The sequence below is a fragment of the Lissotriton vulgaris genome, chromosome 6, assembly GCF_964263255.1.
Source record: "Lissotriton vulgaris chromosome 6, aLisVul1.2, whole genome shotgun sequence".
NCBI classification, from domain to species: domain Eukaryota; kingdom Metazoa; phylum Chordata; class Amphibia; order Caudata; family Salamandridae; genus Lissotriton; species Lissotriton vulgaris.
In genome coordinates this window covers 1783838678-1783910766 of record NC_141694.1, presented here as the reverse complement: position 1 = coordinate 1783910766, position 72089 = coordinate 1783838678, and the positions used below count along the sequence as shown (strand labels likewise).

The 72089-nt window shown below is 45.9% G+C and overlaps 1 long non-coding RNA gene across 1 annotated transcript; it reads left to right on the top strand.

The window, feature by feature from the left end:
* Positions 1 to 32469: 32469 nt before the first annotated feature.
* On the top strand, positions 32470 to 65880 carry LOC147709482 (uncharacterized). Its single transcript, XR_015296697.1, has 3 exons — positions 32470 to 32571; positions 56845 to 56993; positions 65794 to 65880. It is a non-coding gene; the product is annotated as an uncharacterized LOC147709482 (long non-coding RNA).
* Positions 65881 to 72089: the final 6209 nt, after the last annotated feature.

The window sequence follows — 72089 nt, the reverse complement described above, 5'->3', positions numbered from 1 at the left end:
TGCCACTCTCTGTCACCACTGCCACTCTCTGACTACTCATGCCACCCTCTGGCCCACCCATGCCACCCTCTGTTTCATCACAGCACCCTCTGGTTGTCCAGTCAGTGTACATTATTGTGGCAAAGCAAAGCACACCATCCCTGCCTCAAGTGACCTGAATTAATTTGGGGCTGATTAATGTGTCACAGAATATTTTTTTAGCTGGCACCTGCTTCCTTAGTGCTTCCTGATTAGTGATCTTTTGCACTTGCTAAGTGCTTTCATTGTTGCAAAATTAGTTAAAACACCTGCCCTGCCCCAACTGACAATAATGAATTAGGGGCTGATTAATGGATTTGAACTTCCAGCCTGGCTCCTGCTTGTCTCCCTTAGCTGAAATTCAGGACCTTTGTGGCATATGTGTAACTATTCTGAGGTTCAGCGCAGGGTCACATAATAGTTGCAACTGGCAACTGAACTCTGGAGGGGCCCCTCAGGAAGCACTACAGGAAATGGCTACTAATGATGAGCCTGAACTTTTGAACCTGGTAAGTAGTTTCAGTTTTGCTAAGATCGTATTTCTGCAATTTAGCGCTTATTCGCGGGGCGCGAAGTTGTACTGGGAAGCCGCGAACTCACGCGAACAGTGCGAGCAAAATCCGCTGCTCGCGGATTTGCGGATTTTGCGGGAGATTCGCGAATCTCGCGGATTGCGAATTTACCGAAAATCCGCAAAATCCGCGAGCGAAACGGATTTTCCGCCCATGCTTACTTTTGAGGAATAAATACAAGACCATATTATGTTGGGCTGCAAAACTGAAAACATCATAGATGAATTGTGGCAAAAGTATGACTGAATGTTAGACCAAGTGTTGCTAATTGCAAAAAAGATCAAACATTCTCTTGCGTGTGTGGAGGTGAAAAAACGAAAACGGCCTGGCACCAATAGAAAAAGTACATAGTGTTAACAAAGTGCCAACAAAGCACATGGATAGTCTCACTTCCAGCGCTCCCAGTTCCAACCCTAAGAAACCTTTTAAAGGTAAATGTTTTAGCTGCGACAAATTGGGAGAATTAGTGAATGAAAATTCTTGTCCTTCAATGCTGTCCAAGTGTTGTATATATAAAAAAATTGGGGTACTTTGCCAAGTACTGTAAATCAAAACAAAAAACTAAGACAGTGCATGAAGTCATGTTTGATGATAAATGTGAGCTTCAGCATGACAATATACATTGCGGAGAGATGGTGCTTCAGGTTGGGCAAAGTATGGGTAACTGCCCTCTATATGGTGTATGTAGTCAAAATGAATGGTCAAGAGATAGATATGCAGTTTAAATCTGGGGCAAAGATTTATTTTATTGTCAAAGATTTCTATTTTAAAAGGTTGAAAGTAAGGTTGAGGTGTTCAACCCTGATATTAAACTTTTAGATTATGGTGGTCAGTCAATAAAACTACTCGGGACTTCATAGGTCATCTTGAGTACATGGGACCTTTGACAGCAGGGAAGATCTACATCTCATGTAAGGGTGACAGCATCATTGGCTGGTTTCACCCAAAAGACCTCAATGTTATTTCAGATCCTAACAAAGAAACTTATATTGTCTTGAAAGATACATCGCCCATGGGAGGAAAAGTGGGAGGTGAAGGTTAATGCCTTAAACAATGAGGGTGAGAGTGGTTTGACTTGCGCGTTACGCCATGAGTTTAAAGTAGTCTTTAGTGAAAGCTTAGAATGTCTGTAAAATTATTTACACAAGATAGTACTCAAAGAGAAGCCTTCTCCGGTGGTATGTAAACTGTGTGGAGAACTGTTGGCTTTAAGACAGGCGATGCTCTCTGAACTCAATAAGTTGAAAGAGGAAGGTATCATTGTGGAGACAGAAGGAACAAAATTGCTTGCACCAGTGGTTCTGGCTTTTAAGGCTTCAGGGGAAGTAACACTTTGCGTGGACCTAAGAGCTCTGAACAGGGCTGTGGTCGCAGACAGGTAATGCCTCCCCAACATAGCAGAGCTGCTTGCCCAACTCAATGGTTCAATTGTGTTCTCCACTTTGGATCTCAAAGCTGCGTACAACCAAATTAAACTAGACAGTGAATCTACAGACTTAACATCTTTTATCACTCCTTTTGGATTGTTTAAGTTCACAATGTTGCCCTTTCGATTGAATTTAGCCACCTCCTTTTTCCAGAGAGCAATGGAAAATGTTCTGGGAGGTATACCTGGAGTTAAAATTTACCAGATGATGTCTTTATGTATGACTCTTCGCAGTAATAATAAAACTGCAGTTTGATGTCAGTCTTGAAAAGGTTTAGAAAGAGGGACATCACGTTAAGAGAAACAAAATATTGGTTCAATCTAGATTGAGTACCCGGGACATAGGCTAACTAAGGATGGTGGCAGTCCCAAAAAGCAGTTGGTGAGGACCATTGAGAGTCTTTCTGTTCCAGGGTGCAGGGATGCTTTGGTCACTTTCTTAAGGATGGTTGAGTACTAAAATAAATTTGTACCACAGTTTGCCAGTCGGGTTCATGGATTGGGAACTCTTCTAAAGAAAGGAGTCCAGTTCTTGGTATCTCCTCATTGTGACCCAGAGTTGCAAGCTATAAAGGGTGTTCAAGTGGTGCTCCTTCCTTGCAGAGTTTTCACACCACAAGACAGTGCATTCTAGTCTCTAATTCAAGCACCAAAGGGTTAGGCGCAGTACTCAAACAAGTAAAGGACGGCGATGAAGAGACAATCATGGTCATGTCCAGATCATTGACTGGCCCAAAAAATAGATACTCAATTATTGAAAGAAAACACTGTGTATATATCGGGCTATTAAGAGATTTAACATTATCTCGGGTGCTGATTCTGTGGTTAGATCCGATCACAAACCTCTCAAAGATGCTTTTTGCAAGAAGAATTTACACTTGATCCCACTCGTGCACTCACATCATCACACTCATGCACACAGCTGCCATGTTTCAGTGTGCTGATGTGTGGTACTTCCATGCTTACATTGTGGCTAGGTTTGACATTTCCTTGCTTTATGTGTGATGTCTTAAGTGATCCCAGTAATAATCGGACACAGTACATCATCTATTTGCCAACACAACAGCTGTAAGCTCCGTTCTCCAGGTGGATGCAGTCTTCCCTTGCTCCAGGCTTCAACATTTTCCTTCCATCGGCAACCATCCTAGGTATCTATTAAACTCTGCCTTCCTTGATTCAAGAGCATCTGTCACACCCACTAGGCCCCTGCTATTTTCTTTCCTTCCTGATGGCTGTAGCAGCAGTCCTAGTATGCTCCAGAGCACTCCCTCACTCTTGATCCTAACTCTAGTATTGCTCTACCATGAATGGCCCCTGCAGCATCACTGTGTTGCTGTTACATCCATTGCAGGCTCTAGGCTCCTGCAGTACTCACTCCGTACTACCTGGACTCAATATAAAGTTCCCTACCCTACCTAGCTGTGTGGTGGACACATCCTTCTTTAGCTTACATCCTTACTTCTGGCTTTTGCAGTGCCTCCTACCTCTAGCCTATTCGCTCTTTACCTCTTTCTAGCCTCAAGCATTGCATGGTACCGCTCCATAGCTCTTGAATCTCGGCAAGAAGCGCAATTATTATTATTATTATTAGGGGGATTTATAAAGCGCCTGGTGTACACTTACAGGCGTGTCCCCGCGCTATAGAAGTGGAGTAAGCAGTCAACAGCCAGCACAACCGTCTACCGTCTGAATAAATGAGTCTTAAGTTTTGTTCTAAACAAGAGTTCTGAAGACTCCAAGCGTATATCAGACGGAAGGTCATTCCATTGCTTCGGTACCAAGTATCTGAACGACCTTCCCCCCATACGTGCTTTCCTAATTTTAGGAGTTTTCAGAAGACCTGTGCAGGAGGAGCGCAGAGTCCTAGTGGGCTCATACCTTGTCACAAGGCTCTGTAGGGGGGCAGGGGCTTTGCCTCCCAGAATACGGTGACATGTGGCAAGGGCTTTAAATTCCATCCTGCTTCTAACAGGCAACCAGTGCAGAGCCTGGAGTGCTGCCTTAGAGGAAGATCTTCTAGGAAGCCTCAAAATAAGGCGAGCAGCAGCATTCTGCAGCACCTGTAGGCGATTGAGAGCCTTACCCGTGGCCCCCAGATACAGCAAATTGCCGTAATCTAGGCGTGAGGTGACTAAAGCATGCACCAACGTCCAACGAGCAGAAGTGTGCAGGAAATCCAAGACCTTTCTCAGAGTTCTTAGGACTCCGAAGCAAGTCCCCACCACACGGCCAATCTGGGGGCCAAAGGCAAGGTTGGTGTCCAGCCACACCCCAAGGTTCCTGGCTTCCTGGCAGGGGACAGGCGTCTCTCCTAGGCAGGACGGCCACCACGCCGACGTCCACACAGATGGGCATCCCCCCACCACGAGCACCTCGGTTTTGCTGCCATTAAGTTTCAGGCAGTTGGCGGACATCCAGGTTGCCAGTTCTTGCATGCAAACTCTGAAGTTGTCCGCCATCAGACCGGGTGTGCGTGATAGGGAGATGGCCAGCTGCGTGTCGTCTGCGTAGGACACCAGACGAAGTCCATAGCTTTCCACTATGTCCACCAGCGGGGAGACATACAGATTAAACAAGGTCGGGCTCAGGGACGAGCCTTGCGGCACGCCCTGTCCCAACTCAATCTCCCTAGAGTAACACTCTCCCTGGCGGACCTGGAAGCATCTGCCTGTCAGGAACGATCGGATCCACCCAAGCGCAGCCCCTGAAACTCCTCCATCATTCAGACACTGTAGCAAGATGGAATGAGCTACAGTGTCGAATGCTGCGCTTAGGTCCAAGAGGATCAGAGCCATAGTCTGGCCCTCATCCACTCCCTGTCGTAAGGATTCTACAGCCATTAGTAATGCTGATTCAGTCGAATGCCGCGGACGGAATCCAAACTGCGAATCATGGAGCAGGGAGGCTTCCTCTACAAAGCCCATTAGTTGGAGGTTCGCAATTTTTTCGGCCACCTTTGCCATATATGGCAAAAGAGAAATGGGGCGAAGATTGTCCAGCCTCTCATAACTAATATTAGGCTTCTTTTGAAGCGGGAGGACTACCGCTTGATTCCAGGCCTCCGGGACAGAATGCGTCCCAAAAGAAATGTTCAGAAGGTGGCGGATGTAAGGCTCCAAAATGGACAAACTGCCCACCAGGCGCCTAGGAGTAGTAGGATCTTTTGGGGAACCTGATTTTATCGATCCACAGATCTGAATGAGAATTTCAGTAGGCGGTGTAACAAATGCAGTTAGCATCTGGTGCCCCCCCTTACCCCACAATCCTCTACAGTCTCAGAGGCTGCGGTGGCTTGACTAGGGAAGGCCGAGTAGATAGTTGCGACTTTGTTAGCAAAGAACTCTGCTACTTGGTTGCAGCTATCCACCGTACAAAATTCCTCAGGGACTGCTGCGGGCTTTCCAACTGAGAGAGATTTATAAATTAAAAACAATTCCTTCGAGGAATTTTCTGCCTCCTTGATCTTAGTAGAGAAGTACAGCTTTTTTACCTTTCTGATCAGTCTGTGATAGTTGCGCCTGCTTACAAGATAATTCATCCTGGTTAGAGCAGCATAGTCTAATCTCCACTGTCTTTCCGCGCGTTTACATGCGCTCATGGCCATTCGCACCTCGTCTGTATACCAGGATGCCGATTTCAGGGCACGTCCCGCTGATCTAACCGGGGCGAGCGGGGCAACCTGGTCTAAAGCAGCCATGATGCGCTTGTTCAAGTTCTTATTGGCTGTCTCCACATCCTCACCCCCGGGTAACCCCCCCTCATAAGTGCCTCATTGAATCTATCTTGGGAAAAGTTAGCCCATCTCCGCCTCGGGTGGTGTAGTGCTACCTGTTCCGGTATTCTAGTTCCCGGAATGTAGATCGAAAAGGGCACCAAGTAGTGGTCCGACCAGAGAACGGGTATGGGGGTAGCAACCTCCACTTGTTCCCAATTTGCAAAAATTGGGTCCAGCAAATGGCCACGTGAGTGGGTGGGAATTTTGCCCATCAACTCGAGTTGAAGCGCACTCATTGCTTTGCACAGATCCCCGGCCAGCTTATCCACAGGGTCGTCCAGATGTAAGTTAAGATCACCCAACACCAAGAGCTTATCCATGCGCAGGGCAAGCTCTGTGACGCCTTCGACTAGGCTGTCAACAAATCCTGTTGCTGGGCCAGGAGGTCTGTATATCAGGAGGCCCTTTACACAGAATCCCCCATTGACCTGAATGGAAAACTCACCCGCCTCACTATTGTTAATAGCCGTCGGCTCAAAATGACAGCGTAAGCCCTGGCGGGCAACAATGGCTATCCCTCCACCTCTCCCCTTCGGTCTATCTTGCCTTATCAGGGTATAGCCCTCCGGAATGGCTTCGAGGGCCTCTGGGGAAGAGTCACAGTCCAACCAAGTCTCCGTAAGGAAGACTAGATCCCATTGTTTTTCACTAAGGAGATCATGGATGTCCAGTCTCTGGGGACGCATCGACCGGACATTTAGCAGACCACAAACCAGCTTTTGATGTTCTTTCTTAGCTGGCTTAAACCGATCAAAAGCGAACTGGCAGTGTTTGCAACCCGTGCTCTCAACAACTGATACGCTATGCAAACAAGATGTACTGGTGCACACGTTGCGGAGAGACAGCAGGTCATCTCTGCTCCAACATACATGTCCTGTCCTTGAAGCAGGGGGAATGGCCCTAGCCCGCAGCCGGCCGCGGACGGGCGCAGACGGGCTTGACTTAAGCGCGACTTCGGCGCGCCTTCGTCGCGCCCGCTGCGCTCGCCCGCTGCGCGTCCGAGGTTGCATCCGCCTTTTAATCCCCGCAGCGTGAGTGCCTCAGGAGCACTAGACCGCTAACCGGCCCCCCGCGCACCGGAAGTGGCAGTCTCGACCTTCCTCGCCCTCCGTGCAACAGTGCTAGCCACCGCGTTGGACCAAGGCGGGAAGGAGGGAAGAGACCTGCCCTCGGCGTCAGAGTCTGTCAGGTAAGCCAGCAAAACAAATCCGGCAAAGCGCGTTTACCAGGGAAGCCTTAATCGCTATCCCGATAAAGCCTCTGTGCATAGGTTAATCAATCAGTCAAGCATTTGTAAAGCGCACTAATCACCTATGAGGGTCTCAAGGTGCTGGGGGGGAGGGGGGTGTAGCTACTGCTCGAACAGCCTGGTCTTGAGGTGTCTCCTGAAGGTCAGCAGGTCCTGGGTCTGTCGCAGAAGGGTGGGGAGGGTGTTCCATGTCTTGGTGGCGAGGTAGAAAAAAGATCTGGCACCGTTGGCACTCCTGTGGATGCGTGGCACGGTGGTAAGGGTGAGGTCAGCGGAGCGAAGCTGGCGGTTCAGGGTGTAGAAGGTGAGTCGTTTGTTGAGGTATGCTGGTCTGGCATTGTGGAGTGCTCTGTGGGCGTGGGTGAGGAGCTTGAAGGCGATCCTCTTGTTGACTGAGAGCCAGTGCAGGTCTCTCAGGTGGGCTGTGATGTGGGAGTGGCAGGGGATGTCGAGGATGAGGCGTGTGGAGGCGTTCTGTATGCGTTATAGTCTTTTTAGGAGTTTGGCCGTGGTTCCTGCGTAGAGGGCGTTGCCGTAGTCCGGTCTAGTGCTGACGAGGGCCATGGTGACCGTCCTTCTGGTTCCGGTAGGGATCCATCTGTCGATCTTGCAAAGCATGCGGAGGGTGTTGAACACTGAAGATTGATGCAAAGCCCTGGTGGGACTACTGACACTTCAGGAACAATGGTGGTTCTTCAAGTAATGGAGTCACAGCCCCATGCAATGCTCTGACATTATGCATTGACTATGGCCCACACATGCAAAAGGGATTTCAAAATGGCTCCCCAAAAGTTGAAAGCTACCATTCAGAGACCTAGAAGGCAAGGTTGGCGTCTGCAATACTCTCTCCTCACCCAATTAAGTTATAGTTAGATCAGTGTGCCTTGCAAGGCCAATCCACTTTTGCTCTTTCAGCATCTTTTGTTTAGTGAGTCTGTTCTTCAATACAGTTGGTTGAGGGTCCACAACTCCAAATGTATCCTGAGGGGCCCTTTATTACAGACCAAATTGGTATGTGTAGATTTATTTTAATATGTGCATTACTTGCGCATGTTTGTTTGGACACCCAGATTTTTCTTTTGACCTCTCCACCGTGTGCTTTAATCATGAGTGTCACATGCAATGGGTAAATCGCAGAAGTAAAATGTAGCTTTCTTGAAATAAAGAAATACAAATTTATTGCTACATATTGTTTTGTGTCACTTGAAGTATATTGAGCACTTTTTTTGAGATACCACTAATTTTCTGTTTTAAAACAAAACCCAGCTAATTATATTGGGATTGCTTCTGGTCCTGATGAACCTTCTATAACACTTCAGGGGGATTAGGGGCATAAAACATGTCGACCACACTGTAAAACCAAGCTGTTGCTTGTGAAATATTTGGTTTGATAGACAAAGATTTCTTGTACAATTTTACTACATTACATTTGTTTCTTATCTATAACAGTTGTCTTAACTCAAAGGTGTTCTTGAAAAAGTCTCTTTTGAACTTGGAGTGAAATTCAATTAAATCAGAAAAGGATTTTATATCATGCTCGCATGTAGGTGAAGGTGTATTACTAACAATATTCCTGAGCCACTCACTTCATGCCCTTAATATGAAATAGATTGTACCACAACTTTACATCCTTTTGAATTCTACAGTCAAACTCGTGCTTTTCAACACATTCAAAATTTAATTATTCTCTCATCGTATTCCCCTCTCAACCCTCCCTTGATCGAGATATCAGACTAAAAATATAGGATGTCTTCACATATCCTAAAATGTTTTTTAAAATCAGTTTCACTTTTACATAGAGCTGTAAACAAGAAGCAATAAGCCATAACCAACAACATGACAGTGTTAACTTACATCATAGTCTAATATCCTTTGCCGGTGTGGAGCAGTACTCCCTCTGTTACAGGGATTTACATATATTGCATCCATTGCCATTTACCGTGGGAATACCAGAAACTGCTCAATCGTCCAGTGTCCCTAGTGTGTCCTAACCTTGTCATAACGACCCTCCTTAGGTCATATTATCCACCCTCCACCTGTCTACTTCCGCCCATGCATCAGTATTGTGTACCATTGTTGGAACCTTGCGTCTGCACCCAAACGAGGTATGCTCCCTTGCATGTCCAGAAATGCTTCCAGCATATCCGCCAACATCTCCAACTCCTCTTGCATTAATTTGTTGCTTCTACTACGTCATATACGCGTCTTTTCTGCTAGTGCCCATTCAACAGTGTCACCGTGCCATAACTTACGAGGGGCCTGTGCCACCCAGCTATCCCACGCCTACGCATCGTTTAGCAAGTTCAAGTTGTAAGGATTTCCACTGCATTTTCTTTTGATGGTGCTGCTTTATAATACCCAAAAGGCACTTCATCTGGGTGTCCTCCAACAGAATGCCTGTCACAGCTCTCCACTGTGTCACAGCAGTCATCTTTTATTCTTGCACTCTTGGACATTGCCAGGCCAAATGTACACAGGAGGCTCCAACTATTCACTTCTCAGGGAAACTTACACCCCTGTCCATGTAGGTTCAACATAGTTTGATGGGGGTCAGGTATGTGGGGTAGACTTAATTAAAATGTATCTGTCTCAACCTGGCTTTGCTCGAAACCATTTTAATCAATACACACATTGTCTGCCACTCTTTGTCTGTCTTCTGCTCCCCCAGCTCTTCCACCCAGATTTGTAAGAATCTAGGGCTTACCTCAACCCTGCCCCTTCAAAGTGCTTTTTTAAAAGATCGAAACCAGGTGTCAGGCAGAACCCACAGTCAGCACCCTCTGCAATGTCTCCGACTGTGGGGAAGTCACCGGAAACCCTGTCCATATTTCCTGTGCTGTCCCTGCAATTTTAGCATACTGTAGGAAGTAGCCAGTTCCCAATGAGAATACATCCAAAGGCTTCTGTAAAAGCAGAAGATCTCCAGCATATAGATCTCGTAGTGATTTACAGCCCCCTTCCTTACATATCTTCACTAATACATCAAAATGACAACAATGGCCAAAAATCCAAATCTTGCACAAAGCTGGGTTGTCTCAGCACCCTGCTAACCAACCTTAACTAGATATCAATTGTTGGTTGTACTACATACAGGACATTTCTAGCTACTCTTGACCATCTCAAAAGTAACTCTTTTAGGAGGGGTGTTTCCACAAGTTCCTCTCAACAGTCACTTTTCCCAGTTGTCCTCTTCGCCACCCAATGCACCATATTTTGCAGCTTAGTAACATAGTGGTACAACTCTATGCCAGGTAACCCCATGCCGCCCTCCTCTAAGCCCAGTTTAAGTAAAGGCATCGCTACTCTGCTTCTCTTTCTTGCCCACACTAAGGATATCAGTAGGGTATCCAATAATTTGACGATGTCACATGTAAGCATGTGCAGAGTATTCTTGATTTTGTAAAGGCAGGAAGATCCTTTTTGCCACCACTACCCGCCCGCCACCGAGAGAGGCAGCATGTTCCAAAGATTTGTGGACTGCATCAGGCCCCCTAGCATCTTCGTGATGTTATGGCGGTAGTTGGAAAATGGCCCTCTCTTAAGGAACACTCCAGACTTTTTGCCTTCCTCTTCCTTTTTGTCTGACCTTGTTTTTGTTGGCTTTAGGACTCTGGGCACTTTACTGCTGCTAACTAATGCTAAAGTGTATGTGCTCTCTCCTATATACATGGTAATATTGGCTCATACCCAACTGGCATATTTAATTTAGTTATAAGTCTGTAGTAAAGTGCACTACATGTGCCCAGGGCCTGTGAATGAAATGCTATTAGTGGGCCTGCAGCCTGCTTGTAGCCCCTTAACCATGTCTCAGGCCTGCCACTTAAGATCCTGTGTGTGAAGTTTTCAACTGCCATGTCAACCTGGCAAGTTAACCTACTTGCCAGATCTTTACCTTCCCTTTTTCTACATATAAGTCACCCCTTAGGTAGGCCCTGTATAACCCACTGGGCAGTGTATTTAAATGGCAGAACATGTAATTTTAGGATTTACATGTCTTGGTAGTGAAAAGCACCCAATTTGTTTTTCACTACTGGAAAGCCTATCTCTCCCTCCCATAGCATAACATTATGATTACCTTATTAGACCTTTTAAGTGTAATTTCCATTTCTGAAGAGATAGACTTTTCAAATTTGGTGTCAAATGACTCACAACTCATGATGAAGTTGAATAGTAAATAACAGCTTACTAAATGCACTTTATAAAGTTGATATTTACTTACTTTAGCCATTAGGCGCCTTCTGCCTATCTCTGAAATACACGTCTGGGGTGGATGACAGCTGGCTTCATGTATTCCCTCTAGACAGCCACACACAAAGGAAAGGTAGGTATAACTGAGTAGACATCTGCATGTTGATTGGCCATCCTGAGCAGGATGGGAGGGAGGAGCTGACACTTTACACCTGAAAGGGCTGTGTCCTGCCCCAAAACAAAGGGCTATATACCCCCTGTAGTGAGTCTTGAGCCAGGGCAGGAAGCATAGACCTCTGTGCACTTCAAAGATTTCTTTGAGGTCTCCCCCACTTCAAAGGTACAACTGTGTATACGTACTGGATTCCTGACACCACAACTTCAGTCCACTTCTGAACCTATGACCACTCTGTCAGGAAGAAGAGGACCTGCTGTGCTGCTAAAGGGCTGTCACTCTGATGGAACTACTGTTTGCTGTACTCTTGCTTTTCTCTGTTGCCCTGCTGCTGCTCTCTCTCTGCCTGGACGATAAGGACTGAACCTGCATGAATTGAACACAGAGTGACTCCAAGGGCTTGCTTTCTTGCCTCCTGTCCCCTAAATCTCAGGGACACTAAAGACATAGGGTCTAATTACAAGTCTGGTGGACTGAGGTCTGCCATACTCACTGGGGCATGGCGGTAGCGGTACAGCCACCGCCGCACAGGCGGACAGACTGCCCAATTTCAACTTTGGTGGTTTGAACGTCATTGCACCACCACAACTGCCAGGGAACTGCCTGTGCTCCATTGGGGCGGCCTGAAATCTTGACTTTGTCCCTAGCCAGCATGACTAATGAACTATTTTGTTGCTATTTACTGGTAAGCGCTATTTACACATTTAGGGCCCGATGTAGGTAAAAGTCATTAACCGATTTCAAAATACCAAATTTTACCGATTCGGTATTCTGAAATCGGTAAATAAGATGTAGAGAAAAAAAATCGGTAAAAAAACGATTCGGTAACAATCGGTATCGTGTTTCGAAACTTACCGAATCGGTAGTCACCGAATCGGTAGATACCGATTCGGTAATGGCAATACAACCGTATGGGCCAAAAGGCCCATAGGAATGCATTGGCAAAACCGAATCGGTATTTACCAATTCGGTATTTCCCGAATCGGTATAAATACCGAATCGGTAAATACCGAATCGGTAAACACGGAATCGGCAAGCAAGGAAAAGTGAAACTAATGAAAGCAGCCAATGAGGTGGAAGCACCCTCCCCCACCCTAGCAGGGAGTGGCTACCCAGGCAGGTGCAACTCATTAGAACTTTCTGGAGAGGCAGCCAGAGCTGAGCAGTGAGAGTGAGCAGCAGAGAGAGTGGTTGGAGAACTGTGAACACAGTGGAAATGGCAAGCAGCTCTGAGAGCCAGAAGGCTGAGAGAAAGCGCAAGGTGAAGTTCAGCAGCATGGAGCTGCAAGTATTGGTGGAGGAGGTGGTGAGGGTCCACAGGCAGCTGTTTGGGAGGCTGTCCCTCACAGTCCCTGAGTCAACAAAGAGGAAACTGTGGAGTGCCATCAGTGAGAGGGTCAATGCCGTTGGTGTGACCCCCAGGAGCCTGGATGACCTCAAGAAGAGGTTTTATGATATCCGGAGCCTCACCAAGAGGAAATTGGCGGAACTACACAAGCAGGCAGGACTGACCGGTGGAGGCAAGAACCCCGCGCCCCCCTCACTGAACTGGAGGAACTGGTGTCCACAACAATCGAGACGGAGAGTGTGGTGGGAGTTGGGGACATGGACAGCTCAGCCAGAGCTACAGCAAAAGGTAAGAAGCATGCGCAGCATGACACACCCTACCAGACACCTCCCCATTAGCCTCAATGTACAGCCAAACCCCAGTCCAGTACTGCTAGCAACATACATGAGCAATGCATGATGGGAAATGTAGACAGCTCATGTAGGAACAATTTACAGTGCACATTAAACTGCAATGCACTTTAAGAAAGAATCAGAGTAATGAAAGTGACATGTGCAATGCATTTATTTTAGTGACAATTAGACATTTCTACTCAGTTGACAAATGCTTCTTTATACCTAGGGGCGCCATCAGGTAGTGGAGCAGCAGCTGCACAAGCGTCAGCTCCAGCAACAGCGGACAGTGCGGTGGCAGGGCCAAGCAGCATGGATATATCTAGAGAGAGGGTACCCCACTAACACCAGGGAAAAGGGTACAGTGACAATCAGTCAAAGGGAAATCCCTGGGTGCACACTCATGTATGGACTTACTATATCTCCATACCTGTCTATCTAAGCATTCAATCATCAGATTTAAAAAACTAAACAATGAACCGCGTAAATACGTGGCTAGAGGAAAACCTGATTTTATCCAAGTATCAGGCAGGGTTTAGGGAAAAGACTGGGACCATCGACCAGGTATTAAGGCTATGCTGCTTGTACTGGAAATATGTTATTATTCGCAGAGGCAACTTATATGTTACCTTTGTAGATTTACGAGCAGCTTTTGACCTCATCCCCCGTGACCTATTGTGGAAATCATTGAAAAAGCAGGGGTTCCCAAAAGATCTTTTGAAACTAGTGATCAGGTTACACCAGAATAACTATGCCAGGGTAAGATGGGGTCCTAATGGCGAATTAACAAGTGAAATCCCTATTAAGAGGGGAGTACGCCAAGGGTGCGTGCTGGCACCTACACTTTTTTCCCTTTATGTTAACGATATTGCAGCCCATATGGAGAATTGTGACAATGATTCACCTCGCCTGGGGGGGGATCGAGTTTCGGCCCTCCTCTTCGCGGATGACACAATTCTCATTTCACAAACTCCCAGAGGCCTGCAGACTTTACTAGACAGGTTCCAGCAGTATTGTATTACAAAAGGGTTAGAAGTTAATGTGAAAAAGACTAAATATATGGCACTTAATCCTCACAAAGGTTTTAGGAAAAACCTAACACTAAATGGAGAAAAACTTGATTATGAATCAAGTTTTACTTATTTGGGGGTACTATTAGATTCAGCCCTAAGTTGGAAACCCCAACTAGAAAAATCTAAAATTGTCTTCAAGCAAAACTGTCTACCAATACTGAAAAGACACAATAACTGTGTTAATAAAGCAGTTACCCCAGCATTAGAATTGTTTAAATGCAAGGTTCAGTCGGCGGTTCTTTATGGGGCAGAACTCTGGGGACCCGTGTGCAGAAAGACTTTTGAAATCATGGAAAATAGGTTTCTAAGGGGACTATTAAAGGTTCCTAGTAGTACTCCATTATTACCCTTACTCCTTGATATGAACATACGACGCACTGACCTACATGCAATATTAAGACCATTATTGTTATGGGTCAGGCTGTGGATTACCCCAGAGCTGTCTGAATATAAAAAAGGGTTGGTTGAAGTTCAGGAACTGGACACGTGTAACAAGATTCTTTGGTTTAAACATGTTAAAAGTTGGTTAACAAAAATGGGTTTATCCCATTTTTGGACTCAACCTGAACTACTGACTGTGTCCTCAAAGAAAATAGTCAAACTCTCTTTTTGGGCTCTAGTGAGCCATGATGCTGTATATGTTGGAGCACATGGCCCCCTAACCGAAAGATTTTTATTGGTGAAAAATGTAGCCAAGTTGAAATGTTTCTTGATGAGATTCAACCACCTTTAGCGAAAACCTTGTATATAAAGTATAGGTACGGTATACTAAGAACTCGGGAAACCGAGTCTAAATGGGGGAAAACCAGTAATGACAAATGCACTTTATGTACAAATAATGCAAGAGAAGACATTTTTCATATCTTGTTTTTCTGTCCAAGCTATGTAGAAACTAGAAAAAAATGGATAGTGCCATTGTGCCGTAATATTGGAACAACTTCATATAAGGAAGCAGGAAGAATATTACTTACGGACACTAGTCAAGTAATAGTGTTTGGTATCAGTAGATTCCTTTTGGCAGTAAAATTCATTAGGCAAAAATCATCACTGGCATTTTAAGTGTCTGGCTGTTATATATCAATTTAATGTTTTTTTTAACCTTGTAAATATTTTAACCATCTTTTTAACTATATTTATTGATGATTGTTTTAAAGCTCACTCTCGTGATTTAACTAAGAAGCTTAGGGACAACATTTTGGTCATGCACTAGCACTTTCTGAATTATATATCATGTAAATTTGCTGATGATATTGTGGCCATGTATAACTATGTGTATTATGTATTTTTTTTATATGCATTATTACATATACTGTGTTTTTGTATATCTTTTATGATGCAATTGCAACGAAATAAAGATTATTGAACAAACAATGAATTTTAATTTCCACACTAAAATAGGAACGTTCACAGTCTTTTTAATAAAAACATAAACAAGTTTACACAAAATGACAATTTGAAATTTCAAAGAACGATCTTTGAAAGAATATAATAAAAACAATTGATCATAACAATTCATTACAATTCATTGCATATACACAAAAGTTAAAATCAAATATAAGACATCAAAATCATATAAGGCAAACATCACAGGCAAGAATTACATTGAGTCACAGTAAAAGAAAACATCAACAACCCCCTACACAATGTGGCTCACTGATATCTTTACCACTATTGATTGCTGGATCCAAAGGTCATTAGTTAATAAAAAAGTGACACCAATAGTACCACTTATATGTGCGTATCAATTGTTCACTGGACCTTATTTGGATTCTACATAAGAAAAAAGTGTGTCAGTAAGCCACATTGTGTAGGGGATTGTTGATGTTTTCTTTTACTGTGACTCAATGTAATTCTTGCCTGTGATTTTCCACACTGGTCTTCATGCACCAGTGCAGCAACCCATGCTTGCAGCCGCTCAGCCAATATCTTGCTTAGCACTTTTGTATTAGCGCACAGAAGGGTGAGGGGTCTATAAGAGGAAAAGTCCACTGTATAACCCCCCTGGTTTGGGCACCGTACAGATCACTTCAGACCTAAGGGTGGGTGGGACATGCCCTTCCTCCAAGCTTCCCAGTACACCTTTAGCAACAGTTCGGCCAACTGTGTGGAGAAGACCTTATAAAATTTCACTGGAAAATCATCTCCCCTTGATATCTTGCTTCGAGGGGAAGATTCCCCATTGCTTCCCTCAGCTATTCTGGGGAAATTGCCACTTTAAATTCCTCTCGGATTATCGGCTGTACTACTGGGAGTTCTACCCAAGCCAGGTACATATTGATAGACTCAAGGTCAGTCTTTCACTCCTCGCCATACAGTCCCATCAGATGGTCCCGGAGTATAATATTAATTTCTACCTGTGTTGTTATAATTTTACCGTCCTCTCTTTTAGTGCCATAATAATGGGCCTGGCAGTTTCTAATGTGTGTATCCAAGCTAAGAGCTTGCTAGGTTTGTGCCCTGTCAGTGCAATATCTGTCAATGCTATCTCCTTGTGACCCTGTCCAGTCTATGCCAAGTTTCTGCCATCGTCCATCTCATAGTCACCATTTCCATCCATGCATCACAAGAATGTGCTTCCAGTCTTTGTGTATCTGCTAGTCTGCCTTGTACTGCCCCCAGCTCCCTCTGAAGCTGCCTTATAAGACCATAGATTTCACTCATAAATTTTCCTCACAGTTCAATCTTTCAGTGCCTCCCACTCCATGCATCTGCTGGCCAGTGCTCCCAAATCATCTGCCAACTAGGCTGCCCAGCATATCCCTACAGTCTGTGTCAAAGAGAGCCTCGGACAATAGTCTCCATCTTGGAGGACCATCAGGAAGCCCCAACCTATTAAGTTTGAGTATCAGAGTAGAGTGGTCTGATAAATATTGCCCCAGATATGTGGGCGACTGTACCCCAACATTCAACGCAGCCTCCCCCAGGGCATGATCCAGCCTGCTGTATGTGCCATGGGTAAGGGAGTGGCATTAGTATTCCTTTGAGTATGGGTACATTGCTCTCCAGATATATACAGAGCCACATCTTGCATTGCTTGTCGCACTGCCTCAGTCATACCCATCATTGTGGATTGCCTTGGGGGCAAACTATCCATATCTCTATTTAGCATCCAATTGAAGTTCCCGACCTACGGTATTTTATTGGCCATGCAGTCAGTCAGTAAGGCCAGTATCTTCGAATAGATATCTTTATCAACATTATTGGGGGCATACACATTCCGGATGCAAACCTCTGTATCACCTAGCATCCCTTGTAATAGGACATACCTGCCATAAGTGTCTGCTTCTGAGTATTACAGTTTAAAGTGGACTTCCAGCATCAATCAGACGGACACCCACCCAGGCATATGAGGAATATGTTGATAAATATAACTGCCCTCCCCATTTCTTTTTTAGCTTGTTTACCTCCTCATCCACCAAATGTTTTCCTTCTAGAAAGCTATGCTTACCCCAGTCTGTGTAAGAAGGACTTCACTCTGTGCCTCTCCACATACCCACCGAGTCCCCTGACATTTCATGTCATGATCTTATAGCTAGGTATCCCTTGTATTTAGGTGGAAAGTCTTACAGGCCCCCCCACACCAACCGATCAGGCGTTCCCGCTCCTTTCCTGGTGTCTTGTAAACTATACCCTTGGCTGCAGTGAACAAACTAAAATAACATCCACTGCTTCCACTGTCATATTCAGTAACAAAACAAGACATGCATTGGGAGCTTTACCTTCTACTGGGTAAACACATAACGACAACAACAACACTGTAGGCTTGCCCATCAGATATGGTTAGAATCCGCAAGACAACCTATCACATCCGGTATCGAGATACCAAGATTTTAATTCCAACGATCATCCAAACACTGACTAGCAGCTTTAGTGCGCAGAAGGGAGGTAATTGTAAGCAGTCTCCAGTCCCACAGGGTCAAAGTACCACTTGGGCCTCCCTCCAGCTGTCCTCTAAAGCACTAACCCTTTTACCTTTTGAGTACCCCTGCTGAACATGTAATCCGGACCCATTGCATGTTAAACGGATTATTCCTCAGTTATTCCTCGGCTACAAATTGTATTCAGATCTTCCTAAACACTTCCTTCTCATCAGGTATCCTCTTTACTTTTTCTGGTGCTCAGCCTTCCCTGCCAAGCTTTGATTTTCCGGTATGCGGTCCTCACCCATTGACTTCTTGCTCTCCTCATGCTCTATAGGCTAACTAGCCAGTGTACCATCTTCATGCACCACCACTCCGGGCGTGAACTGGCTTGGGAGGTGTTCCGATCTCTGTAACTTAACGGTACCCATGTTCGTGGTTCCTATGCATCTCCTACTTCGTCTGGATCAAGGAGTCCCTCTGTTGTGTTGGTGAATACAGTCCCATACCTCAAAAAAGGACCACATGTCTTCTGGTCTTCCAAATAAGTTGGTTTTCCCATTGACTTTCACCCGAAGGAGTTTGAGATACATCAATATGTATGGTAGATTCATAGTTATGAGTTTTTGTTTAATGTCCACATGGGATTTTCTCTGTGGCTGCAGTTTGTGTGCATAATCCGGGACGATAGCAGTTTCATGATTTCAGTAGCACAGCTCTCCCGCCTCATGGGCACAACCCAAATACTTTCTCTGTATCTATAGTTAAAAATCCTTGCTATCAAAACTAGGGCTTCTGGTATTATGGTATTTTTTTTTACATTTCCATCTATATTTATCCGTGTATATTTTTTGTCAATTTTATCTGTATTTATCCATATTTATTTTGTGCTAAGAGTAAAATCTGATGCTGTAATGGGTATATTTCCACATTTATTTAGTCGACAAATATTTACTCACGTTAGAATGTCCAATGGATTTTAGTTGTTTAAAGTAACTTACAGTCATTGGAAACCATTTGCATTGTTGAACACTGTAGGCAGCTGCACTGCTGCAGTTATTTCAGCTTCATTACAAAACATTTTACATTTTTTATGAGCTTCCCTGCCTGTCAATCTGCATTGTTATTGACCTCGCCCTCATGACTGACAGAGGAGAGTATTGTCCAAAAGAAAACCTATTTTCTGTATTTATCTATATTTAGAAATAAACATAGACCGGAAAATAGATGTTTTTCTGTCTGTATAATCTGTAAAAATCATTAAAAACGGAACTAATGGGAGCTTTAATAATAACCCTTGGGGGCCCCTGGCAGCATCCTCACTGTCAGTGTTCTGTGGGCCCTTTCATTAGCAAACATGTCTGATAACCCTTTCAGTTTCAAAGTACGTATGATCCATTCCTCTAGGAAGTGTTCAGCCGAGTCACCCTCCATTCTCTCAGAGAGGCCCAGCAGCCACAGATTATACCTATGTGATCGACCCTCAGCATCTTAAGCTCAAATTTCCAGCACTTTTGATTTTCACCATGAGCCGTGTTACTTGCTCCTTGAGTGTCACCACCTCGGGACCCATTTGAATCTGTGATCGTTCCGCAGTCGTTACCCTATTGGCAACCTTATGTATGTCTGTGCGCAGGAGGCCAACCTCTATAGTGACTGCATCTATTTTCCCTTCAAGGCAGTGCACTATCCATGAATGGCTTCCCATATGTCCACCCAGATCAATCTGCTAAGGCCCAATTTGTCTGTTACTTCGCAAGGTAGAGCTCTGTGGGTGTCACATATTGCATAATGGTGTTGCCCTAATTGGTCTTAGGGTTCTCATCTTTACCAATGTTGTGTGTGCAACCCCACATCGCGGGGCTCACAGTCTAGCAGTCTATATGCATAAAGATGGGGGGTTGGTCTATCGCTTCAGGTGTTGCAGCATCCCGCCATGTGCCAACCACTATTTGTAGATAGCAACCCCCTCGTCTATGCTAGCCACGGATCACTGACATAATATAGAATGACAAAATATAGACTTACCAAAATATCGTTGCCAAAATATAGAATGCAAAAATATCGAATTCCTATCAACAGACAGGTAAGTACAAAAATATCGAATCCAAAATATAGTCTGTAAAAAATATAGTCAGTCAAAATATCGATTTTTTTTAAATGTCTTAAAAGTAATTTAAAATTAATGAAATAATAAATATAATTAACTAAAACATACTTTAAAATACTCCAATAACCTTAAAATTAAGATATAATTAATTTAAGTTATTAATAAAAAATGTACAATATTTTACCGTAGGATAGCAGGAGGGTAAAATTTAATATTACCACTCCAGTGAGTGCAACAGTAGGGAAAGCGTTGGATAGCTTAGGGGTAAAACATACTATTCCCACTCCAGTGAGTGCAACAGGAGGGAATGCGTTGGATAGCGCAGGGGTAAAAAATACTATTCCCACTCCAGAGAGTCCAACAGTAGGGAAAGTGTTGTATAGCGTCGGGGTAAAAATTACCATTCCCACTCCAGAGAGTGCAACAGTAGGAAAACCGTTGGATAGCGTAGGGGTAAAAAATACAATTCCCACTCCAGTGAGTGCAACAGTAGTGGATAGCATAAGGGTAAAAATTACTATTTCAACTCCAGAGAGTGCAACAGTAGGGAAAGCGTTGGATAGCGTAGGGGTAAAAATTACTATTCCCACTCCGGAGAGTGCAACAGTAGGGAAAGCGTTGGATATTGGAAGGGTAAAAATTACTATTCCCACTCCAGTGAGTGCAACAGTAGGGAAAGCGTTGGATAGCGCAGGGGTAAAAATTACTATTCCCACTCCAGAGAGTGCAACAGTAGGGAAAGCGTTGGATAGCGGGAGGGTAAAAATTACTATTCCAACTCCAGAGGGTGCAACAGTAGGGAAAGCGTTGGATAGAGTAGGGGTAAAAATTACTATTCCCACTCCAGAGAGTGCAACAGTAGGGAATGCGTTGGATATTGGAAGGGTAAAAATGACCATTCCCACTCCAGTGAGTGCAACAGTAGGGAAAGCGTTGGATAGCGCAGTGGTAAAAAATACTATTCCCACTCCAGAGAGTGCAACAGTAGGGAAAGCGTTGGATAGCGTAGGGGTAAAAATTACTATTCCCACTCCAGAGAGTGCAACAGTAGGGAAAGCGTTGGATAGCGTAGGGGTAAAAAATACTTTTCCCACTCCAGTGAGTGCAACAGTAGGGAAAGCGTTGGATAGCGTAAGGGTAAAAATTACTGTTCCCACTCCAGAGAGTGCAACAGTAGGGAAAGCGTTGGATAGCGTAGGGGTAAAAAATACTATTCCCACTCCAGAGAGTGCAACAGTAGGGAACGCGTTGGACAGCGGGAGGGTGAAAATTACTATTCCCACTCCAGTGAGTTCAACAGTAAGGAAGGTAATGATTTATTATATTATTAAAAATAAATTAAATATCAATACCAATAAAACATTAATTGAAATTAATAACCAATTTAATATTATGTAATAATTAATTAGGAATACAAATACATAGTGGTTATTAAAAATTAATAACCTATTCATAATTAGTTAACAACTAATTAATTTTCAATAACAAAAACTAATTAATAATAAAAATTAATACCAATTAATAATTAACAGTAAATTAATTATCAATACACAAAAAGTATTTTTATTATGTAATTAATTACAATTACATTACTTCCTACCCTATTCCCCTATAAACCCACATCCCACTACAGAAAATACATTAATGCAATTATCGTAATTATCAAATATTTAATTAATACAAAATGATTACCAATTAATACAACTTAATTGCCAATTAATAGAAATTAATTACCAATTAAAAATTAATTACCAATACATTTAAAATCAATACCAATTAAAACATAAAAATATTTACTTAATTACAATTAAATTACTTCCCACCCTATTCCCCTATAAACCCACAACCCGCTACAGAAAATAAATGTAGAAAATTAACATAATTAACAATTAATCAATTAATAAAAATTAATTGTCAATTAATACAAATTAATTACAAATTAAAAATTAACAATAAATTCAAAATGAATACTAATAAATAAATAAAACGATTTAATTAATTACAATTAAATTACTTCCCACCCTATTCCCCTATAAACCCACAACCCGCTACAGAACTAAAAAGCTAAATTTAATTAAAAATTTATAATAATTGCTAAAAATTAATAATTAATTTAATATAATTAAATTACTTCCCACCCTATTCCCCTATAAACCCACAACCCACTACAGGATTAAATTACACAAAAATTAAATACCATAAAATCCATTACTTAAAATAAATTAAACATACATTACAAAAATTAATATACACTTTTCACACATATACTAACATACAAAACACTTTAAAAAATGTGATATTATTAAAAATTCGATATATTTAATGCCTATATTGTATACTTCGATATTTTGACTTCTATATTTTGAAAATCGATATTACTTACCTTCAATTCGATATTTTTAACCACTATATTGTGTCCATTCGATATTTTTTCCATTCTATATTTTTACTTCAATATTATGTCCATTCTATATTTTGTAATCGTTATTATGACTGTTTACCGCTGGCCACACAACCTAGAGGGAGAATTCTGTTTTGCACACCCTGCAGTATCTGCCTCATACACCTTCCTCTCAAGTAATGCTGCTCCTCAGCTGTCGGTGTGTCCCTTCTATCTCTCATGTACCAGGGCTTCCCATTTGAGAGTGTCTTCAAACCACCTCTTCTAGGCTCGGCCAAAGGTCAGGACAAGCACCTCACTGCTCCCCACCCCATGCCAGTCTCCAGCTAGCACATTTAAGCTCTTGCTGTGCTGCCAACCTGTTGCTGGCTCCCTTCATCTCTCAGCCCTTCTGTTTCTCCTCTGTTGCAGGCTCTATTCCCACCTCTCCTCCACAATGTAGGTTTGCCACACGTGGGACCCCGTTCTCTCCTGAGCCCCTAATCACCTCACCTCAGCCTTTTTGTCTCCCAGGATGGGGGGCAGGCCATTCCGATCTTCTCGCCGCCCAAGGCATAGACCCTAACTAGTGCCAGTCACTCCAAACCACAGCACAGTGGGATGGCCAACTCTGTCTCTCCATTCAGGCCAATCCTGTCACTGCCTGAGCATCCACACAGCCCTGAGAGGCAGCAACCCCTGCCACCTTCAGCTCTCCCTGCTCTGATGTAAGCTCCAGACCTGGCTGCGCTTTCAGGGATGTCGAAGCACCGTCCAGAGACCCCTGCTCCCCCAACAACATTTCTGCATGTCTCTAGACAGTAGGACCCCTGCTCATTAGTTGACGGGAATTTCAGGTTTCAATCAGGTAGGATAATAATGGATTATTCCTTGGGCTGGTGAAGTGCAGTTTTGGAAGACTACTGCCACATTGGTCAACCCAAAAAGTCACGCGGGCAAACTAGAAACACCCAAAAGGATTAAGAAAGCAAACGTTCCTGTAGGTATGCAGAGGCTAAGCCAAACATGGAGAACTATTTCAACCCAGTGGTCTTGGTTAAAAGTTATCTAATGTTAGGCAAGGAAAATGTATCCATCGAATATTTCTGTTAAGGTCTTTGGGATCCACACACCACCTGATCACTAGCCCATCAAGTCATGACCAAATGGGAAATCCATTCTGCTGGCTCCACTGCTTTAAGACCTTGTTTCTTTTCTGTAACTTGTCCAGTTCAACATCTGCTCAATTTCTAATACCTAGTGGAATTGTCCGTATTTGTGAGCCACTGAAAGCGCACTTTCTTTGACTACATTTCTATGGGAAACACCATCCAAACATCACCTTTCCAACTGTAACCAAGTGGCAGATGCACAGGGACCTCTACTCTAGCATTTTTGTGGCACTTTCTATCGACCGGGGGCATCCCAGAGGCAGATGAGCAGTAGATGGTTCCCCATCAAGGGCTAACTCGAAGGCAGGGGTGCAGGGACCGCTTTTCCAGCTGATGCATGTGCTTAAAGAAGGCTTGGGTTGGCCTTAAGTCCTCCTTATCACTGGAGAAAGAAGAAAGTTCTATGCTAATTAGCTACCAAGTCAAGTTTCATATTTTGATATGGTCTTGGTTAAAAGTTATCTAATGTTAGGCAAGGAAAATGTATCCATCCAATGTTTCTGTTACGGTCTTTGGGATCCACACACCACCTGATCACTAGCCCACCAAGTCATGACCAAATGGAAAATCCATTCTGCAGGCTCCACTGCTTTAATACCTTATTTCTTTTCTGTAACTTGTCCAGTTCAACATCTGCTCAATTTCTAATACCCAGTGGAATTGTCCTTGTTTGTGAGCCACTGGAACCGCACTTTCTTTGAATACATTTCTATGGGAAACTCCATCCAAACATCTTCTTTCACCCGAAAATATATAGGGAAATTTCTTTGGAATGTTTCTTTCATGGTCCACATTTTGCTAGTGATCAAAACTTGCTCAGGCCTATTGGGGTCTAATATGATACATGAAATATGTTTATCAAGCCATCCTAAAACTGAAGGTCCTTTCTCCACAACACATAGATTTTGAACCCCTTCTCTATTAGGACTCTGCCTCTGGCAATCCTTAATCCACAAGGCAGGAGAAGGGGTTTAATCAGGTTGGAGACGGTGTAGTCTCTGCTGTGATTAAATCTAAGTTCTGCTTGCTTTTACATTTGGCAGGCAGACCATAACTCTGGTCCATTATGGTACCACTGAAATATGTCATATTTGACAACAAACAACATTCCTTTTTATCTCTGCCACAATTCTCATATTTGAGGGCGATAAGGCATGCACCAAGGTTGAGACCTTAGATGGTGCCCACCTGGTTGCCCTGGCTATCCTACGATTTGGCTGGAATGCTGTGCTTTATAGCATCTTCTGCTGGCTAGACAAGTTGTTAACTGTGTCCCCTGTGTGCTTTTGCACCTTGTTTCTTGCAGCACAGCGTAAGTGGTAAACTCAGTGCCTTCTGCTGCTCCCTTTCAGCACCAAGGACAGCCAAAGCACCCCTACACCCAGAGCCCCCAGGCTAGCTACAATTGTTCTGACTGTTGTGGCCTGGTTCTAGGATGCGTACAACCTTAACCCCACAAGGGGTCCACGTTCCCGTCATTGATGCTTGTGTAGGTGTTACTGGACAGAGTCGTCAACCTGCTTTAGTAATTTGAGAAGTGCACAAATCGATACACCTCCAGTACCACCTGTCTGCCCCGTGTCCATGCTGCTAAGTTATCAGAGCTCCCTGCTTACTAAGTGGGGACCATTATCTATGCCAGTGGCTATGCAACAAAGCAGGGGAAAATGCATTATCTGTTCCTTGTTGGCGGCATCCTCATTTCACAATAAAATATTATATCCGATGGCACTTGTAATACAGCAGACAGGATACCTGCCACATTTGTGACGCAGTATCCCATCGCCAAACAATTTGAGCCACTGCTCAAAAACACAGTAAAATATGTGTTGGCTACAGGGAGACACCCTCTTGTGACTCTCTTATGAATGTTAATGACTACTTACACATAGACTGTCACAGCTGCCTACATTGACTTGTATATCCATGCCGTCAAAAACAGAATATATGACACTGATAAAATTGTAATGCATTACTGATACAGCTGACTTAAGGCACAGATTACACTACTATCCTATCAGCACCAGGATGTTGCATGGTCTGAAACTATACCTTACAATTTTCCTAATGGCATTTGTGAGTAGGTATTCCAGTCCAGGCTTTTTTTTAGCATTCTGGTTGTTTTAGTCCTAAGTTTAGTTTCGGATAAACTCTGTACAAACACAAGGATCTAAAAAAAGAGCCTGAACTGCTGAACTGGAATATCTATAGATCGCGTGGGAAACTGGAGGATCCGTGTAACACCATCACTGTAAATTCAGTTCTCCTCTTTTCTGAGCAAGCAGGACCGGCTCCAGCTAGAAGCAGGAGCTGCAAGAAGGAGATGTGCTTCCAATCAGGAACCGGCCTGGTGCAGATGTGCAGGGTCAGCTCCCATTCAGGAGATAGCCTGCAGTAGGAAGATGTGCAGGGCCCTGCTCTAATTCAGGGGCTAGTTTACAGGAGGCAGATGTGCAGTGTCCTTCTTGAATTCAGGGGCTAGTTTACAGGAGGCAGATGTGCAGTGTCCTTGAATTCAGGGGCTAGTTTACAGGAGGCAGATGTGCAGTGTCCTTCTTGAATTCAGGGGCTAGTTTACAGGAGGCAGATGTGCAGTGTCCTTGAATTCAGGGGCTAGTTTACAGGAGGCAGATGTGCAGTGTCCTTGAATTCAGGGGCTAGTTTACAGGAGGCAGATGTGCAGTGTCCTTCTTGAATTCAGGGGCTAGTTTACAGGAGGCAGATGTGCAGTGTCCTTGAATTCAGGGGCTAGTTTACAGGAGGCAGATGTGCAGTGTCCTTCTTGAATTCAGGGGCTAGTTTACAGGAAGCAGATGTATAGGGTCCTGCTCTGCTGCTGGGGCCAGCATATGGGAGTTAGATGTCCAGGGACCTACTTTCATTTAGGCGTCACCCTGTAGGAGGTAGATGTGCAGGGGCCTACTCCAATGTAGGGGCTAGATTACAGGAGGCCGATGTGTGAGACTCTGCCTTCACACAGGGGCGAGCCTGTACAAGGCAGATGACCAGAAACCAGCTTACAGATGGGGTGGGGTCAGTTTGTAACAGTCAGGTTTGAAGGCAGTGCCTCTCATGCAGGTTCCAACTGTAACCAAGAGGCAGATGCACAGGGACCTCCACTCTAGCATTTTTGTGGCACTTGCTATCGACCAGGGGCATCCCAGAGGCAGATGATCAGTAGATGGTTCCCCATCAAGGGCTAACCCGAAGGCAGGGGTGCAGGGACCTCTTTTCCAGCTGATGCATGTGCTTAAAGAAGGCTTGGGTTGGCCTTAAGTCCTCCTTATCACTGGAGAAAGAAGAAAGTTCTATGCTAATTAGCTACCAAGTCAAGTTTCATATTTTGATATGTGACACCATCAACAATTCACAGGTTTCTATGAAAAGCCACTTGGAGTTCTGGTGATTCTAATTTCACTTTCCCCTAATTTTATTGCCGATTATATAGTGCACGGCCTACTAGCTCTATGGCTTACATTAGATGACTGGGCTGAATGCTCGCATCAGATGTTGGTTGAAAGTGTTAAGATGGACATGGAAGGGGAGGTTGGCAGCTCCGCCCCAGCATCCAATGACTGTCCTTCAATGAATTGTGCTTTTATGATGCTTGGCTGTCGAATAAAGTATTTTTTTGACTGACTGACTGTCCGCCCCTTAATTGGGTGTCTAGAGGATGGATGGTTTGGACTTACTTTACTTTCTGATTGAGACTCTGTGACTTCTTGTGACTCAAAGGCAATGTAACTGCTGCCTCCCAACATTCTGTCACCCAAATTAACTCCTTAAGACGTGCTTCTCCAGAAGTGTAAGAGTCATTCTGCTCTTGCACAGACGCTCATTCACTTTAGCCCTTTTCACTCTGAGTCTCCATCTTTGAAATAAGCTCCTGGACTAGGACGTTGCTCTTTCAGATGTAGATGTGACCAGTAGTTCTTTGAATGCAGAGAACAGGACTGGATGGCTCTGTAAACTCTGTGGCGATATTGTCTACTACATAAATGCACTCTCAGAGGGAAGCATCCATACTGGTCTTTAGCATCCTTCCCTGAGTGCATCTACAAAGGCGACACCCAGGCTGTGCTTCCCTTTCCTTCTTCTGATCACACGAGTCCCCGAGGTGGCTGATCTCCTTGCAACAGTGGCATCACAAGGGTATTCTCCTGGCTGTAGAAGCATAACGATCAGTGTTGTGTAGATCAATACAGACACTACAGGACGGATGGGTCATTGTGGGAATGCTCTGTCCATCCTTATAACTTATTAGAGTAAAACACATTTAATGGACTTGTATTACTCCCTCTCTGAGACCATTACCACTTTGGCTCCACCTGTAAGAGGGGTCATATTCTCAGAAATCCCGGCTCGACAAGGGCGTTCCTCAGGGCTCCCGTTTAAGTCCAACATTATTTAATGTATACATGGCCCCTTTTGCAAAAATTGTAGAACCACTAGGGTTCGAAATAATCTCCTATGTTGATAATACTCAGTTGATATTCCCAATTGGCCCCAATATAGAAGTTGAGCAAAGTCGATTCTCAGCGGGTATGCTCACCATCTCAAGTTGGATGACTGAGAACTGCCCTCAACTGAACCCCAGCAAAACTGAGGTTATGCTATTTGGGAAAGCCCCCACCATCTTGACTGAGGATTGGTGGCGGCGCCAACTGGGTACTGCCTCAATCCCGCTCAATCGGTGAAAAACCTTGGTTGAAACTGGATCAGAAACTGTCTATGAAAGATCATATCTCTGCCACCACCAGCTCCTGCTACTACAGTTTACGTCTACTACATAGGATATTGCCTTATCTGCCCATTAAACATCGCAGAACCCTGGTCCAGGCAATGGTGATCAGCCGCCTGGATTATGGGAATGCATTGTTTGCCGAAGTTGGTGAGACGTTCCTGGCTAAATTGCAGATGATTCAAAATACCGCAGCAAGAATGATCTTAAACCGTCCTCCAGGCTCTCCATCAGGCCCTTTGTTGAGAGATTTACACTGGTTACCTGTGAAGAAGCGGTCCAACTTTAAAATCTGCTGCTTCACATTTAACGCATTAAATGGCAAATGTACCCTCTACCTTCAAAAGAAATTCATTAAACAGGTATCTGGTCGTAATCTCAGATCTAATTCCTTAGCACTCTTAAAAGTCCCTCGAATACGTCTCAATCGCACGGGAGGAAAGGCCTTCTCGTGCCTCGCACCAAGTTACTGGAACCATCTGCCTATTGCACTGCGTGAATGTCTCTCTTATACTGTTTTTAGAAAACAATTTAAAACTTTTCTGTTTTTAATTTTTAATAGCTCCGGTCTGACCCACCTCTTTCTCTCTAGGTAAGCGCCGAGATGCCCCCGGGTGACTCGCTGCGCTATAAAAGTAGCCATAACATAACATATGGTGCATCACTAAATTCTGGCAATGGAAGGGGACTGTCTAGGGGCCCTCACATACTCACAGTGTTGGTGGTTCTAATGGTAACCCATGTGTTGCCATCTTACGTTTCCATTCTGGCAGGGAAGACATGGCTTGGCAGTTCGGGCTGGACTGTTCCCATGAGGCACAGGGTCAGACTGATTTGCATATGGCCTTGTCTGAAATGGGGTGGCTGAGTGAGCTAGAGAATGGTGATGGATTAAACCCAGATCAGTTGACTGGGGGTGAGTCCATCATCCCCTTTTGTATCGGGATGTGGTAAGTCAGTAAATCTTTGGGGCAGACCTAGTGCACTGAGCCTAGTCCAGGACTTTCAGGATGTGGTGGGGGTGCGATCGCAGAGCACTAGATATGGCCTTGAGTACCGCTTTACTCATCCTGATTTGGTCAGTGCTGTGCAGAGTGGGGTGCAAAGGGGATTAGATGGCCCTGGAGATTGGTCCTGTTGTGCTTCTGGCATAGGAGAAGAACTGAAAAGAAATGGTTGGGTGAAAACTCTGCAGTTCTGTATGGGAGAGTCAGCCTGCCTTCTGCTGAAGTCTCCGGAGTTCGACTTGGCTACTGAATGTGTAACATGGATCCCTTACTCCTGTGAAGGGAAGAAAAGGTTGGGGCCTAAAGCGATGAAGTAAGCTGAAGCAGCAGCCTGGTAAAGCATGTCTTGTGAGTGCCTAAGGGCTAGTTTGTGCAGGTCTTTACTTTAATCTCCTGCTGCAATTTTTGGACAAGATCCTCCTGGTGGTGGGTGCTGTAGAGTCCATCTTGAAGTTGTCTGATGCAAACAGCTTTCATGTCCCTCTTCTGGCTAACGTGGGCGTGGTAATCAGGAGGCGGGAAGGTAATCCATGAATTCTCACTACTTCAATTCAGAAAGTGTGTCTTCCTGGCAGACTGAGAAAGGGGCTGTGGCTAGAACAACGAGGCAGAAACTCATAGGCCTGCTGTTTTCCCACTCATGCAGGCAGCAGAGTGAGAGATGGGTGTGGCCACATGGAGGTAAGCTAGGACATTTGAATGTCCGTTTCTACTTGGGAGGGAAATGAAAGCCACAAACATCTCCCAACAAGATACCCATTGCAGGCGCAGGAGGGGGATACTAGAAAATATAAACACAACAAAATGTTGTTATCCTAGCAAAAGTCTAGGCCCTCCCTGAATAATAAAAAGCATGCAAAGAACACAGAAGTAGAATGGTGAATCCAACAAGAGGTACAGAATGACTTAGTTGTCAGAGGGCAGCCTCCATAACATAAGAAAACCCAGACAGTGAGGCACTAATGGGAATTAAATGGGACTTTTGCATCAGTGTTCATTCATCCCTCTCTGAAATATGTGGGACATTTATTGCCTTTTGGCCAGGCTCGCGAGGTGAAATGGCCACACCTGATCTGGCTAGGTTTGCCACATGGGTGGTTTGTTACAGGCATGGCTGATATGTTCATGTCCTGGCCGGTACGAAAACCACCCAAATCAGGTATTTTTTCAATATGTTCTTTGGGACAGTAAACAGAAGGGAAAGTACTTTAAAATGCGTTCTGGCGCTGACTAAATGATCCGTGACTGATAGATAAACTAAACAAAGGCAGAAAAGCTGTGTTAAAATAGGCACGTGTATATAAAAAGAGTCTTCTTTCACTATCATGCTCGGACTTTGCAGAATCATAAAACATGAACAGATGTTTTTTTTTATTGTTGTTCTTTTGGCAGTTTTATATATTATGAACTCAGCCCAAAGCTATTGGAGCGATATTCGTGAGCACCAATTACATTGCACACAATCAGATTCATATTTATTTAAGGGACTGGGAGGTGAAGCGATTTTCCCAGAATCACAGGATGTTGAGCAGACGCCGGGACTCAAATCTGATTCCCCATCTCAGCAGCTCTGACCTTCATGCCACTTTCTATGTGGCCTATGCCCACACACTCTGCATCAAGGCCTGAAGGTGGGAGGCGAATGACCCTGGGAAAAACACTGGGGCCAAGGTGACAATGGCCCAACAGCCCAAACAATACCTTGGCCCATTCTATTACTTGCGCTCTCCCCAGCCCTCCATTGCCTCAGGGCGATGGCCTGGCAAGGGATGGGATGTGTCTCAAATATTTTCAAATGTGGTCACTCTTTTGGATCAACCGTGAAGATCCAAACCTCTACAAGAGCTAAAACAAAAGCGAGGAGCACCAACAAAGAATTTTTAGTGAGTCCAAAGAAATATTTTGCACATCCTGGTGCTTTTAACAAAATGTATCACTTGCACAACACAATTCTAAACAGCAAACAAGCATATACTGCACAATACTCTTTCAAATGTGCTTTTCATCAGTTTTATTAGCAATTTTCAAAAAGGGCAAGACGACATGTCCTGAGATGAACAGCCTACGTGTTTCGTCCCTGTTTTCCGGGGATTTCTTTAGGGCTGCTAAACATAAAAACATACGCACAAAACAATACATTAGAACAACCAAACACCTACAATGTGATTTTACAATTTCAATCAAGATCCTGAAAGGAGCCATGTTACATATCCATTTCTTATAATTCATTGTTTATATAACAGATAAAACATTAAAAAGTGATTGCAAAAATTCGAACACATATATGTGAAGTAATCGCAGAAAATGATCTTCCCAATAAAAGTTTTTTGTTTGTTTTTTGTCTTCAAGTAAATCTCTATTTCATTTATGTTGTACATTTATCATTTTTGAAGCAAAGTCATATAGGCATATACAATATGCACATTCTCTTTTACTTCCTCTTACCAACTCTCTAAATTGGCAATAACCACCGTTATTATCAATCAAACACCTCCCTTCAGTTTCTCAAACTGTACCTGTCCTGGTTAAAAAGGCCTCAGTCCAACTTAATTTTAAATCTAAGTTTGCTGTCATATATCTTATTAGTCATGTTCTGTCTTACATATAGGAGCGCCCCTTAATTTGCCCTTAATTGTTTTCACTAGGTAGTGCCACAATACCTAAATCCAATATGTCCTCAATCTTATTTAATTCAAATTGAAGCTTACCAACATTCTATATCATGGAAAGCCTTATCTTTTTTTTTTTTTGTAACTTTATTTTTTTTGCATTTTTCAGTAACAAATATCATCATACAAGGGGAGCACATATTGTACATCCAAAGGGAAGTAGGAGAAAACATGAGGCACATCATTAGATAACAAACAATCAGGCATCACTTGTAGGACTTTGACATTCTGGAGCAGTAAATAGTACAAGGCTAATGACAAGGGTAACTCGTCATGCACTGCCCATTCATTTCAATGGAATACTCCGACTGTAAAAAATGTGATGCGGAAGGAAAAAGCCACTTTTACAGACAAGTAACATAATATGTTTTAACTTTTACTGCAGGTGTGGAGCAAGGAAGCCGCAGCGACTGCAAAAAAGGTTGCTGCGAAATGCAAATTCGAACACAGTTCTCCAGAAGAAAGAGATATTGGCAGTAAGTCCAAAATGATGACATCATACAGTATATACCTATTTTAATGCATACAACATTTTAACTGACCTCTGCATGCCAGAGTAGCTGCTTCTAAGTGCTTTGCAAAAGTATTGTCATAATGTTTTAGAGCTGCAGAGAAGTGGAAAAGAAGGAAAACATATTGCTGAACACGTTCCCATGGAGTGATGTTGCAGTTTAAAGATGTTTCTCTAAAGTTGAGCAGCCCAGTAGGTTTCCTATGCTACTTGGGGTCCATTCTCAAGGGCCGGGCCTTGATTGTGGAGATATTTCCCTCGCAGGCGCTGTTTCTTAATGGCCGGGTCACTCAATGGGGGGGGGGAGGGGGGGGGGGGAGGAGGGAGGGGGGGGAGGTAGGGAGGAAGAGTTTATGAATGGAATGCACAAGGTTCGGATGTAGGGAGTTTGAGCGAGAAGTGTTGTGATTGGATTTTGTTTGGTTGGGAAGGGTTGCTTAGGGGAGGGGGAAGGAGGATTTGGAGTGATAGATTGAAATGTATAGTTAGGCCAGATTGAGCTTCGTGATTAAGGCGTAAAGCCAAAATTGGTATAAAGCTTGTGAACCTGTTTCATTAAAGCGGCCTCTTCCACACTATCACGAAGTCAGTCGTTCTTGGATACGCCATCCCGCCCAAAGGGCCGGCTGCAGCGGTCCAATTTTATTGCCAGCAATTCACCTGCTCTTCCTGTACAGGTTGTACAACTGGGGTGGAAGCTATTTCTGAGGTCTGGGTTATGTCATGAGCTGTACAAATGGTTGCAACTCACTGGTAGATGTGTGTACACACCAGAAAGGCGTGCATGTTGGTTACCACTCATGTTTACCATCTCGCATGATGGTAATTAGTTGCTGAATAACCTATTTAAACAAGTGCTGCTGCCTTTGGTACGGCTTCATTTGAATAATGGAACCTGACCCGAGCACTTTAGCATCTGCTCCGTTAGCAGAGGAGAAGGTTATGATGGTCTCAATGTCAGACTTTCAATCAATGATTGAAGATGCTGTGGCTGCTGCGTTATCTCCGTCTTCTGCCAAAAAACAGAAAAGTATGGCTGATGAAGAGCAGGACCCAGTGATTGACTCTGAGAACAAATATATTCAAGGAGTGCCTTTTCAGGAGTTGTGGAAGCACATTAGGAATATGTTGGGATTCCAGCCCCAAAGGTGCCACACAAGTAATTATTCTCTCAGTGTACAACTCCTCCTACTGATGTTCTGTCCAGACATGAAGTGATTGAGTTGAAGTTCTTCAAAAAAGGGAAATAGATAAGTCGAACTTTCCATGTTTCCTTTTCAAACGTTAACCTATGGACACATGAAGAAAAGTACCCACATTTTCCTTAAGGAAATACCATTTTAAGTAGTGTCATGCCTGCTACGTCTGCGGCATTGGAAGAGGCTTCTCTGTCTGACAGAATGGATGGGAAGATTGAGGGTTCTTTGAAACATTGACATGCAGCAGCAAATTTCCTAATTCTGGCAGCAAGGCTTATTCCTCAAGAGAATTTCTGAAAGACCTTTAGCTCCCATTTCATTGGCTTTAAGACGGAGATTTTAGCAAATATGGAACTGCTGGCTCAGTTTCTTTTGGACTTTTTGATTTCCTCTGGTCTTCCATTTCAGCCTGCGTTGCTGCTCAGCATCTATTGTGGTTAAATATGTTGAAGTTGGAACAGGCACAAAAGTAGCTACTTCTACAACTTCCCTCTACAGGAGACATACTCTTTTGTGCAGAAGTGGGTGAGGTGGTACAGAAGGCTGTGGGAGAGAAAAGTTGCTTCAACCATTGAAACCTTTTATGAATATGCGCTCATTTGCCGAACAGCATTTTAATCGGGCACTTCACAATTAACAGCCCTTTCAGGCCGAGCTTGAGGTCGGGGAACCATGAAAGCTGGAGAATCATGACCACAGCAACCTCGAGAACGTCAGCAGTCTCAACCAAAAGAATGACAATTACTCTCCAATGGGGGGAGGGAGAATAAGCCTCTTTGAGGTTGTTGGTGAGAACTTGTGTCAGACAAATGGGGGCTGACGGTGGTGGATCATGGCTACCAGTTAAAACTCCAGTCTCTTCCAACCGATCACTCCCCTGTGCAAATGCTGATGCTGAAGTAAAAAGACAAGGAGAGCTTTAAGCACTCTCTAGCAGAAGGGAGCAATGGTACCAGTTACTAGGTCAGAAATGAAAACCAAAGGCAGATCGAAGCTCCCGTCAGCGACCAGATTTGAAATTCCTCAACAAATATGTAAAACAGATGATGTTCAAAATGGTGACTTTATGGAGGATCATTCCTCTGGTTTTTCCAGGGAACTTTCTCATGACATTGGACTTACAGGAGGTGTTAGTTCAGGTTCACTCCCAGAGGTTCCTTCACTTTGTGGTGTGGTCGAATAATTTATAGTTCAAGGTGTTTATTTTCAGCATCTCCCCTTCTGCACGAATATTCACAAGGGTACTCGCACCAGTGGGTGTGCGTTGTGCATTGGCATTTGCTTGTTGTACAAGTCATACAAGTCTTACAATTCTTTCCCTACTTGGATGGTTAGCTAATTGTTGCATCCTCTCTTTCTAAGGCAGGGGAAGATGTGCCCTGAGTGTGCGACGGTCTCAAATCTCTTGGATTTCTCCTGAAAGAAGACAAGTCATAACTGCTGCCAACCCATCAGAAAAAATGAATTAGAACTCTCTTCGATGTAGTGTAGGTGACAGTTTCCTGGCCGGAGGACTGGATGTTGATTTTGAAATTTCATCTCCAAGAGCGTCTTTAGTTTTAGTCGGCTCCAGATCATCAATGTTTAAAGGTTCAGGGCCTGGTGCTGGCTTGTACAAATGTGCCATGGGCCGTCTCCATTTAAGGCCGCTGGTACAACATGTTCTCTAGACGGAAAAGAGGCTCAGTGCAAGAGGTCTCTGTCAGAGGCTCACATTTCTTCCAATTGCCAAGAGCTAGCAGTTATTGGTATGGCTCTTCTCAGCTTTTCTCCCAGGGTGATGGGTCATGCTGTTCTTGTAAGGATGGACAATCGGGTGGCAAAGTCTTACAGAAACCGGTAAGGGAACATGGGATACCACTCCCTAGCCCGATTAACTGACTAGATTGTCTCCTGAGCAGAAGTCCACTTGATAACATTTAGAACAATGAATATTCTAGTAATTTTCAATCTGCAGGCAGACAGCCTGAGCAGGAACATGTCCTTGGATTCCCATCTCAGTTTGCAGGCATTTCAGATGGCAATGAAGCTTTTTTGAGTTCCCTCTATAGATCTTTTTGCATCCCAGTTGAATGCCCTCCTGCTGTGGTTTTGAACAGTGAAGGTGTTCCCAAGGCCTTGGAGGGTGAATGCCTTAGCAGTTCCATGGCCTGAGGGCCTTCTGTTTGCCTTTTCTCCAATTTCCCTCCGGCTGAAGGTGCTACAGCGGATTCGGAGGGAGGAAATAACAGTGATTCTGGTGGCACAGTTTTGGCCAAGGATACCATAGTTTCCGTTTTTGACTCTTCCAGCAGCGTAACCTCCCCTTCAATTAACGTTCCCTCCCAGCCCTCTTTGGTTCCCATATCTATCTCTCAAACAGATCACCCAGTTGTGATTAATGGCTTGCAAATTGAGAGGGGTGGGTTGCAACATTTAGGATGTTCACCACAGGGGGTGGCCTGTGATATTCAATCAATAATGAAGGATTCGACAACTACAGCCTATATCAAGCATTGGAGAAAAGCTTGTGTATGGTATTCTAAGAATTCCTGTGATCCAGTCTCTGGTGAGCTATTTCACATTTTTGATTTTTTTAAAGGATGGCTTCTCTAAAGGTTTAGCACACACTACTTTAGGTTCCCAGTGGGCCACCATTAGATCACATAGGCAGCCTGGAGGGAACTCTCTATTATTCTTCCTCAAGGAAAAAGCTACGGACGAGTCTTGTCTGATTCCTTCATAGGACTTATCAGTGGTTCTGGGGTGCTTGCAGGAAAGGCTTTTTAAAGCTTTGGATCAGGTGAGCTGAGCGTGGCTTTCCTCTAAAGTTATATTTCTGGTCGCCTGTGGGGAAATGTCTTCTTTGATTGTCACCTATCCTTATCAAAAGTCTTTCCAGGATAGGGTTGTTATGAGGCTGAAGTTTCACCCTAAAGTTCCTTCCACTTTTCACTGCTCTCAGGAGATTATTTTCCCAATTTTCTGACCCCATCTAACATTGCATCCTCCCGGCATGTCCGTAGAGCTCTTTTCGTGTACCTGGAGCAGGCAAAACCATTCTGGCCTCTCATTCTCCATTTGTTTCTCACGGGGCAGCCTGTAGAGGTCAAAAGACATTGAACACTACTATCAGTAGATGGGTCAGGCAAGCAATTGCTCATGCCTATTTTTCTATGGAGTTGGGCTTGCCAGACAGTGTCATTGCAAGGTCTACCAGAGCAGTGGCTGCTTCTTGGTCCCCCGGCAGGAGATCTGCTGAGCCGCTGCATGGGCCAGTTTCTTTCACACTACAAGTTGGATTTGTTCTCACGAGAGACGGACAATTTTAGCAAATCAGTATTAAAAAAATATATTTCTCATTGAGAAGCATATATGTGGCCTGAGCTGATCTTTTCTTGCACTCGGGTACATCCTCCTATGTTAGTACTATGACGAGGAGGACTTCTGTAGGAGGAATGAATTAGGGGCATAAGTAGGTAATTTCCATTTTGCGATTCGCAAATAGCGATTTTTAAGGAATCGATATTTGAGAATTGCAAAATGGAATGTAGGTAATAAATGACAATTTTTTAGCAAATCTCTAAAATTCCTTAATTGCGATTAGCAAATTGGGAATCGCAATCAAGAAATGAGTGTCCCATTAATTCCTATGGGCCAAGAGGCCCATAGGAATGAATGGGGATACATTCTCAAATTGCGATTTTCTATGAGAAAATTGCAATTTGAGAATCGCAAATCCAAGGGTGCCACGGTGTCCAAAGGACACCTGTTGCACCCCGGAATGTGCCTGTAAGTACATGTGGCGCACATACATGCCCTAAGGGCATGTCTGTGTGCCACATGGCACTTTGAATGAAAAAAAAAAAGCATTTTGACAGGAAATCGCTAAATACCATCTACTCGCAATTTGCGAGACACCCCTATATAGCATTTAAGGAATCACAAAATTGCGATTCCTTAAATGCTTGAGCAAAATAAGGAATCGCAATTTTTGCGATTCCTTATTTTGCTATTTGGCCTATACATACCAAAACGCCGTTTGCTATTCGCAAACGCCGAAATTCTGAGAATTCCAGTGTTTGTGACTCGCAAACGGCTTCCTACATATGCCCCTTAGTAACTTACATCAAGGTTTTTAGCAAGTATGGTAAATACCTGCTATTTCTAGTGTCCTCTTGAAAATTATGCATAACATACAGAACAGGTATTTAACACACTGAGTTCTGCATGTTTTGCCTTTTTTATGTGCCCGATTTATTTTGATCAGTTTTCCATGTCAGATGCTAAATTATAGGGGGGTGGTAGTTAGTCTCAACTTATAAGAAGGGCATAAGAATGGAGAAACCCACACCTACCGTAAAAAGTTTTGTAAATTAGGCCCAGAATGCTCCAGCAAGTGGAGACATGCTATGGGATAAGATGACTTTGAAATCCTTGACTTTCCTGTGCACCTTTTTAAATATGTACAGGGTAATTGTTTTGTTCCTGCGGTTATAAGTTCTAGACCTATAGGAGGCCTTGAACGCATGTTTCTTTCTTTCCATGGACTTATTTTATATATTTGAAATTGCATCTAGACTGTGAACATTGATATAAATTGTGTTATCATCACAGTATTCACTATCTAAACATAATTGCCATATGTGGGAAGAGGGATCTGGTCCGAAATCTATGTATTGATGTTTCATTATACAAAATTTGTCTTGACTTACATAGTCACAAATTGGAAAGCTGTAGAATGTAAACAGATACATATGGTACATATGGGGTTTCAATATTTTCAAATCTGACATATCTCAAGTATTTTATACCAGAAACATCACACAATTTTTTGTTTATAGCTATGTACTTACAAGTGCTTTTTAGTAAGAGTTTTTTCTCTCTAGCGGCTCACCAACAGTAATTTGGCAAGCACTTGCAAGAAATAATCAATCAGTAGACCGCCTCCTGGCGAGATTTCTCATCGCATGGGTTCGAGGCAGGTCGCGACCACTCGCATTGAAAAATCTGCCATTACCATTGACGAAGTTGCAGCTCGCGTAGAATGTCTAATCGACTGCCAGAAAGCAGCAGCACCCTGTGGCGCGACACGTATTGCCATATGTGCTGATTTTACAGCATGGGACAAACTCCTGCTAAAAGTCTGTGCAAGCAGGGTGACTTACCAAACTCCACCCCTGCAAGGTACATGGAGGGGTCCCCCTCCGCAATCGATCAGGAGCTGTCAGGCCAGGGTACTCTACTGAAGGGGCCCCTCACACCCCAGGGGCTGCAGGGGCCTCTGTTACGCTACTGCAAGGTACATAGATATGTGGTGTTTTCTGTCCTCTCTCAATTTGCAGTATGCTGAAATGAATACATAAATAATTATGACTTCTCTTGCAAAAATAAATAAAAATATATCTTTTTTTAAAGTAATTGTCTAGTATCACACAATATGATCATGTACAAGCTGGGATTGAAGCAAGGCTTTTTCCTGGTTTCACTTTACGCAATTCAGTTGCTACATGGTTATTTCTTTCTCTTTACAATTTTGACAACCCCCATGCTTTGTCTTACGTTCTTTGAGGAGATAAATCAATGCACTGTGATAAATATATCTGGATTGTGTATGTATGAAAAAGACTGGTGATGGTATTTTAATGAATAAGACTATCTACTGTTCCTCAGTCCATTGATACTGCTCACAAAGCTAAACGTCTTTATTCATTGTCAATCATTCTTTAATTAATTTATCCACCCACTCCTAATACACCCTTACAGTCATTTGTTCATTGTGCCATGCAGCCAGTTCTCCAATCTTTAGCCAATCAATTATTGGGCATAGTTCTAAAATGAAAAATGTGTTATAAAATTATATTTGTAATTTGATTTTAAAAATTTCTTGGTGGTGGAACACCCGCCTCTCCAAACTCCCTTACAGGTCAGGCTTGTTTGCTGCGTGCTGTATGAGGGCTGTTCTCAGTTCTTAATTTGAGCTGGTGGTTGCAGGTGGAGCCCACTGCCACTTAGTTTTGGGTACTAGCACTTATTTGTTGCTCAACAGACTCTGAGCAATAGAAAGAAAAATACAAAAAGGGGAAAGAAGGATGAAGAGAAACAAGGGAAAACAGAGAAAAAGAAAGAAGGCAGGTTTGAAAATAACCTGTAAAAGTGGGATAAAGAGATGGGGAGAGTCTGGTGTTAATAAAAGGGGCATGAAGTAGAATCAAAACTACGCAGCCCCCTCACTTGATAGAGAAAGCAGCAGACTTCCCAGCAAAGCTATGGGCACCGCCACATATTCTTTTACAAATTAAGCACTGGCAAATCTGAGAAATTGAGTTAGGGTTGTTGCCAGTGCGGCCATTACTAAGATGGTCAGAGACATATGATACAAACTGTGGGAACATTTTCCAAAGCACAGGTTTCAGTGTTGTTGTAAGAAACAAACAACTGGTTTCAGATACATCTGTATTCAGAGACCATAACTTGCGTTGTTGTATTTGTGAGCGCTGGAACACTCGTTAGAGTAGCTGTACGCTTTACAAGTGCCAGTTGATTGTTTTCATGTGTGTGTTCTGATGTTATAGAAATGGCTTCAAGGGACAGAGAAGAAACCATTTGTTGCAGAAAACATACACCATCCTGCAAGTGGAAGACATGCTTTTGATGCACATTTTCATAAAATGACTTTTAATTATGCAGGTCTCGGCCCCCATAACTACAACAAGCCTTACCAGTGTTCATATGGTCTGGTACTTCCCTAGGTCCCCTCTCCCACCAGGGACTACCTACTCACATAGTATTGGACACCACACCAAGATTGTTTATACATATTGGATTAGGGGGGTGTAACTCTACTTTGGCTGTATTTTATTAAACAAACAACAAACAATTTAAAAACTTTCATTATAGAAATTAACGCGGAAAGTGCAGTTACATTGATAGACACAGGTTGTTCAATGGCTAACCTTAAAATAGTCTAATACAGAAGGCACTCCTACCGTAAATCTAAGAATTACCACCACAGGCCAGCTTAGTTGACCGACTAACTGGCCTCCCCCTCAACTACCTCATAACGGCCCTGAAGCGCGTCTCAAACTTTCCACCCACGCTAGGATATCCTCCATAAATGCCTGGTTCCCCTTGTGTTAGAGGTGCACCCCATCTTGTAGAAAAAACTGTTCCCCCTTTATGTACCGGTGACCTATGGTCCTCAGTCTTGGAGTCCTGAATAATTTATCGAATTTGCTGTTGAGCCGCGTGGGGGCACTGTCTTGCTAGCCACCCCACCTCTGTGAGGAGTTCCTCCACTAGTACCCTCCTCCCCAGTTTCGCCAAATCATTGCCCCCCAGGTGCAGGATCCACATCGCCGGTGGTCCCGTGCTTATCACCAAAGCGTGGTTCACCAGTTCCCTGAATTGTCCAACGCACAAACCACCCTGGCCAACGAATGACCAATTTGCCCCTGCCTGGCACGCCCTAGCCCTGATGGCCCCTGTAAAGAAATTATTCAAACGGCGAACATACGAATGTCCTACCACCCAGATCTCCTGATTTTCTTGGTGCGAAGAGTGAACTTTCTCCACCACATTCGTCATTTGTCGGTGGTCCGCTGTCTGTTGCGCTGTGGGCTCTTCCTCCGGTGTGTAGTCGACAGTGGAGGCAGGCCTCTTCCCTGAGTCACAGGATGAAGAAGCTGCAAGAAATGTATAAAAGAAAGCCAAGGTAAATGCATTGCCTAAAGCAGCATATGCAACACATGACTGCAACTGCACGAAATCACCATTTATTTAGTGCAACCACGAAACCCCCCCATTCCTGAGTAACAGTAAGGAGAGGACCCGCAACATCACGCACGGGCGCAATGCCAGACAGCTGAGCTAGAGCATGTGCAGCCGCACATATCTCTTGTAACAGTTTGAGGACCACCAACCAATTCTCTTCATCCTTTCATCACCCAGCCCTCTCGCCGCTGCCTCAGTTGCCGCCCCTATACTAAAGGAATGAGTTCCAAAATCAGCGCTGTCAATGCCCGCCTTCCTTAAAGCAAGGAGCATGACTCTCTTGAAGTGGAACACTGTGAGCGGTACACTGTCCCCATGTATCAAAAGCAGCCCTCCCGAGACCCCGGGTCTTTGGGCCAGGAACGCCTCCAAACACGAGACTGGGCAGCAAGACGTATCCCCTACTCTGTGCAAAACTACGCTGTCTCCCTTTCCTTCCTGGTCGGGTTTTGACTTGATAATGGAAATTAGCACCACGTCTTTTTTGATCTTCACGTGCCCTGCCTGCAAACGTCCCAGCCAATCTTTCTTGTTCTTAGCCACGAGCTTGCTCACCCTGAAAACGCCATAAAATGCCAGGCAAAATGCCGCCTGAAACAACACGGTCTCGCCTGTGGAAACGCAGACCTCTGCCAGTGCCCCAACTAGTTTCCCTAGTGTCTCCAAACCGATGGGCTTCCTGACATCTGGCTGCCCCCCCTGCAAAAGCTGCCATCCTTTCAAGGCCTGCCGTACCACGAAATTCTTTATGGGATCCCCTCCGCCTTTTAGTTTTGCAAAACATGATATGGCCGCAATATGCCTCCTTGCCCAGCCACTGTGCGCCCCTGCTCCCTCATGAAAGCAAGATACGCCACCACTGAATCCGAGTCCTGCCATTTGTGTGCCCTCTGTTCCCCTAGAAAGATACAAAAGGAATCAAACGCCCCTTCGTAGGCACTCCTGGTCTTAGGCGCTAGGCTTGCTCCCACAAGGTGCGATACTCTGGGGCACCAAGTTGGCAAAGCTGTTCTGGGAAAGGCGTCGGTGGACCGCCGCCTCTAGGACGTGTGACCTGAATACCTGCATTTTGAAACGAGAGAGTGCGTCAGCCGCATGATTCAAGACACCCAGGACATGTTTGGCTCTGAAAAGGACATTCAACTTCATGCATTGTAACACGATCTTTTCAAGCAGTCGGAGCAACATACTGCACTTGGCCGTTTGGTTGTTTATGCATTCTACCACTGCCATGTTGTCTGACCAGAAGATGACTGATCGGTTCCTCAATGCATCCGCCCAAACGGACAGTGCAACCAGAATTGGGAAGAGCTCCAGGAAGCTTATGTTTCTGGTAAGCCCAGAGTTCCTCCACCAGACTGGCCAGCGCTGTGCCACCCATTCGCGGCCTAGAATTGCCCCTAAGCCTTTGCTGCCCGCCCGTCCGTCATCAGGCCCAGCTCATGACTGGCCACGGGCGCACCTGGCCACACCACCCTCCCATTGAAATCATACAGGAATGCCATCCAAATCCGCATATCCGGCCTGACTTCGCCGGACATCCTGGTCTGGTGGTGCTTTTCCTTAAGACCTGCCATGGCGTGAGCTATGGAGCGGGAGAAAGGGCGCGCCATTGGGACAATGCGCAGTGCAAAGTTCAACTGTCCTACCACTCTCTGTAACTGGTGTAATGTCACTTTCCCCCTGCTAAGGCACTGTCCCAGGGGTGCCCCGAAATTCCTGACTTTGTCCTCTGGCATTCGAGACACCCCTAGTTCTGTATCAAGTTCTATGCCCAGGATTTCTATCGTGGTGCTTGGGCCCTTCGTCTTACCAGGCACCAAGGGGACCCCAAATTCACGCATGAGGGTGCAGAATCTTGCCAGCGCCGCCCCGCATTCCCCAGAACCCGGAGCTCCCAGAAACAGGAAGTCATCCAAGTAATAAAGCACCCACTGATGTCCCGAGTCCTTCCTGAATGCCCATTCCAGAAAAGAGCTAAATGTTTCAAAATAAGCACATGACACTGAGCAACCCATCGGCATACATTTGCCCACATAATACTTGCCCTGAAACTGAAAACCCAGCACGTGAAAATTATCGGGATGGACTGGCAGCAACCGGAACGCAGACTCCATGTCAGATTTTGCTAGTAACGCCCCCTGACCTATGGTCCTGAGCATTTCTACTGCTTGAAATGAAATGAAATGAACTGAAACGTACATTTGTAAAGCGTAGTTGCTGCCCTGGGGCATCCAAGCGCTAATAGATAAGTGTGGCAGCTTGTCCGAGGTATTAACTGGGGAGCGGTTATTGATGCACATTAAAAAGAAATGTCTTTAGTTGCTTCCGGAATGAGGACAGGTTGGGGTTGGACCTGAGCTGAAAGGGGAGGGAATTCCACAACTTGGCGGCATTATGAGAGAACATTCTGCCACCAGCTCTTGCTCTTTTTATTCTAGGAACTGAAGCCAGGAAGGCCTGGCTAGAGCGAAGGTTTTTACTGGGATGGTATTGTGAAATTAATTCTCAGCTGATTACTGGACCATTATGCCAAAAGGCCTGATGAGATATGCACATTGCCTTAAAGACGATTCTTTGCCGTACTGGTAGCCAGTGCAGGCTGCGCAGCCCTGGTTTAGCTGACAGTCTGCGGGTCAGCTGGAGCAATGTGCGGGCCGCACAGTTTTGAACTATCTGCAGCTTGCGCAGAGTATAGTCCGGGGCGACTAGGTACAGGACATTGCTGAAATCCAGTCGAGACTGGATCAGGCCCTGAACAGCCACTTGCTTGGCTTCCATAGGTAAGAGTGGAAGAACTTTTTTTAGCATCCTAAGGAGACCAAAACAGGTTGCAGAAAGTTTAGTGGCCTGGGTGCTAAAAGACAGAGCTTTGTCCAACCATACCCCCAAGCTTTTTATATTGTCCTTAGGTACTGGGGGGGGGTGCCCAGGCTTGAGGGCAAAAGGGAGTCAAAGTGCAGGGGTGTTATGGGACCCAGGAGCATCAGCTCAGTTTTTTCCCCGTTAAGTTTGAGGGAAGATGTTGTCATCCAACCCGTTACTTCCTCGAGGCATTTCATTAGCCCTGACGGTGTTGACTGGCCGTCCTCCTGCGCCAGAGAGACCACTAGCTCTGTGTCGTCCGCATAGGAAATGATTTTAATGCCAAACGGACGGACAACCTCAGCCAGTGGTCTCATGTAGATGTCAAATAGTGCAGGGCTTAAAGAAGAGCCCTGTGGAACCCCACAGCTCAATGGTCTGCTGGCAGAGACCGTATCTCCCTCGAAGATCTGGAACGACCTATTGTTCAGAAATGACTTAAGCCAAGACATAGCGCTACCTGATACTCCAACATCCGAGAGACGGTTTAGCAAAGTGTTGTGGCTGACCGTATTGAATGCCGCGCTCAGATCAAGGAGGACCACTGCCACTGATCCCACCTGGTCTAAGATCTTTCTGGTTTCCTCGGGGACCACTAGCAGTGCGGTCTCCGTCCCGTGTCTTGGTCAAAAGCCCGTCTGGGTGGCATCCAACAGCTGGTTGGTCTCGAGAAAGTATGCGCCAAAAGATGCGTATTTTACACTACAAAGGGCGTCAGCAATGGCATCCTTCATTGAACTGCCCTTAGGTGCCGAGAGGTTGTGAATCAGTCTAAATTCGCCTGGTGTCTTTTATTGGTACTACCCTCAGGGGTAAGCACACAAAGTCGCTCATTGGGACATCCTCAAATGGACCTGCCACCCTGCCCAGGTTCAGTTCTTTTCTTATCTTAGACCGTGCCCCACCCTCATTGGACCTACCCGAGAGCTGATTCCTACAGTATTGCACCCCGCTGTTACCCTGCGCTGGTATCCGGAAACCTTCCACAAAACCTTCCCTGAGCATCCTGGCTGTCTCAGTGCAACTGTACCGTTCCAACCAAGGTATCATGGCCACAACGTTAACCGGAGATCCAGCCTTTTCCAACATTCCCCTGTAAATCCTGCTTCTTACCAGCTTTGTCCCTTGACTTTTTGTTACATTTAGACTCTGGGTGAGACGCGTTCCCGCAGTACCCACATGAGTGCTTGAACCTACACGTGCCCGGGGGCCTACTGCAAGACCGCTTGTTAAAGTTGAAGCACACTCCTTTCTTCCCATTGTTCCCTAGTCTAGCCGAACTCCCCCCTGCATTACCGGCGGGGGTAGGTTTAAAGGGAGGGGACCGCCCAGTGTCAGGCACCGCCCCCCGCGCACCGTCTGTTGAGGGCAGCACAAGATGTTTCAAATGAATAAACATATCCGTCTGATCCCACCTTAACGTTGGGTCCTGAGCCTTCGCTCTCCTAAAATCCTTATCATAACATTTCCACCCATCACCCCCGTTTGTTGCGTACGCGAGGGTGATCCTATTCTGATAGGTTGGCATCTCAGGGCCCATTACCGGAAAACGTTCTAGCATGATGGCCATGAAAGTGGAGAACCCCTGTATCCAATTGGCTAAGCTCTCTTCCACCCTATATTTTAGGATTATGTTGGCCCATTCCCTGTGAAGTGTCCACTCCTTGTTTTTCCTGGCCTCCTCCCTCTCCTCCTCATCAATGAGGAGCGAAAACATGTTCACATATTTGCCCTTCCATATTGTTTCCTTAGTCTCCAGTGACAAATGTCGCCCTAGACGCTCCCTCCCCCAGCCCAACTCGCCCACACCCAGCAGCGCTAGAGTCCCTTTCGTACCTGCTGCTGCTGTCGCATCAGCCTTCTTGTGTGTGTCCGGCTCCCTCACGCTGCTGCTTGGAACTGGGGTGTTTTCACCACTTGGACCAGGTTGTGCCTCCGGAGGGACTGCCCCGGGCGGGCCTGCCCCGCCACTAGAGATAGCCTTTTCAAGTATGGGCATGACCACAGCCCCCTTTTGCCTGCCTTGCCCCAACTCGGCCAATAATTTCTTTGCCCTTTCCAAGGCACCGCCCTCGCCCAAGGATGCCCCAGCGGCGTGGGACCAGTTCCCCGCTGTCTCCAGCCAGGGCAGCACCGCTGCCAGGCTTGGCGCTAATTCTGGCTGCAGCGGTATGACCGGGCCCACCCCGGCCCCTTCAGAGGGCCCAGGAACTGAAGTCTGCACGGCGGGATGCCCCACCGGCCCATCCCCCAGCAAGTGAGTGGATGAGGTAGGTTGGCCAACTAATTGCCCCGCGGATACTGTGGTAATAGGCGAGATAAAGGGTGTCAGTGCTGCCCCCCCCCCACTACCCTTACTGGGCTTTCTACGCCTGTTCCGCTTTGGCGGGGGCGAAAAGTAGTTCCTTGGCGGCACCATGGCCCACCTGCGCCTTTCCTCAGGTACCTCCGGCCTCTCCACCTTGTCATGCAGTCGACTAAGTGTCTGCCCCATGACTTGGACCTGCTGCATTAAGGCCTCCAACATCACCTCCGTGTTGGAGTGCTTCCCCGCCTGCCGTGCCTTAGGGGCCATGCCTAGTGGCAAATGTGCCTGTGGTGTGTGTACCTCACACCGCGGGTGGCCCCTGTGTTGCTTCTTACCTTCCTGTCACAGCAGCCACCGGCCAGCCGCTTCAGTCACGCAACCAGAGCCAAGACCTACTAGCTAGCCCAGTGGCTCCCAGAAGCGATGGACTGCTGGCTAGCCGGGGCCGCCTTGAAAAACGACGCACGCCAACACCTTTCCGGGCAGGAAAAGCAGCGTCCACCCCAAGGATGTGATCTGCCACTGTGGGAAAAAGTACAAACACCAATTTGCTGCGCTCCCCCACAAAAACCAACAGTCCTGGCGTATCCCTACTCCCCAACTAGGGTAATCTCGTGGAAATCGCCCCCGCCACGCTTTTTACGCTAAAACAGCATTGGCACCCGTACCAAAACCTGCCCATGCTTGCCTTCCCCCTGCGGTTGCCGCTAAACACTCTCCCCCACTGCGTGCCCCTCAACCGCAATGTGGATGGGGATCATGGAATACCACAATCCCTAGATTAAGTGGCCAGTGCTTCAATACGCCAATGAAGCCCCAACTCGCAGGTTCCCCCCAACGTTGTCACTCTGCTGAGCCCCTTAAATTGACCCTGCTGCCGTTGCCCCCAGTGCCCTGCAGAAGGCCCTTAATACACCCGAGAAATATAGATGCCCCCCGCGTGCACCCGCACTACCAGTCGGACTGGGCTTCCATGCGGCAGGATCTTCCTGTGCCGCTTGAAGGCTTTCAAAGCTCCGCCCTCGACCATGCCCCTCTCTGCACTCGCCGGACCTGCAGCGGGAGACAAAACAACGGGAGCACTCCGGTCGGAGACACGACTATTCCGCCAAAACACCGCTGCTCACCACTTCGTCCCTCTCCTATCTGCCTACGCCAGACCTGCAATTGGAGACAAAAAACAAACAGGAGCACTTGTGCAGATGGGGGCCGCACGACGCACGATGAACTGCTCCCCACTCGCGTGTCCTCTGCAGCAAACCGTCGCAGATCTCCTGTTCGTCCCCCGACGTCGGGTCTCCACCAACACCCGCCTCGCGATCTCCACTCCGCCGGCTTTCCTGCAAAATACTTAAAAAGGGTACAGTTAAAAAACTCCCCCCCCCCACAGCCGGCCTTAAGGGTGAGCTTATAAGGCGGGGAGCAGGAACCCAAGAGGATTCTGCTCCCCGAGTCGAGTATATAAATCCCAGCCGCTGACGTCATCAGTGGGGGCAGAACCGGAAGCACGAAGTGCTTCCGGGTCTCAAAGGGGGACCCTGATTGGACTGCAATGCGGGGGAAGAACTGCGTCATTGCTGATGCGGCTTTCCCCCCCCTTCTCCACCTTCCAGGGACTAGGGCGACCGCCATAATGGCGGCGCTTCCCATGCTGGTCCGCGCTCTGTGCACATCCCTCTTAGCTGTGAGGCAGATGTAGTCAGTGCTGGCCTGGCCTTTCGTCCAGTTTGGCACTACCAGGTGGGCCAACTTGAAAGGACCAGTGTGCGGGCTGTTTTGTGGTCACATCACAGCCCATACTGGCCCCTTCAAGCTGGCCCATCTGGCAATGCCAGACTGCCTGAGATTTGAGTCAAACACTGGATATAGTGATAGATAAAGCTGCAAAGGTGACTCACCTAAACAGGGGGCCATGTTGCCCACTCTGCTCCCATGCATTCTGATGTCAGTCTTGCATCCCTGCTCACATGAATGAGATCTGAACAGTGACAGTGGCAGCAGGAGCAGGAGACAGACTTCTTTCCTATGCCAGTCAACACAAAAAAAGGTTGCATGACAGATGCATGCATGGCTAAAACCACTCGTGCCTGGACAATGCAATTTTGTGGTAAAGGCATGATTGAAAAAGGGACATGTCTGGTAAAGATCACACCCAGCCCCCTGCCCTAAAAAATATCCCCAGCCCTAAAACCTACCCAGAATCCTCTAAACCCTAAACACTGCCCCAACCCCCCTTAGCTCTTAAAAATACCCTAACCCAAGCCCTAAACACTTCCTGACTGCCCAAGCCCTAAAACCTACCCCAACCTGAGCCCTAAAAATCACCCAGACCCCCGAGCCTTAAAAACTACTCCAATCCCCCCTTGAGCCCTAAAACCAACTTGACCCCGCTCAGTCCTGAATATAACCCTAATCCCCGCAGCCCTGAAAACAACCCAGAGCCCTAAAGACTACCCTAAACCTGAGCCCTAAAAACTACCCCAAACCTTTAAAAAAGACCCCCCAAACCTGGCTTCAGCCCCACTTCCCAATCCTTCCTCTTCCTGTACCTGCCCATCCCAGCTTCTAGACCACACACTGTCTTATTCACGCGTGGTTAAGGCATATGTGTGGCTATGACAATTGTGGTTCCGCTTGCGGGGAAATGGCACACGTCGCTGAGCCCACGTTGTCAAGGCTAATTCCCCTGAAAAGACTGCTGAGAACTTCAGCTGACTGACACAAATGTGCAATGGACAAAGCACTCGGACTCGAAACAGACCACTCACTGAATCGTTCTGACCTAAAGCTCTCGTCTGTTTATGACTGAGGTACTTGAGTGAACCAGACCTAAAAATACAAGAAGCCTTACATAAAGTAACTCGAAATGCACAGAGAACAGAAAAATGTAACAATACAATCCAAGCTTTGAGGTGATTGCGAGAAAGCACAGGCTGTGATGTATGAATCCCTCCAGAAGATTCCTGTTTCAACCATATATGGCCGTCTCCCCCCATTTATCTAAGTCTTCAATTACTGCATCTACGTTGAGCAATGCATTGTTAACATTAAATTCACATCAGATTATCCATGGAAATGTACACTGGTAGTAGTATGGGTCAGCTGTTGTGTAGTTCCTACCAATCCATAGGACCTGCTCATTGTTCGACCAACAGAAACTAAGGCCTTGGTGTCTAGACTGGTTCCAGACAGCCCCACATGATATGTTAGCCTATAGACCAGCTAGCTCATAATTCCACTGTAAGCCCCTCTAACCTTACCAGGGAGCGAATGGTTTCTGGCAATAACTGAACATGACAAGCCTGATCCCTCAGGATCGTGGAAACAGTGCAGAACCTTTCGCTCAGTCACTTGTGCTCACTCATTCTCATGGAAATATAAAGAAAGTACACAGTGGAACGTTTTCAATACTAATTATTGAACCAACATTATTCTTGCATAAAATAGGTTTGCTGCAATGATTTGGAGACAGAAGCAGATAAAAGTGATTACAAGCACCAAAGGTGTAAACAGAAACCCTCCCAGGACTGCGTGTTTGCTCCCCCTTCTACTTTGTGGCCCCCATTCATTACACCCTTCTTATCATATATTGCAATGTACACAGATTATGGTGTAAAAGGCCGCAGTTTGTATTGCACAATACACAAACCATGGATCAACAGTTCACAATGTTTAGGGCTGGTCATTCGCGACCCATGTCTTTTGTCATAAATTACATTGCTTGATGATCATGTTCCACTTGTCCTGTTTCTTTCTCTCTGACGGCGCTAAACCTGAGCAGTGGTTAGTCTTGCCAGTGTTTCACGGTTTATGGATTCCAGTCTTCCCTTGCTACCAACCTCTTGGGCTGCCATTTAGGCCTGGTCCGGGCTGAAAGTGCTGTTCCGCTTGGCCTGTACCTTTGCTGACCCGTTGCCTGCTCCTCAGTGCCCCTGCCGTGTGGCATCCCAAGGGCACTATCCGGGCAGCCCTTCGATCCTGGCTGTCCCTGTGTACTGTTGCATGCTCACCTATGCCCCTGCCACGAGGCATCCCAAGGGCACCTTGTGAGCATTTCTTCTACCTAATTTATTCTGTTTTGTGGGTACCTTTCTGTGCTGCTACTGCCACGCTGCCAATGGTTACCCGACCGGTGGCAGCTCCCCCATGCAACCCAAGCCCACCTGAAAACCCTAGCTGCTCCAGAATCCCGAACATGTTTAAGATGAACATGTCCATGCCCACCCCGGTCAGATGCATCCCATCCTGGTGACCTAATGTTGATGAGCCCATGTCTCACGAATCCCCAGCAGTTAGCCCTGCAAACCTTTGCCATTCTCATGTTGAGCTTCTTTCTTGACCTGTCCACTGTCCCTTGGTTGATGGCCCCCTCCATGCTTGTGGTGCTATGATTTCTGATCGGATCAGTTCTGCTGGGCAGAGCATTTTTGACAGAGCCGCCATCCCTGAGGTCATGGTGCTCAGCAATTCCCTCTTCCTACTTTTGCCAGGTCATTCCTTCCCAAGTGAACGATGATCGCATTCGGCATCCCTCTAGTCCATAGTTCTCTTTGCATTGTCGGGAGCAGCTGCTCCCACCTCATGCCTGGTTGTCCCATCCATTTTACCTCCATGTGTCCCAGCCATATCCCATGGAAGTTCTTGTGCATGGGCGCACAGCGTTGCGCAAGTGTGAGGTATGAGTGCCCCACGATCCATACCAAGCGCCGACCCCCCCATCAGACCTGTTGAGAGTAGGGGAGTTTAGGGATCTGTGATCCATATGTATCTTTTGTATGCACCCGACAGCCATCTCCCCAGTGATTTGATACCCTAGGCTCCCAGCACCAACTTTGCCGCTGTGGTGGCAGCCCTTATCCGAAAGGAACATGACCTGAACTCCCAAGCCGGTAAGCCTGCCTTTCCTAGTGCTTTCCCAGGGCACTGCTGTGAACTGGAATTGACTGAGATAAGTTCTGTTGAGCTGTCTAAATAGGGGGCCGGTTGCTGCTTGATTCGCAAAGCACTTCATGTAACACACGGGGCAGCATGCCATCTCCGCAATGCAGTTAATGCATATGTCCCTCCCTTTGCTTTTTTGATCAGTCTTTGACCTTCTCAGGTGAACTGTCATGAAGCCATACCCTAAGTGAAGGTCCCCCATCTGTATGCATATGTGCCCCCCAGTCTGTTTCTTGGCTGGTGCTACTAGTTTGCTTACTCGGTAAGCCCTAAAAAAAGGCCAGGGTGAAAGATGCTCTAAATAACTGTCTTTTATATATGACCCTCCAGGCATAATCCCTCCAGCTCCTGCAGGACTACTTTTAATATGTTATAGTCAATAGATCTGGTTCTGCCTGGGGCCTGGGCTGTAGCTTCCCCTATCCATTCATTGCTGCTCTAATATAAATGGGTCCCGTTGGGTCTGTTCCTGTTGCCAGTGTGGCAAAATACACTACTGCGTTTAGGTGTACCAGTACCCATGTCTGGGATTTAGCTTCCTGGAAGGCATCCGCCAAGAAACGTTCCACTTCTTTTTGTATAACCCTGCTGGGTGACTCCACCCTGGTTGCCCTCTGTAAAGTTTTCTAGCACCTACTGTATTTGCCTGCAGTTTTCGGGGCCACCAGTGTTTTCAGGGTCCCTTCATGATCTCCCGTATTCACCCAGGCAGTGGAGTCATGTCCTGCTTGCGGCGCCAGTTCCCTGAATCTGTCCTACTGAAAACGAGAGATGGCATCCGCTATTGAGTTGTCCATTCCTGCAATGTGTTGCACCCTAACTGCAATGTTTGCCCCTAGCTGGAGGTTTACCCTTCTACGCAGTAGCCGCACTACTGCCGGGCACTTTGCAGATCCAATGTTGATCGCCTGTACAACTCCATGGTTGTCTGACCACAGCACAATCTGCCTGTTTGCTAGCCTCTCTTTCTGGATGGTAAAAGCCACTATGATGGGGAAGAGTTCCAGTAATGCGATATTTGTTGTAACACCCTGCCCGATCCCATGTCTCAGGCCAGCGTGCCGGCGGCCATGCGGTGCCCATGATTGCCCCAAAACTTTGCCCACCAGCGGCATCTGTGAACAGTTCCAGCAGCTCTGATGTCACCCACATCGCTCTCTACATGAGCGACCCATTGAACTCATCTATGAAGGCATGCCATTGGCTCAGGTCCTTCTTTACCCCCTGTGTGATGCGAACCCTGTGGTGCTTTTTTGACAGTCCTTTTGATAAACAATGCTAATCACCTGGCAAAAGGCCGTCCGGCCGGGATCACTCTGCCTGCAAAATCTAGGGGCATATTATCAAGCAGAGCGTTAACATTATCACCGCTTTAGCGGGAAGCCCATGTTCACACCAGAAATGGGCATCTATGGGAATTCACAAGGGCGTATTATCAAGCCCATTATCGCCGATTTAACGGCAGTTTTCTGCCGCTAAAGCGGCGATAATGTTAACGCTGTTTCTTGATAAAATGCCCCTCAGTTTCCAGATCAGTTGTTGCAATTCTGTCAAGGTGGCCTTCCTCTCGCTTTGGAGATGCCTTATCTACTGCTGCAGCTCTGTTCCTTTGCATCCCTTTCATGGTGTCCAGCTCTATCCCCAGAAAGGATAGCCTTGTCGTTGGGCCTTCTGTCTTTTCTGGTGCCAGTGCCACCCCAGCTCCTTCGCCAACTCTTTGAACTGTTACAGTAGGCTTGCACGTTCGTTGGTCCCTGGCTGCCCTATAAACAGGAAGTCAACCAAATAATGCAGATGTTCACCCACTTCGCAATCCAAGAAACTACTGAACGCTTCAAAATAGGCACAAGATATCGCACAACCAATTGGTAGGCATTTGTCTTCGTAGTATGATCCATCCAGCTGGAAACCCAACAGGTGGAAGCTGTGGGGGTGCACAGGCAGGAGAGTTCTCTGCCCCATCTGTCTATTCTGATCCACTGCTTCGTCTAGTGACACATAGGACACTAAACAGCTCCCTAGATCTGGACCGTCGTTCACTGACTTGCGCTCTGGGTAGGATAGGTGATGGATGAGGCGGTACTTCCCCACCTCCTTTTTTGGCAACACCACTAGCGAGATAACATCACGTTTTCCATTGGGGGCTCTTGATAGGGGCCCACTACTCTTCCTAGTCCGACCTCTTTCCCAACTTTTTGCCGAGCCACTTCTGAGTTTTCCCTCACAGATTTCAAATTCTGGATACATCTTGGGCCAACCTTGCCTCTGTATGCTTTTTTGAAACCTTCTGAGAAACCCTTCGCTAAGAGTTGCCCATCTGCATGCTTCAGGTATGTGGGAGCTCCACATCAGAAAAGCATTGCCTCGTCATTGCCACAGGAAGAAGCAGCGGACTTCGTCGCCCAGCGGATCAGCGAATCTCTCCTGGACGGATCAACAGCCTGAGAGGAGCGGGAGTTACAAGCAGTTAGCTGCAGCAGACAGAGCACTGCAGTGGACAGCCGAGAGATACCAGCCAGTTCCCCCCAATCTGGAGCAGTGCTACGGGGGAACGGAGGATCTGATTCAGTGGCGGCGAGCGAGCGGTGCAACTCCCAGGGCCTGGGCCAGTGAGGGAGGGCCTCCGGCAAGCACCTGCTTCATTGAGGGATTCCAGTCCTGTTCTTAAAGCAAGGGCCTGCAGTTGAAGGTGGACCTGTACGAAAGTGAATGCTGCGGAGCCATGGGGTTTGTAAAGATAAGCCAACATTTGCGCAGCACCTTTTTGTTTAAAGACAGCATCGGCGAAGTACGGCAGAATACACCCGGGTCTTGTGTGGGGAAAAAAGCAGGAAACTGACCATATGGCGAGAAGAACACGACGACGGCCGGCACGCTCCCAAGATGCAGAGGAGCATCTGAGGCGGTGCAGAGATACGGCGAGGGACTCCGGACCAGCGTTGGATGATGACCTGGAGGCCATACTGCAGACAGCCTGAGCCCGGATCGAATGGAAAGGGAAGGAATGGGTGGACCAGCAAATGGGAAAGGGGCCGGAGGAGGCCTAGCAAAGAGACCCAAGCTGTACAATAGAATGGGGGCTGAGCCACAAGGGAGGGTGCATGCAGCCAGAACGGCCTGCTCCCCCCGGCAAAAGGACCTCAGGACAACAAGAGAACACTCAACACCAGAGAAGGAAGGAGATCAAGGGGAAGCGGGTGACAAAGGGTGCGGCGCCAAGACCAAGCTGGCAATCAAGTCTATGGAAGACATCAGCAGCAGTGACTCCATTGGGAGACCTGCAGCCACACCAGCAGACCCCAGGAGAGGCAGGAGCATCGCACAAGAAAATACCTCTGGTGGGCATAATGCACAGAAAAGAGGAGTAGGGCAGTAAGCCCAGGGGGTACCGGGCATTATTGCCAATTATGGGACACAACTGGGGGTGACTAACACCACAGCGCAGGGCCCGGGGGTCCCCCCTACCATTGGCAGGCTGTTAAAAGTGCCAGCCCTACAGGGGGCATCCAGGGTGAGACATGGGGCCTCGTGGCATTACAGAGCATGGGCAGTCAGTCCCCCTCTTCATGCCATGGTGGCCATCACAAGCCTTGTTCAGTTGCCCCAGCAGTGCCAACCAGGGGAGATTTGAACCCCGGGCGGGGTGAACAGAGGAACCCTGGGAGACGGGTCAAAGTCTACGAGCGAATACATTCGACCCTCCCGGGGGACCCTCATATCACAACAACGTTCACTGGCCTGGCCAACCTGATACCACTGGCGGTAAAAGAGAGAATATGGAGGAAAGAGTACATAGACATCTTTTTCTTACTAGAGGTACACCAGGCAGGGCTAGACCTCACCGCACAGGACAAAAAGCAGGAAGATAGGAGGGAGAGAAGCAAGCCCCGGGTATAGAGGACCATAGAGAACTGGCAATTGGCATTTACAAACCTGGCATGCTTATTTGTAGAAAAATTCCAGAAGAATGCAGCAGCGCTGTTTTTGCATGAACAGAAGGTACATGAGGCACAGCAGAAGTACCAGGGCGAAGCTTGGTTACACTACGAAGAGGGCTTTCGAGAACAAAATGCAAAAGTGGATAGTGATTGAATGGGACCACCAGGATGTGGAGGGTTTCACAAGCCACATGGTAGCGGGCAGAAAAGGGGTTGTAGCTCGTGAAAGCCATTTTTCTACCTCCGGTTACAAAGGGAAATTCGAGAGTGGCACACAGTTTGGGAAAGCAGAGAAAGGCTGAACAGCCACATGTTGACAAGGACGAATGCAAATGGGTTCCGGCCTGCAGATTTATACACTGCTGTGGGAATTTTTCACGGCACCCACCCGGCCATCCGATGTAGGTAGCCCAACGGAGCGCAGGAGAGAGATGACAGCAAACCAAGGAAATAGAGAGGAACAGACACAGGGGTAAAGGGAGGTAACAAACATGGCGCCAACACAAACATCACCCAGCCCCATAATAGTTCGAAGATTGGTACAGCTACGAGCTGCATAACGAAGCAGACAGATGAGCAACTCTTAGAGAGGGGTAGGTATTGTTCTACCATGGTGCTAAAACAATGTTCATGTGCTGGCATATAAACAAGGCGTAAATCAGGCTTACACCTAGGATGCAAACCCTACTCAAAGTGTACCTAGAGTGTATGTAGGTGTAGAGCCAAGAATCCCACTAAGGAACAATTTAACCCCATTACCTGGGAAGGAGAGAAGTACCCCATCTTGGTCACGAGCTGGACACTCTTCTCGAGATGTCAGGCCACTGCGTGGTGATCTCTCAGCATGCACGGGACCTTGGTCTCAACGAAAGTACCTCCTTTACTAATCTATCAGGCTGCTCATCTTTTATAATAGAAAGCAAGCTTGCGATGTTCGCTTAGATCAGTGATGTTGTGGATATATATATAGTCTAGTTGCCCCGTGGATAAAGATAGTGCAAGACCATGTTCATGATGTTCAGGGCGTTGAAATAATGTTGCGAGATATAAAAGAAGTTTAGTTTCACAGAAACGACTCCAACATTGTTGTGCGCGGAATTGTATGCCAAAGGTCCCATTTTGGGGAATGTTATTCGTGAGGACAATGTAAGAAATACGCTGCTTTACTACATGGGCCTAAACTGGGAACATAACACAACCTTGCATGTATTTAATGAACATTGACTTGTTTTCAGCATACATCTATGGGGAGAACCTCGCTCAGGCAAGCGGAGGGTCTTTATCGTGGGATGGTGTTATGCAACTGTGGTTCGACGAGGCCAAGGACTTCAAGTACGGCGTTGGTGCAACACGAGCAGGGGCGGTAACTGGCCATTGGACTCAGGTATTCAAACCTTGCCCTTTTCATTTATTTCTCTTATGGACTAACTTTGACCTCTTCTTTTGTCAAAAAACCCATAAGCCAAATTGACTTACAATGAAACCCCTAACAATATGTGCTTAGTATTGCAATGTGTTTTAATATAAAAATAGATATGATAGGGTTTAAGGAAGAAAGGGGCATATTATCAAGGACAGGCGATACATTATCGCTGCTTTTATCAGCAGGAAACTGCTGATAATGGCCTTGATAATATGCTCCATGAATTCCAATCGAAGCCCATGTTAGATGTGAACACATCTAACATGGGCTTCGATTGGAATTCATAGAGCATATTATCTAGGCCATTATCGCCGCTTTATCGGCAGTTTACTGCCGATAAAAGCGGCGATAATGTATCGCCTGTCCTTGATAATATGCCCCAAAGTTTCAGAACTATTGTAGAACTTTGGGTGTGTCTGTGCATAGTATTCTGGAACTTTTTAAGAAAACAAGGGGGACCCAAGGGGTAGCTAAGGACCAAGGGTGTATGCTATTTCAGGCATACACCAAGGTCCTAAGCACATTCAAAAATATAAACAAATATAATATAGAACACAATAGTTACTATATATTTCTCCTGTCCAGCCGGACCAGGGGTTTATTTTAGAAGAATAAAATAGGATACAAGCAATAGTTACTGGAAGTAGGGCACAGTCCTGTACCGTACTTGTGAGGAAGACAGAGCAATAGGGTGAATTCTAGAGAGAATTCCAAAGAAGAGTTACAGGCAAAGAAACTGAGCAACCTGGACACTTTTAAATCAGTGTAGGTAGTGTTCTCCAGAGTAGACTATACACAATAATCTGTCTAACCATAACTTACTGAACCCTGAATTGGAACTCCTCAAAAAAGGCCTATCGTTTGTTCCAACGATTCGTCCTAACTTCATGGACTCACAAACGGAACTCCTGAGATTTTTCAGGTTAGTCCGTTTAAAAGCCTTTTTCCAATTACATCCTTCACCCACCATCCACTCGAGTACACCTTTCCGTCCACCATCCACATTCCTACCTTCTGCTAGCATGATTCCATCTGAAATCGTGACTTTTGAAAAGCTAGTTCAAAAGGACCTCCAAGCCTTAGAGAAGAAAAAATTGTTTATTCCCTACAATATCTCCCTCGAAGAGAAGGATGCCATAACCACACTTAAGAACAATCCTTCGCTAATAATAAAAAGTGCAGATAAGGGAGGTGGGATTGTCCTCCAGAACATTGATTCCTCTAAAGAGGAGATTCTACGTCAACTAGCCAATACAGATCACTATCAAAGATTAGCAGGGAACCCCACTAAGGACATAAAGCAAACTATACTCACTTCCGACGCCTGTGCTGAAGGGTATCTGAGCAAGAAAGAGTTCAATTATCTTAATGTGAAAAGTCCACGGCTACCAGTCATATACACTCTCCCTAAAGTGCACAAAAGCATTGACAATCCCCCAGGTAGACCAATTGTTTCCGCCTGCCGTTCAGTCCTCGAACCATTGGGTGCCTTTGTTGATTTTTTCATAAAAGACTTTGTGCCAGAAACCACATGTTATGTTAGGGACACTATGTCCATGGTCAACCTAGTAGAACACTGCCCCTTTGATCCTCTAGTCAATACCTTATGCACACTGGACGTAGAGTCGTTGTATACGAACATCCCCCAGACAGCGGCTCTACTCGTCATCCAGAAAAAACTCGACTCTCGTCCACGTCCCCATAAAATACCAACTCTCTTTATTCTCCAACTTCTGGAGCTGTGCTTGACTAGGAATTCCTTCACATTTGATAATGTGTATTACCAACAGAGAAAGGGCACTTCCATGGGGGCTATTTTTGCCCCCAACCTGGCAATTCTCTTTATGGATGCATTGGAAACCGGCTCAATTTTGACAGATACCAACCCTTTCCACTCAGGTATTGGGTTGTGGCGCCGATATATTGATGATATTTTCCTTATATGAAATCTAGACATCAATGCGCTACACCAGTTCCTTCACTGGTTAAATAACAATAGCGCTGACCTCAAATTCATGATCTCGCATGAGAAATCACAGATTGCATTCTTGGACTTAACAATCTATCACAAAGAAGGTGAATTACTCACACGTCATTTCAGAAAGCCTACGGAGCGAAATACGCTCCTTAGCTATGACAGTATTCACGCTAGGGCATTAAAAGACTCTTTGCCATATTCCCAGTTTTTACGGATAAGACGTAACTGTTCCTGCAAATCAGACTACTTTAGGGAGGCCAACATTCTATCCTGCAAGCTCAAACACCGTGGCTATCCGAGAAGGCTAGTTAAAACTGCATCCAAAAGGGCATGGTATTGTCCGAGAGAGGTATTACTGACACCAAAAGTACGTGACAAATCCAAAAGGATAGCCTGGGTCACGACCTTTTCGCCAGTATCAAATAAAATCAGGAAGTCTATCCTCAAGCATTGGTCCACGATCAATGCAGGCCCTATTAACTTAGAGAGACCCCTCTTTGCCTTCCGCAAAAGCAAGAATCTTAGGGACCACCTAGTCAGAGCAGCACTACCTGCCCCTGCACCCAGATCTACCATTGAATCACACTGGAATCTTCCTCCATTGTTAGGACACGTCAAATGTGGCAGATGTAACGTCTGGGGGTATACAATTGAGACATGTAATTTCAGTCATAATGGGGTCAATGTGGAACTGAAATCTTTTTCCAACTGTAATTCCAATAATGTTGTTTACACGATATTGTGCCCTTGCCCAAAATTGTATGTGGGACAGACTACCCAGAAAGCAAAGACCCGGATTTCTCAAAATAGGAGTCGGATTAGGTGTAAGACACCCAACGCACCCCTGGTGGAACATTTCTCAGAAAAGAACCACACTAAGGATGACATTCGATGGACAATACTCAAGGTTATCAAATTACCACCAAGAGGTGGCAACCTTGCTATTCTCATGAATCGGGAAGAACTCAAGAGCATCATCCAGTTTGACACGATTCATACGGGCCTCAACAGAAGTGAAGACTGGACTACCTTACTGTAGCCCTGAATCCACATATGAACTTGACCTCATGAACTTTAAATATGTACTCTGCTTAAGGAGTTTGAACTTCTATCGAGATTGACACTATTATTAAGCAATTACCAACGATAGGGTTGTCCTCTCAAATATGAAGATGTCATACCTTCTAAACCTTGTTAATAACTGTCACTGAAACCTCCCCTTCACTTGCGCACTCGTGTATGAATGTGTCATACTCTCTCACTCTGTATATTAGTCACATTGCTAATTATTGCCACTTAAGCTTCCCCTTCACTTGCGCCGGTTTTAATTGTACCTTATCAGCCATTATCCCATTCTATTGAGTTAGCTATCACCGTTACAAGATGTCCGCCATATTCGCATGCCCCAGCGTGCCAAGGCTTTCAGCCTCACGGGCACGTGACATAGACTCAGGATCACCTGACTAGGACACCTTAATATGGCCGCTCAGTGAATCCCAGGCGAACCGAGCGGCAAGAGCACCCCGGTGGATTCCTGCTGTACTTGCCTGTACGCCCTGACACTGCTCAGAACTCTGTAAGTTTATCATCGTCTGGCTGCCCGCCCCTCACCACTACTCTTCCTAATCCAGTTCTTCCTCTCTATACAGCAGATCTTCTAAATTCAAGACCGCCCGGAAGGACCTGTAATCTAACGCCATAACCTTTCTCCCGACTTGTAGATCGGTTTAATCCCCTGTAGTTCCTTCGTTATCTCGACAGCCACGAGCACTGCATGTGATACCCCCTTTTAACTCTTAACCCTTAATCCTTTGATTTTGCAGCGTATACCTTCAATCCAACCCGGAAAATTGTTCGAAGCAACGTACGCAACTCTTGCGTTACGTTTCCTCGTTACCGAGGTAAGCCATAATCCCTCCAATCTCCCTCCTAGTTCTCCGCCACACCGCTACTGAACGGCACTACCCCTGCATCAGTCCCCCATTGAAGTGTTATCCAGACTCACTTCTTGACCACCGGCACCTCCAATCAAAGCGGCTCTCTAGATTTAAACAGCCTGCACGCGCCACTTCACCCCCTCACTTGACCTCAATAGCGGCACGATTACCACATGAGATAAACCTGGATTACAGCTCTAACGTAGTCACCCACCACAGTTCGATATGCACCACGTATGCCCGCGGCCACCAACTCAACCATGACTATACTTGTTGCAAATGTCGGTTGTTGAGAGTGACACCACTTCCAGCACCCACCTCGTAGCGTGTTTAATTCTCTTCACAACACGTTCAACCTCTCGTGAATTATGATAGTTCACATGCCGCAAATTCATCCGTGCACATGTTTTCCCTAGTGGCACAATACCAGTGGTCTCACTGCGTTTCCGGATAAATGCAAATGTGGTAAATACCATCTTAAAATCGTGACTTTGCTTTTGCTTAAAATACCTTTTGTTCTTTTTCCCTGTTTCATTTTCTCAAAAGGCATACTATTTAATTCAGGCAAAACAATTTAACCCTAGTCCTGATGATGATCCTTTTCTATTAGAGCAATGGATCAAAACGTCGTCGACCTTTTTAAAGTGGACATACATGTAACCACTGTTTAATATTGTGTATAGTCTACTCTGGAGGACACTACCTACACTGATTTAAAAGTGTCCAGGTTGCTCAGTTTCTTTGCCTGTAACTCTTCTTTCGAATTCTCTCTAGAATTCACCCTATTGCTCTGTCTTCCTCACAAGTACGGTACAGGACTGTGCCCTACTTCCAGTAACTATTGCCTTGTATCCTATTTTATTCTTCTAAAATAAACCCCTGGTCCGGCTGGACAGGAGAAATATATAGTAACTATTGTGTTCTATATTATATTTGTTTATATTTTTGAGTGTGCTTAGGACCTTTGTCTCCTGAAATAGTATTCTGGAACAGCACACCATTGATGGATGGACGTTTCTGGTTCGTTAAAAGCTTAATCGGGATCCATTCCAAGCTAATAAATGGAAAATGTGTACGTGTAAACAGTCCCATAAAAAGTATATAAAAGATTTGCTGTTACAGAGCTAAAATTAATTTTGAACAGATGCTCGCATGTCAGATCAGAGGTTGGTTAATTTAATTTATAATGAACGCTGGCAAACAGCACCAGATTGCGAACACTGCATTCACCTGTGTGAAGTAGTCTGCTTTGACAATAATGACGGCACTCTGACATCTAATAAGATCATAAACCACTGATCAGCCAGGACAAATGTGCTACGATCACCCTGCCACCACATGTTACAACCAGGTGTTGGTCAAAGCTTCAAGGAGCTATTCCAAATGCCAGTCTACTCACTGCATATTAAATTCCAAGCTGAATGTCAGAAAGACCATTTAATATGTGGATAAATATTCATTCACTTGATACATATTTCTTGTGGGTATCCTGCAGCGGCGGAGGCAGTGGTGTCATTACAGTGGCGGCAGGAATCTGTTGGAGGGGGGTTGGTCGTGTGCATTCAAAAAATTGAAGAGGTGCACGTGCGCAAATAAAATTAAAAAATATAAATAACACCTCGCTTCAGGACGTCCTCACTCCGGACCCCGTCGCAACTGTAGTTTAGGCCCCAGCAGCTCCCTTGACAAATCCTGGCGCTGCTCTCAGCAGCATAGGATTAGTGCCACATTAGAGGGAGTGGCCTGTCTCAGCACTTCACAGCCCTCTGGAGGCCCACACTTGCTGTAACCCAGCTGTCTGGCTCTGCTGCTTAGGAGGAGGTGTGTCGCCCTGCTGCTCCTTGAACAGTGCAAAAAAAAAGGAAAATGATAATAACAAGAGGTTATTATCATTTTATTTTTTTCTTTGCTCCAGCAAGGTCCGGTGGGAGGGGCTGGCTCGCCTGTTCTTCATTAAATGTACTGGCACAGTGATCCTTCCTCAGAGCGTCACAACTAGTTTTTAAGGTAAGTAATATAGTTTTTATGAATATCATTGTTGCTATACTTGTTTAGAAAAATATTATTGTAAAACATATCGCTTTTCTATTACTTTTATGTGTTTAGATTGTAAGATTGTAATTGTATATGTTATATATTGTTTGGACAATAATTGTGAATGTTTTTAAATATAGTTTGTAATTTTAAGTGATGTATAATTTGTATTTAATTGGTAATAGTGATTTATAGCGTCATACCGGGTTGTGACGTTAATAGGGGCATAGAGTGGGAAGTTTATGAAGTATAATTACTTAATAATTAATTTGTAAGTAATATAATAATTTAATTGATCATTACTTATGTAAATTGTGTAAAAAAAAGATTTACGTTAGGTTTTAGGTGCGGGTTGTTGTGTTTACAGGGGATAGGATGGGAAGTTAATTAAGTATTAATTAACTACCAATTATTTATTTAATTATGTAAATTGTGTAATCATTATTTTTGAAGGTTATGTTTTAGGTGCAGGTTGTTGGCTTTATGGAGGTATAGAGTAGGAAGATAAGTTATAATTGATTATTGTTTAATACATATGAATTAATTAATAATACTTATGTAAATTGTGTAGTTATTTTATTAAGTTATGTTTATGTGTGGGCTGTTGGGTTTGAAGTTCAGTTGCAGGAGATCCCTCAGGGGGACCAGCTTCCGAGGTGGCCAGGTAACCCAGTTGGAGGTCAGTATTAATGAATGAACAATGCCTCTCTTTTGCGATAGCCCAAACTGATGATGGCCTATGGGCCCACCCGGACAATGCCTCTGGAGAGATCAGAGTCCCAGACGCTTTTGCGTCTTCAGCTTTGTCTAGAATATGGGCTTCTCCTGATAATCCCATTAGGATTTATCTATGCTCTTTCTGTAGTAGCATATGCATTTTTGCAGAAAGGTGGCCATGCACTCATCTATGTCAGGTGTCAGTGCCACTTTGTTGCCTAGAGACGGGTGAGGACACTCCGCCCGAAGGCCGTTGCTGACCTCTTTATCAAGTGGCTACCGCAGCCTCCCCACAACTTAGCTTGTAACTTTATCCGCTGGGACCTATTCCGCTGAGCAGGGGTGAAAAGTTGTTCAGGGTCCAGCATGTCAGACGTCTTCTGAGGGGGTCACCTGTGGGCGTGTCACCACTAGGTTGACTGGCTGAGGGGCGCCATGGATGCGACCCCAAATTGTACTCTGCATTAGAACCAGAGGGAGAGTCAGTCCCTGGAGGGGGGCTAGGTGGTTGAGAAAAGGGGGCTACATTAGTGGATTGCAGCCCAAAGGCCTAGGCACAAGAAGGTCTGGTGCCAAGGGCTGAGGCTGGTCTAAGAAGTCCTGCCTCAACCTATCGAAAGCGTTCACATTGATGCCACCGTTGGGATCCCTTTTGCATTTGGAGGGCGGCCCAGGCTGGTCAGGTACTCCGGTAGGTAGCGAGAGCATGAGCCGGAGGATATATTCCCTCCCAATGAGGGGTTTAAACCAGTTCTCTGCAATAATTTCTGCTCCAAGGGCACTACCACTTGTTGAACTGCTTTTAAGATAGAAGCATCCATAACTTCTCAAAAATGGTCGTCAATTGGGCGATAGGTCATACTGTTCTCCATATAGGTCTCTTCAATATCACACATACTGACTGTGACTGATAGGGATTACCCAATGTAGGTTTGTAGGGCTCTGGGGTCACCATGCAATTTAGAGGGCATTATTACAAAGGTGGAGATTTCCCAACCAAATATTAGTAGCCCAGGGGGCCACTAATAGGGCACACCCCTGCAGGACACCACTCTCTTCCACGTGCTGCCAGGGTTTACAGTTACCCCTGGGCGGATGTTCCATGTTTTATTACACTAATCTTTCAATCGAGCTACGCGCTAAAGATTAACACAGACCTCGAGTAGGGGCATAATGCTTCAGTCATGTCAGGCAAAGGTCCAATTATATGGAGCTCCCAGCTGACCAGGCTGAAATTGCCAGTTCGCCTCAGGCAAATTTGCATGCCAGCTCAGAGAAAAAACACACTGAGCTTGTTGACCACATGGTGCCCTAAAATGATTGGAGGACCAAACCGCGAGGTCCCAAACACTCTAGGAGAAAACAAGGCCGCCGAGGAGCGACAAGCGTTCCTGCTGCTGCACCTGCAATAAAAACACAGCGCAATACAAGAAATCGCCAAAATACAATGATTAGCAATACCAAAAATAATAGAGAAGTGGCCTAGTGGCCGAGAGGCACTTGTCTTGGATGCTGGAGCAGCAAAGAAAGAGGAGGTAGCAACAGGGATGAGGGACTTTCAAGCTGTCCCTGACTGTGTTCCGTAGACATTGTTTTACTGTTGACTTTTTCCAGGGTTTAGGGGAAATGAAGTTTTTTATTATCTGTTAGCATGGCTGCTGTAATAATAAGTGGAGAAAGTACAGCATAATCTTCGGCTCCGGTCCTGATATAGACTTTGAAGAATACGACAACCACAACATAGTGCCACCTACAATAAATCCAAAGACTATAGTGCTATGATCTGACAAATGAGAATTTAACTTAAAGTGGACATAACTCTTTAAAAAACATGAAATAGCCCAATGCAAATTTTTGGGGGATATAAAAAAAAACTTAGTGGAATGATTAGAAGGAAAATTAACTGAGGTTTGTATATCCTTTAGGAATGCAAACCCGAATTTCTTTTGCATACATTAGTGAAAATGCTGCTAGGATAATCAAAGTGGTAGTATATGTAATGCATATATCTATTTTAAAAACGTTTGTAAAAGATATCACGATCTGTATTTGAGACATATAATTCCTCCAATAATAATTATTAATCTTTATGTAGTGCATCTGGGGTTCAACGGACCTTGCTGGATGCGCCTGTCAGAAATGTCCGGATTTTAACCTCTTTGTTTGCCTTTATGGTCCTCCGTAAGTACTGTGTTTTTTTTACTTAAATCAATGTTTTCATATAATGTTGCCGCCTAGTGTTACAAGTTGTGCTGTTTACTATTACTGATGAAATAATGCTTGATTCATCAAGATATACTACTGTTGTGAACCTTTATAGCATGTCACCATTATGTTACATGTGCTGTTTTGCATGAAAATAGTGTCATGTCCACTACAACAACTTAACCACTACATTGCAAGGTATGCCTAGCTATGTATATGTGGCGTTACTTCATTTTGACATAGTACTAAGGTTGATGTAGTGAATGCAATATTATTGTAGATGGATATTACTGTTCTGGATGTATTGGCATCCGAATATATCTTGCGGTGCCAATACAAGCTGTTATGAGTGTAAAATCCCATTCAAGGAATCAGGAACTGTTCAGTTTTGGCCTTTTACATAGGGTTTTACCATTGCGGAAGAATTTCCCCATGACCAAATTAGCTCACAGTGTCTTGTGTGGCTGTTCCACAGTGGGACCACCTGCAAACGCTGCTGGTAAAATTCTGAGTATTCTCAAACAATTAGCAGAAAGTCTTTTGGGGGAGAAATGGTCATAGCTTTAATTCTGATAAGAGTAGACACTTTTTTTAGAATGGGCATGAGGGGGGAAGGCCGCTAAAAATGTTGGTGGTATAAGCAGAACAGTACAACTACATTCATTCTCTTCGTATTTCCCCATGCGGAAATGTACATTCCTGGGTGTGTAATTAGGGACAGACAGGAGTCCCCCTAAGAATGTGTCTCTGTGTGGATCTCCAAGAGTACCCCTAGAATTCTTGATAAATTCCTGAAAGTTAGAAATGAACTTAAAGGTAGGTAGGAGTCTACTTCAGCGACTATTTGACTATTCTGAAGACAGATTAATAAGAGATTGTTGAAAAAGAGTCACTGGAAGCCACGTTGTCCATTTATACTAAATTAATATATAATATAATGAGACTGGAGATCTTATTTCCAAAATACATGCGTCCAATCCCCCTGCTTTACACGGGCAAAACCTGTGCTCAGTGGGAGGGCTGGCTGAATATGAACAAAAGACCACAGAAATTCACAAAAAAAACAAAGGTTAAAGTGACATGTTATGTATGGTATTAAGAGTTTACCTTGCATTCAAAAAAACATACCATTGGAAAAAAAAAAGATTAAAGTGAGGTCATACTTAGGTGTTGAAATAACTCAAAAACTAAGGTTTAAAAACAGAAAACACTGAAATTCACCAGTTACAGTTCACTGGGCTAACTATAATTTGTACCTGCGCCACGCACTGCTTATGAAATCACATGTTATATCACTCATGGTATGATAAATGACAATATTTATGACATCAGCCTGTTCTTTAACATCCTGAACCAGTTTCTTGTGGTATACCAGGATGATATTCTGATATTCTTTGCTTCCCTTCTGAAGCACTGAGTGCAGGTTCAGTCCTTCTTCATCTCATGGAAACCAATCTATCCTGTAAGGTGAGTTGTGAATTCAAGAGGCCAGAAGTGTAGATTGCCTATGGACTTTCCTAAGAGCTCTTCATTTTTGGACTGGCCAACCCCCAAGTCCATCCAGGAGACTCAGTGTTTTTAGGTCTGCTTAACTTTTATAGACATTAAACACTTTGCTGATGACCTGACGCTTTTCGAGCCCCTTTGAAGAAGGAGAACCTAGATAAAGGTTTTTATCTGATTTCAAAGGCTCATGGAGCCCTTATTAATCTCAGGAAGACTTTTACCCAAACGCTTATTCTCCAACACTTGGTTCCATCTAAAAAGTTTATCATGGTAACCAATGTCTCTAATTTTGCTGGGGAAGCAATTTGGCTTCAGCAAAATGAGGAGGACTTCTGGAGAAAACCATTGTTTAACTCTCCACTGTCTTGAGTATCTGTGAACAAAGGTATTCTATTTTGGAATGCAAACTTTTAGAAATTAACCATGCCAGCATGGGTTAGCAGCATCTATTAATGGGAGCAGTTGAACCCTTTGAGGTTCATTCAGGCCATCAGAATCTCCAGTTCTTTGGAGAATGCAGCAAAAAATAGCAGACAAGCTTGCTAGGCCTACTTTTTTTCACAATATGACGTTTTTGTCCCAGCAGAGAAAGGACAAACCTATCATTTTTTGTGTAGAAATGTCCACCCCAACTGCGGAGTCTCAGCCAAATGCGGTACATTTACCTTTGTGAATCAGGCCCAATTGTTTAGGCGAAACTGCTTATTTTTGCTAATTATGTGAAAAAATATGTGGCAAGTTCAGTAAACCTATATTTATGTGATAAATGCTGCAGTGTCAGAATCACATACGTCATCTAGCCAGCTCGATTATTTGATCAACAATGTATTCATGAAAGTAAGTCTAAGCATTCAAATTCAAATCAGTGTGCATGGTTAGCTGCATTTTTTAAAAAAAACTAGTAATTTCTAGATCACTACCCCAAAATATTCAGGCAACATGAGTAATATAGTTCTATATTGCCATCTAGGGGTTCACGTGAGGTGTCATTTGCAAACCAGTCATGTCTCCACAACCCCTCAATGGCAATATTGGACAATATTACATGGTCACCTGGTATCTATAGATGCGTATGTAAAAGTCCTGTGCAGCAGCCCTCCCATCCCTTCAGTGCCAGTGCTCTCAATGTGCAGCAACAGGAATACTGCCAGTCATAAATTTGTTAAAAAGTATGAGACATTCCCATTATCAGGAGCTCATATGACTGTTTATAAGTGCAAAACACTCCTTGGATCAGGAGCTCAGATGATGATTATTTGACAGGCGAATTATCATGATATGAGCACATGATCCTGGGAGTGCCATGTACGTTTGAGCTAGGATGTTCACTGAAACAACCCAGACCTGAAGTAGGCCATTGTTGGATGCTGAATATATATATAAACTAACATCTCAAAAATAAAAATCACAGGACCCAGCACTCTTAGTTTAGGGATCTAGCTATAATGTGCACTTCATCATGCACTGCTTATGGCTGCGAATCTTACATCAGTCATGACATCTCAAATATCGTTACTGATAACATCACTCATGACATCTGAAATTACATCATTGATGACATTACCCCCAGGTCCCTTATCTCCTCGTTCCATTCATTAATATGTGGAGATAACCATCTCCCGACAGAAAAAAAAGAGCAGAGGCATGCTGGGACCTTAATACTGCCCCTCCCACCGGGAGTACATAAGCTGTACTTACCCAGCATTCCGTCTGTTCTTTTTTTTCTGTCTGTCGACAGAAGTTTGCTTTGGTTGCTGGTGCTGCTCCTGCTGGGCTTGGGTGGCTTACCTTGTTTGGGTCAACCCGTCCGGCTGCCTGGCTGTGCGGTCGGGGTGTCTGCTGTCCTGCCTCCTGGCCTGCCGGGCTTGCTGGGAGGCTGGTTTCTTCCTGTCCCTGGCTTTCTGGATGCGGGCCGGCCCTTTGCGGCTGGTGCGCCAGCCTCCGGGTCTCTTCCAGGTCAGGGGGCGCGTCTTCCTGGTTCCTGGATGCAGGGGAGACGCGCTGTGTCCGGCCCTGGCATGGTTCTGGTGGTGCTCCTTGGGCTGGTTGGGAGAGGGACCCTTGTTTGTGTCGCGGCCTCTCTCTCGGAGTAAGTTCCGCGTAGCGGTTTCTCTTTACCCTTCTTTGCTGCTTTGCATTGTGTGCTGTGGGCTGCCGTTGTTGGTGCTGGGGGCTGCTCCTCTGCGCTGCTGGGTCATTTGCCGGCTGTTCGTGTTCCTGCATGGCCCTGGGTCCTCGGCTTCCTGTGCTTCTGGAGAGGCCTCCGTAGCTGTCTGGGCATTTCTCTCTTTCCGCAGTTTGGGAGAGTGTGACTGGCTGATATGGCTCTGTTTGGTGTGCGCTGGACTGGAATTCGGTTGGTCCCTGCATAGGTTCAGTTGGCACTTCAACTTCCTTACATTCGTCATGCTCTGGGGTGTGCAGTGGTGCTTTGGGACCGTTTCGAGTTCCTTGTGCTCTTCTGTGAGGATGCCTGTTATTGCTGTGGCTCCTGGGGTTGCAGGGGTTTGTCACTGGGGCCTCTTGCATGCGATGCCTGCGCTCTGCTGCTTCGATGCTTCTGCCCGCGCCTGCGTGTCCTGGTGCTGACCCGGTAGGCTCCCCTCGCTGCTCCTGGGATTCCTTGTCCTGGTCGTGGGCCTTGGATTGGGTCTCACTTCCTGTGTGTGCACATTCTATTGGCTTCCCGGGAGGGGCTTCCTGGGGGGGCTCCTCTCCTCCTCTCTGGTTGCCTGCTGCGGCCTTGGTGCTCTCCCTCCCGGGGCTCTCTGCATTCGCCCCCCACCTTCGGCGCTTGGGTGTCTGACCTGGGGTCTGTTGGGGTGGACTCACATTCTCTGCATTGTGTGTGGTGCCCGTGTCCTTGCGGGTCGAGGGCTGTGTTTGCTCTGGGTTTTCCTGTCTGGGCTGCTTTCCTCCTCCTCCGGGCTGGCCCACTGCGTCGCTCTCCCGGAGATGGGGTGCGTTGATGGCTGTGCCATCAGCTGGGTCACTTGGGGGTGCCTGGTTCTGCTCTCGGCGTGCTTCGGGGCTCTTTTTTCCCCGTTCTTTCCTCTTCTCTGGCTCCCCTTCTATGTGGGCTGGGGACTGGAAGGGGACTCCTGCTCTGTTGCTGCTCGCCCGTGCTCCTTACTTCACGCGGCTGGCCTCTGGTTCGGGGTGCTGGCCTGTTTCCCGGTGCGGTACTCTTTGGCCTCCGCTGCCCCTCGGTTGCCTTTGGCTTTGGCGCTGGCTTCCTTGGCCTGGGATTGGGGGTTTTGGTTCCCTTCCGCGGTGCCTCCTTTCTGTGCTCCTCTCCCTTGGTCTGGGTGGTGGGTGTTTCTGTTACTGGGCTTCTCCCTTTGGTTCGCTGCCTTCTGGTGGTGCCTCTGCTCCTGGCCGCTCGTGCTCCTGTGTTTTCTTTCGGGTGCTTTTGGGGGGGTCATCCTCTCCCTGGCGGGTGTTGGCTCTGTGTTGTTGGCCTTCGCTCTTTCCGTTTGGTGGCCTGCCCCGATTTGGCGTGGGTTCCTGTCGCCTCTGCAGTGGCTGTTTCCCTTTTTTCCTGGCCCCGGGTGTGCTTGCTCTTGGGGTTCCCAGTGTTGGGGTCTCTCCTGCCTGCTTGCTTCCGCCTTGCCCTCTGCGGCTCGTGTTTCAGTGTCGCCTTTCGCTTCCTTGGTGGCAGTTTGTTGGGGTTGCGCTTCTGTTTCCCCTTCTTCCGGTTCCTCTGCGGCTCCCTGACCCCGGCTGCTGGTGGGTCAGTGTTCTGGCTTCTTGGGGGGATGCGTGGGGGTGGGTCCCCTGGCTTCCTGTTTGCCTGCCGCGGGTTTTTCCCACTTTTCTTTGTGTTCCTCTGCGTGCCTCCTTCTCGGGGTATCGCCGGTGTGGGTGTCGTATCCTCGCCTTGGTGGTGCTGCGTCCGCATTTTTTTTGCGGGTTGGCTGTTGTTTTGTGGCCTGTGCTCCGCTTGCTTGCTGGCTCTGCACCTCTGCTTCCTGGCTTTGGCTTGGTTGGTCAGGGTGTGGGGCGCGGGGGCTCCTGGATTGTGCCTTTGTTTCTCCCGTCCCTTGGGCACCTCGGTGGTTCGTCCTGCCTTGGCTGTGGCTGTTCTGTTCTCCTTTGCTCCGACCTGGGGCTTTGGGTGTTGTCCCTGGGCCTTCTGAGGTCTGGCTGCTTCTGTTCTTCCTTGCTCATGCCCTGGCTCTCCCTGTGCCTGCCTTTGGCTTGCTTTGGGTGTTTCCTGCCTGCCCTTCCTGTCGCTGCCTGTGTTCCTGCCTGGTTTGTTCCCGGTTTGGGCCTCCTGTGGGTGCCTGGTGCGGCTTCTCGGGCGGCTGTTGTTGGGCGCCTGCCCTTCCTGTCCGTGGTGCTTCCCTCCCGCCGGGTTGTTTTCCTGGTGGTGGTTCGCCTTTTGGGCCCCGGGGGATCGTGCCTCTGCTGTTTGGGCCTGGCTGTCTTTGCTGGTTTCCTTGTCCTTGGTGGGGGGCTTTTTTCCCCTCTTTTGGTGTCCGGTTCTCCCGGTTGGTGGCCTGTGGCTGTGCTCCCGCTCTGCTCTAGCTGGGTGTCTGCTGGGACTTTCTGCTCCTGCGTGTTGGTTTTCTTTTTGGACTCTGCGTCCTTGCCTGGGCTCTCTTTTGTGTCCTGGCAGGGCGCTCTGCCGTTTTGGCTGCTTCCTGGTGGGTTCTTCAGGGCCTTTTCCTGCCGGCG